Here is a 72,089-nt window from a genome sequence, read left to right on the forward strand (position 1 = left end):
CTTTCTTTTCTTTCCTCTCAACATATTTGTTAGTTTTGTTTTCATTGCTTTATTTCCCAATTGACAACTTGCTTTACTTTTGTTTTCCAGTTTGTGCTTTAGTTAGTTTTCTTCTTAACTGGTAAATATAATTTTTTATTTTCTTTGCTTGCTGGGCCAATCTACAGTACCTTATTTTTGTTGAACTACTCTGACTTTGCTCATGGGTGTATACATATATGTGTATATTCCAGTATTTTAATTATTATTTGCCTGACCTTGTAACTGCCATTTGTATAGGGTTCATCTTTGATTTCTTGTTTTTGGATATTTGTTTTAATCTCACTTAATGCCATAACAAACCACTTGTGAAATCTTCGTTCCTGACCAGAGATCAAGCCCTGAACCTTTGAAGTGGGACCACTGACTCCAAGACCCTAAACTAGCAGAGATTAAGCCTAGGGAGTATCAAAGAGTGAGAACTCACACAAATGAAACCACTTGAATACAAGACCCCGCATCACCCAACCACCAGGAGCACCCTGTGCAGGATGCATCATCTAAACAAAAAAACAAAAGAAAAATACAAACCAAATCATCAGCAGATAGGATTACCACCTAACTCAGCCTTGCCCATCAGAGGAAAAATAAACAAACAAACGAACAAAAACTCAGTATAAATCTCTCTATGCAAAGGTTACACAAACCACTGGACCAACCTTGCTCGTGTCTGACTCTGTAAGACCCCAAAGATGGCAGCCCACAAGGCTCCCCCATCCCTGGGATTCTCCAGGCAAGAACACTGGAGTGGGTTGCCATTTCCTTCTCCAATGCATGGAAGTGAAAAGTGAAAGTGAAGTTGCTCAGTCATGCCTGACTCTTAGCAACCCCATGGACTGCAGCCCACCAGGTTCCTCCATCCATGGGATTTTCCAGGCAAGAGTACTGAAGTTTGGTGCCATTGCCTTCTCTGGGACCAACCTTAGGAGGGCAAAAACAAAAAGGAAGAAAGAATTCAACCTTCTTCAAGGAAAAAATTCAACTTTTCTTGAAGCCTAGGAAAAGGAGACCTCAACCACAATAAGTTTAAAAAAAAAATGAAAAGGCAGAGAAATACTACACAAGTGAAAGAACAAACTACAAACACAGAAGTCCAAATAAATGAAGAGGAAATAGGCAAACTACCTGAAAAAGAATTCAGAACAATGATAGTAAAGATGGTCAAAAACCTTGAAAACAAAATGGAGAAAATGAAAAAACAATTAACAAAGACCTAGAAGAATTAAAGAATAAACATACAAACAATACAATTACTGAAATTAAAAATATTCTAGAAGGAATCAATAGCAGAATATTTGAAGCAGAAGAATGAATTAGTGAACTGGAAGATAAAATAACTTCTGAAGAGCAGAATAAAGTAAAAAGAATGAAAAGAACTGAGGATAGTCAGAAACCTCTAGGACAATATCAAATGCACCAACACTCGAATTATAGGGGTCCCAGAAGAAGAATAGAAAAAGAAAGGGTATGAGAAATTTTTTTGAAGAGATTATAGTTGCAGAAAAAACCTTTGACAAAATTCAGCACCCATTTATGGTCAAACCTCTTCAAAAAATGGGCATAGAAGGAACCTACCTCAACATAGTAAAGGCCATATATGATAAGGCTACAGCAAACATTATTCTCAATGGTGAAAACTGAAAGCATTCCCCCTAAGATCAGGAACAAGACAAGGGTGTCCACCTTCACCATTATTATTCAACATAGTTCTGGAAGTTCTAGCTATAGCAATCAGAGAAGAAAAAAAGTAAAAGGAATCCAGACCAGAAAAGAAGTAAAGTTCTCACTGTTTGCAGATGATGTGATACTGTACATAGAAAACCCTAAAGATAGTATCAGAAAATTTCCAGAGCTAATCAGTGAATTTAGCAAAGTTGCAGGATACAAAATCAATACACAGAAATCACTTGCATTTCTACATACTAATAATGAAAATCAGAAAGAGAAGTTAAGGAATCAATCCCATTCACCATTGCAACAAAAATAATTAAATATCTAGGAATAACTTAACCTAAGTAGACAAAAGAACTGTACACAGAAAATTATAAGACACTAATGAAAGAAATCAAAGATGACATAAACAGATGGAGAGATATTCCATGTACCTGGGTAGGAAGAATCAATATTGTGAAAATGACTTTACTACCAAATGCAATCTACAGGTTCAATGTGATCCATATCAAATTACAAATGGCATTTTTCACAGAATTAGAACAAAAAATTTCACAGTTCATATGGAAACACAAAAGATCCCGAATAGCCAAAGCAGTCTTGAGAAAGAAGAATGGAGCTGGAGGAATCAACCTTCCTGACTTCAGATTATACTACAAAGCTACAGTCATCAAGGCATCATGGTACTGGCACAAAAACAGAAATATAGACCAATGGAACAAGCTAGAAAGCCCAGAAATAAACATGGGTACCTTATTTTTTACAAAGGAGGCAAGAATATACAATGGGGCAAAGACAGCCTCTTCAATAAATGGTGGTGGAGAAAATGGACAGCTACATGTAAAAGAATGAAATTAGAACACTTCCTAACACCATACACAAAGATAAACTCAAAATGGATAAAAGACCTAAATGTAAGACCAGAAACTATAAAACTCTTAGAGGAAAACATGAGCATAACACTCAAAGAAATAAATCAAAGCAAGATCCTCTATGACCCACCTCCCAGAGTAACGGAAATAAAAACAAAAGTAAACAATTGGGACCTGATTAAACTTAAAAGCTTTTGCAAAGCAAAGGAAACTATAAGCAATGTGAAAAAAGACAGCCCTCAGAATGGGAGAAAATAATAGCAAAGGAAACAATGGACAAATGGTCAATTTCCAAAATACACAAGCAGCTCATATAACTCAGTACCAGAAAAACAAACAATCCAATCAAAAAATGGGAAAAAGACCTAAACAGACATTTCTCCAAAGAAGACATACAGATGGCTAATAAACACACGAAAAGATGTCCAACATTGCTCATTTTTAGAGAAATACAAATCAAAACTACAATGAGATATCACCTCACACAGGTCAGAATGGCCATATCATCAAAAAGTCTACAAATAATAAATCCTGGAGATGATGGAGAAAAGAGAATGTTCTTGCAGTGTTGGTGGGAATGTAAATTGATACAGCCACTATGGAAGATGGTACGGAGATTCCTTTAAAAAGTAGGAATAAAACCACCATATGATCCAGAAATCCCACTTCTAGGCATATACCCTGAGGAAACCAAAATTGAAAGAGACACGTGTATCCCACTGTTCACTGCATCAATATTTACAATAGCTAGAACATAGAAGCAACCTCAATGTCCATCAACAGATGAATTGATAAAGAAGTTGTGGTACATATACAGAACAGCGTATGACTCAGCCATAAAAAGGAATGCATTTGAGTCAGTTCTAATAAGGTCGATGAACCTAGAACCTATTATACAGAGTGAAGTGAGTCAGAAAGAGAAGATAAATATCATATTCTAATGCATATATACAGAATCTAGAAATATGGTATTGAAGAATTTATTTACAGGGCAACAATGGAGAAACAGATATAGAGAATAGATTTATGGACATGGGGAGATGGGAGGAGAGGGTGAGATGTATGGAAAAAGTAACATGGAAACTTACATTACCACATGCAAACTAGATAGCCAATGGGAACTTGCTGTATGTCTCAGGAAACTCAAACAGGAGCTCTGTATCAACCTAGAGGGGTGGGATGGGGAGGGAGGTGGGAGGGAGGTTCAAAAGGGGAGGGATATATGTATACCTATGGCTGATTCATGTTGAGGTTTAACAGCAAACAACAAAATTCTGTAAAGCAATTATCCTTCAATAATAAATAAACAATGAAATAAAAAAAATACAATGAGATATCACCTTACACTACTCAGAATGGCCATCATCAAAAGTGTACAAACAATAATTGCTGGAGATGATGTGGAGCAAAGGGACCCCTACTACAGTTGGTAGGAATGTAAATGGATAGAGCCATTATGGAGAACACTATGGAGGTTCCTCAAAAATTTAAAAATAGAACTGCCATGTGCTCCAGCAATTCCACTCCTGGGCATATACACGGGGAAAACCATAATTTGTAACGATACATGTATCCCAATGTTCACTTCAGCACTATTTACAATAGCCAAGACATGGAAACAGTATAAATGCCCATCAACAGATGAATGTATAAAGACGTGGTATCTATATACAGTGGAATATAACTCAGTCTTTAAAAAAAATGAAATAAAGGCAATATGTTGCAGCATGGCTGGACCTAAGGACTATCATACTAGGTGCAATAAGTCAGAGAAAGACAAATACCGTATGATATCACTCATAGGTGGAATCTAATTTTTTTAAAATAATACAAATAAATGTTTACAGAACAGAAACAGAGTTACAGACATTGAAAGCAAACTTATGATTACTAAAGCAGAAACGTGCCCTAGCAATAAAGCACCTGCCTGCAGTGCAGGACACTCTGATTCAATCCCTGGGTCAGGAAGAACCCCTGGAGAAGGAAATGGCAACCCACTCCAGTATTCTTGCTTGGGAAATCCTATGGACAGTGGAGCCTGGTAGGCTACATACAGTCCATGGAGTCTCAAAAGAATTGGACATGACTTAGCATCTAAACAACAACAAACCAACAAGGACCTACTCTATAGCACAGAGAACTCTACTCAATAGTCTATGAGAAAAGAATCAGAAATAGAATTAATGTGTGTGTGTGTGTGTGTGTGTGTGTGTGTGTGTGTGAATCACTTTGCTATACATCTGAAATACAACATTGTAAATCAACTCTAATCCAAGAAAATAAAATTTTTTAAAAAATCAACCCCAATTCGCACTACTTCAATTCTACCATCTGTCTCTTAAAAGTGAAGTCGCTCAGTCGTGTCCAACTCTTTGTGACCCCATGGACAGTAGCCTACCAGGCTTCTCATTCCATGGGGTTTTCCAGGCAAGAGTACTGGAGTGGGTTGCCATTTCCTTCTCCAGGGGATCTTCCTGACCCAGGGATCGAACCTGGGTCTCCTGCATTGTAGGCAGACGCTTTACCCTCTGAGCCTAAAGTGAAAGTGAAGTCACTCAGTCGTGTCCGACTCTTTGCGACCCCGTGGACTGTAGCCCACCAGGCTCCTCCGTCCATGGGATTCTCCAGGCAAGAATACTGGAGTGGGTTGCCATTTCCTTCTCCATCTGTCTCTTAAACTAACTCCCTAATGTCCATCTGTTTGACTTTCCACTGTTGAGTCTTTAAGCTTAACACAGTGATCCACCCTTTCTTCTCTTGCCTCCTTCCAATTCACCCTTAAAACAACAATGAACACCAAACAATATTCACTGCTTAAATTTTCCTAACATTCCTCTTGCATTAAAAATATTTTTATAGCACCTTCTTCTACTTACCTACAAATGTTAAGATTTCCTAATGGCTTTCTAGGTATCCCATGAAATCTCAATAAATATTAAAATATACCTAAGTCTAGATATAGGTATGCTATTTAAACATGAGACATATTGTAAACTGTGTAAACTTCCTCTCTCATTGGGAGCTGGCTGCAAATCCCTCTTCCTGAGTTGTTAAAATTCACTCTAGTACACCTTAATCACCTAAGACAGCTTAAGCCAGAGTGTGGCTGATAAAGAATATGAGAGAAGATTCCTTTCCTCCACTTCTGACCTCAGAAAGTTTCAGGATCTAGAGCGAATTTAAAGGTAACTTATTAACTGGAATGAGTAGTAAAGTGATGCATTACTACTGCATACATTGTTCATGTGATCATTGTTGGGGCTGGGAGAGGGGTGAGGGGGGCAGAGTGCTGGTAGGAGTTGGGAGGGAGAGGGAACAAGGGAAAGAGAAAAGAATTATTATAAAACTGGTCAGAGAAAATAGAGTAGAAAGATAATTTTGCAAAGATCAGTCTTGGGATTTCTCTGGTGATCCAGTGGCTAAGACTTTACCCTTCCACTTCAGGGACCACAGGTTTGATGCCTCATTAGGGATGCCTCGTAAGTCTGGAGGAAGCACAAGCTGGAATCAAGACTGCTGGGAAAAAATATCAATAACCTCAGATATGCAGAGGACATCATCCTTATGGCAGAAGGTGAAGAACTAAAGAGCTTCTTGATGAAAGTGAAAGAGGAGAGTGAAAAAGTTGGCTTGAAGCTCAACATTCAGAAAATGAAGATCATGGCATTCGGTCCCATCCCTTCATGGGAAATAGATGGGGAAACAGTGGCTGACTTTATTTTTCTGGGCTCCAAGATCACTGCAGATGGTGATTGCAGCCATGAAATTAAAAGACACTTGCTCCTTGGAAGGAGAGTTATGACCAACCTAGACAGCATATTAAAAAGCAGAGACATTACTTTGTCAACAAAGGTCCGTCTAGTCAAGGCTATGGTTTTTCCAGTGGTCATGTATGGATGTGAGATTTGGACCATAAAGAAAGCTGAGTGCCGAAGATTTGATGCTTTTGAACTGTGGTATTGGAGAAGAACCTTAAGAGTCCCTTGGACTGCAAGGAGATCCAACCAGTCCATCCTAAAGGAGATCAGTCCAGGATGTTCATTGGAAGGACTGATGTTGAAGCTGAAACTCCAATACTTTGGCCACCTGATGCGAAGAGCTGACTCATTTGAAAAGACCCTGATGCTGGGAAAGATTGAGGGCAGGAGGAGAAGGGGACGACAGAGGATGAGATGGTTGGATGGCATCACCGACTCAACTGACATGGATTTGGGTGGATTCCAGGAGTTGGTGATGGACAGGGAGGCCTGGTATGCTGCAGTTCATGGGGTCGCAAAGAGTCGGACATGACTGAGTGACTGAACTGAACTAGGGAACTAAGATACCCTATGCTGCACAGAATAACCAAATAAATAAAACAAAATATCGTTAAAAAAAAAAAAAAGAATGGTCTCTGTTTGGCACATTTTTCTGAGCCAACAAGATAGCTGCTTAGGGACAAATCAGAGGTGGTCCAAGAGTGATGACATAATACCCAGAGTGGAGTTTCTCTCACCGAGGTCTGTCCACTGACTTTAGTCTAACCATTTCACTTTTTTGAATAAAACAAGGGACTTGGGTCATTTAGGCTTGATGATCTCTTTTCTCTAAAACATCTATACTGTCTGCTCACATGTATCCATACCTGCTGGTGGTGTCATAACAACTGGGACCTTGTATTCCCAGGGCAAAGAAATTTGCCCCCAAAATGCCCCAGAACCACTGCTGAAGGAAGGAATTATTGTATCCCTTCACACACTTTCAGATTCTACATTAAGATGTGTTAAAAATAAGGATTCACTGTGTCTTCTGGAGCATCTCTCCTACCTCTTATTCCCAGTGGTCATTGAGAGGAGGTGGGGAAGAGGTGGCAAGCCAAGACAGAAGATGTACTATACTACAGTGGGTTGCACGCTCCAAGCAAAAACACTGTCTTTACCAAGTGTTATGTTCACCTCTAGAGATCTCTTCAAGAAAATCAGAGATACCAAAGGAACATTTCATGCAAACATGGGCTCGATAAAGGACAGAAATGGTATGGACCTAACAGAGGCAGAAGATATTAAGAAGAGATGGCAAGAATACACAGAAGAACTGTACAAAAAATACCTTCACGACCCAGATAATCACGATGGTGTGATCACTGACCTAGAGCCAGACATCCTGGAATGTGAGGTCAAGTGGGCCTTAGAAATCATCACTATGAACAAAGCTAATGGAGGTGATAGAATTCCAGTGGAGCTATTCCAAATCCTGAAAGATGATGCTGTGAAAGTGCTGCACTCAATATGCCAGCAAATTTGGAAAACTCAGCAGTGGCCACAGGACTGGAAAAGGTCAGTTTTCATTCCAATCCCAAAGAAAGGCAATGCCAAAGAATCCTCAAACTACCACACAATTGCACTCATCTCACACGCTAGTAAAGTAATGCTCAAAATTCTCCAAGCCAGGCTTCAGCAATATGTGAACCATGAACTTCCTGATGTTCAAGCTGGTCTTAGAAAAGGCAGAGGAACCAGAGATCAAATTGCCAACATCCGCTGGATCATCAAAAAAGCAAGAGAGTTCCAGAAAAACATCTATTTCTGCTTTATTGACTATGCCAAAGCCTTTGACTGTGTGGATCACAATCAACTGTGGAAAATTCTGAAAGAGATGGGAATACCAGACCCCCTGACCTGCCTCTTGAGAAATTTGTATGCAGGTCAGGAAGCAACAGTTAGAACTAGACATGGAACAACAGACTGGTTCCAAATAGGAAAAGGAGTTCGTCAAGGCTGTATATTGTCACCCTGTTTATTTAACTTCTATGCAGAGTACATCATGAGAAACGCTGGACTGGAAGAAACACAAGCTGGAATCAAGATTGCTGGGAGAAATATCAATAACCTCAGATATGCAGATGACACCACCCTTATGGCAGAAAGTGAAGAGGAACTAAAAGCCTCTTGATGAAAGTGAAAGAGGAGAGTGAAAAAGTTTGCTTAAAGCTCAACATTCAGAAAACTAAGATCATGGCATCTGGTCCCATCACTTCATGGGAAATAGATGGGGAAACAGTGGAAACAGTGTCAGACTTTATTTTTCTGGGCTCCAAAATCACTGCAGATGGTGACTGCAGCCATGAAATTAAAGGACGCTTACTCCTTGGAAGGAAAGTTTTGACCAACCTAGACAGCATATTCAAAAGCAGAGACATTGCTTTGCCAACAAAGGTCCGTCTAGTCAAGGCTATGGTTTTTCCAGTGGTCATGTATGGATATGAGAGTTGGACTGTGAAGAAAGCTGAGCGCTGAAGAATTGATGCTTTTGAACTGTGGTGTTGGAGAAGACTCTTGAGAGTCCCTTGGACTGCAAGGAGTTCCAACAAGTCCACCCTAAAGGAGACCAGTCCTGGGTGTTCGTTGGAAGGACTGATGCTGAGGCTGAAACTCCAGTACTTTGGCCACCTCATGCGAAGAGTTGACTCATTGGAAAAGACTCTGATGCTGGGAGGGATTGGGGGCAAGAGGAGAAGGGGACGGCAGAGGATGAGATGGCTGGATGGCATCACCGACTCGATGGACATGAGTCTGAGTGAACTCGGGGAGTTGGTGATGGACAGGGAGGCCTGGTGTGCTGCGATTCATGGGGTCGCAGAGTCGGACACGACTGAGCGAGTGATCTGATCTGATCTGATGTTCACCTCTGATGTTCCAAAGCAGTAAGTCACAATGTGTACAAATATTGAATCCTTATGTTATACCCTGAAAGTAATGTTAAATGTCAATTATAGATCAATATTTTTTAAAAAGACAACAGATTAAAATTAGGAGGTTTAGATTAAAATACACACACTACTATATATAAAATAGATAACCAACAAGGACTTGCTGTATAGCACAGGGAACTATATTCAATATCTTGTAATAACGTATAATGAAGGAGAATGTAAAAAAAAAAGTGTGTATGTACACACACACACACACACACACACACATATATAAATGTGTGTATATACTCTTCTCTATAGAGAAGAGTGCAGATTCCCTGGTAGCAATATGGTACATTAAAAATACAATTTTAAAACGCAAAAGTAATTTGCAAAACTCTGTACAATATGGATCTACTTAGCTTATATAAAGATTTTCTATGCTTATACATGAAGAGAAAATTTCTGGAAGAAGATATAAGAAATTACTGATGATGATTATTTCTGAGGAGTTAAATGATGGGGTACTTTACGTTTCACTCTATACTTTCCTGTGCTGAAATTATTTGTCATAAGCATGCATGACTTTTATAATTTGTTCAATAAAATTTTTTTAAAAGACTTGTAGGCTTCCATTATATAACTTGCCTCAATAATATGCATATAAGAATTGTGTTCATGGAATTCAGGTTTCTTTTGAGCATAAGCCACCTGTTTTGCTTGCTTAGTTCTGCAATAAACCTTTATCTAGTCCCCAAAAAAAGAATTTCTCTGCAGGAGTTACTCAGATGCTTCACTCTCTGCCTGAACTAGTTGCTTAATTTCTATATGATGAATCATGGTAGAAAGAGAGAAAACAATTCCAGTTGATATATTTTAGTACTTGTAGAAAGCTGATATAAAATAGAACTACACTGCCCAACAAAGAACCCCTGTTTGGGGAAGGAAATAATTTCAATAATCATCCTTCTGCAGCATATTGATCAACTATGTATTCAGATTTCTAAGATGATCTTGATCTCTATAAGTTGCAAAATATTTATCTATTGTCTTGAACAATTTAGTTGAGAGGAGGAGTATTTTAAGTAAACATAATGGTCCATAATTTTTTCATGTATTAAAACTGAAAACATAGAGTTAACATATTTTTAGATTTGTTGTTATTTAGTTGCTAAATTATAGCCAACTCTTTTCTAATCCTATGGACTGTAGCCCACCAGGTTCCTCAGACCATGGGATTTCCCAGGTAATACTAGACTGAGTTGCCATTTCCTTCTCCAGGGAATCTTCCTGACCAGGGATCAAACCTGCATCTCCTGCATTGGCAGGCAGATTCTTTACAACTGAGCCACCTGGAAAGCCCATTTTTAGATTATTAGAGGTTAAATCATCAGGTACCCCTATAATGATTAAGAGGTATGTGAATGTGTTTTCAATAATTAGATTGCCTCATTTTCCGTTTTATTCTAAATCCCTTTCAGTGAGTGAAAGTCACTCAGTCATGTCCGACTCTTTCGACCCCATGGACTATATAGTCCATGGAATTTTCCAGGCCAGAATACTGGAGTGGATAGCCATTCCCTTCTCCAGGGGTTCTTCCCAACCCAGGAATCGAACCCAGGTCTCCTGCACTGCAGGCAGATTCTTTACCATCTGAGCCACCAGGGACACCCCTAAATCCTTAGTCTCTGGAAATACATACATAGTTTTGTTTTAGGGTTCCCTGGTGGTTCAGTCCATAAAGAAGGCACATGCAATGCAGGAGACCACCTGCAATGCAGGTTGATCCCTGGGTTGGGAAGATCCCTTGGAGAAGGAAATGGCAACCCACTCCAGTATTCTTGCCTGAGAAGTCCCATGGACAGAGGAGCCTGGTGGGCTACAGTCCATGAGGTCACAAGAGTTGGACACGACTTACTAACTAAACCACCACCACCACCACCAAATGTTTACAAATGGAGAAAGTTTTCTAAAAAGAAACTTTAGTTCCTGAACTAAGCATTAACCTTTTGCCAGGAACAAAGTATGACTGTCTTAGATTTGAGCCATAATGTTATTCATTGTTCCCAGAAACCTTTTGACTGTTACTACAAACACCTTTTATATTAGCAACATTAGAAATACACTATGAAATGCACCTAAGAATGTGTAAAAACTCCCTCTGTTAAAGAAAGACTTGAAGCAGAGAAAATTAATACAGCAGTGATCTACTTTTCAGATCCTTGAACACCATCTGCTAATATGAGTACTGAGAAAATTTCAAATGGGGGGGTTCTTGTATCATAGCCAAATTTCCACAAAATACCTTATTTTCCCAAATTCTGACCTGGGGCATTTCATCCCACAATCATCACTTCTGCCTCCCATTCAACCAGCATCTTGTCAAATCTGGCTGCAAGATTAAGTTTCCTGATTCAGAATTCAATATCGGAACCCTAAGGATATAAGATCCAAGCTGGAACATTCTGTTTAAAAAAAAAAAAAAAAAGGGATAAAATTGTTTCAACCCAGAGACCACAGTTTGCCCTGACCATCACGATGAATCATCAGGGCTGACAGAGTGAAATGAGCCTGATGTTCTTGGCTTTATTCGCGCACACTAAGCAGCATTTTACATTTGTCCCAACTCTCAACCTTTTCTCCAAAAGGTTGAAAGAGCCTTGTTTTCAAGTGTTATTTAAGGCTTATAGAATTAACTAGGTCTGTCTGAAGCAAGTTTGCCCTGCCATAGCCTAATAGTAGGTGCCTGGCTTCATTCTCGTCCGTGCTGCTCTTCAATTTTGGAGGAATATAAATGGAGATCTAAGAAATATCTACCTTTCTTGACACATATCTTCAATATCCATTAGGGCTTCTGGTACCCATGCCTCTGCATTGGTGCAATATTTGCCTCTCACTCTTAACAATGAAGTCTTTCATTAAAAAACAATAATAATCTGTGTACAAATTCTGCACTGAAAACAAAGTTTTCTCTAAAGATGCAGTTTGTTCTTTTAAAGACAGTCTACTGGAATTCTTCTGATCAAGGCTAAAAGCACCATTAATAGATATTTAATTTTTTTTAAAGTATATATGTTTAAGTTTTTAGGTGTTAGAAATAGATGTTTTCTTCTTAAAATAGCTTCTGATTAATCATGAAAAGTCAAAGTTGTAAAATATGCAGAGTTCACATCATATAAACCACCAGAAACTGTTGTATACTGTTAATAAGGTTGCTATTTCACAGCACCCAGGCAGTCATAAAAAAATCTTGTAAAAAGCTCCAGAAAAAAGTGTTTCTTAATTTTAAAATTCTTTTTCCAGTACTGTGAAGCTAATTCTTTTCCTTTCAGTTTTGTTTTTAAATTTTACAGGTCTTGTTCTAAAATACTGCTTTACTGTGTATTTACATGATCTTCTGTTGCTAGATGAAATGAAGGAAGCTCATGAAATACCTCACCAAAAAATTAAATACAGAAGCAAGTGTGTTGGTGAGTTTTCTGCTAGCATTCTGCTTTGTTTTGCTTCAGGTCTTGTCTCTCTTTCCAGTGCCCTTTGCTGCCTGGACAGCCCACAAGGATTCACTTTTCACTTATTACTCATCTGACTGACTCTGGGTTATAGTGGAAAAGAGAAGAAAAGCTGATGGAAAAATGACACTGAAGGAAGAGAGAAAAATAACAGAGCAATGCATTTAAGTAACTATGTCCTTTTCATTCAAGATGTCCAGGCATTGATTTGCATCTCTGACCTTTAGGAGGCAGGAGCTAGAAATTGTAGGAGTATCTCTTCCCACTGGAATAATCCACCCCTTGCAGGTGTACTGAAATTAGGTGAAATTCAGAATATTCTGTTGATCCTCAGTTTTCTTTCTTATTCTCTAGTTTAAAAAAATGCTGGCAAGGGAATAAGGTTACAATTTATCTAGAATCAGTACCAAGTATCAACAGCTAACCTCTCTCTTTGGAAGAAAGAGTCCTTCGTATCATGGGGGTTTTAAAGCTAGTGATAAGACAAAAAGCTGTTTTCCAAAACCAGCCATCTTGAAAGTGCTTTTAAAAATTTAGAGAGTTGTCTTTAATATAAGTAATCAGAAATGTTTTCAATCATTTTTCTGCTACTTACATATAATGGTTTTATATTTAAAAGAAGTGGAAACCTTGAAATAACAATAATATGGCCATTTACAGATGTGCTAAAGAAAATAATACAAGCATAGGGTAAACCAGGAAAGAATTTATCAAATAATAGTCAGTTTCCACCATAATCGGCTCACATTGTATAACTAGGAAGAACAAGAAAATAATAGCTAGAAAGGAAAATGAATCTTACCAAAATGTAATGACAATTTCTCACAACCTCGTCTATAAATTTGATTACAATTTTGGACCAGCTCAAGATATGATGGATCAACATAATAAATGACATGTGATCCCAGAACCAAGCTTCACCTAGTAATTTACTTTATTAGAAACACACTTCACCTACCAAAAAAAAAAAAAAAAAAGGAAGGAAGGGAATAAAGAAGAATATAAAAGCAAGCTTGAAAATATATTTAGAGCAACTGTTATTTCCCAAGTAAAACTTTGGTTACAAAATACAAATTTATTTAAAAGTTTTATAAGCTGGATTTTCTTTCAGTGTTCAAATTCAGATCATTACTCACCTTTTTGCACACTGTTTCTTCAGGTCTGATCCTTTTATATTTGCATTTTATTTCCCAACTTAATTTTCTACTCAATCAAGCATTTAAAAAAGTAACAGTTTATATGAAATCATAATGCAACTGAAAAGTGGAGTTTTTCAATATTTATAAACATGTTAGTTAACCTGTAATTTTAGTAAACAATGAAGGTGAAAAAAGAAAGATGCTTCAACTGTTGGACTAAATGCTGTTTACATAGCAAAAATGGTCAAGGAAAGAATACCTTCTTTCAATGACCTACAGAACAAGTACTATAGATTTTATACACAGGAAATATATTGCATTCAAATTTTCTTTCATAATCATTCATATTTGACATGTCTCAACAACCTCTCTCCATATTCTCGAGATATGAATCCAAAAGCTTTCAATTCTTAAGCACTAAAATAAATAAATAATACCTGAATAGTATATAGAGAAAGTTTCACTAAATCTTCTTAAAAATAGAAAAGAAAATTTAGTTTCAAAACCAGATTTCATGTGTTTCTTGTTCAGTATTATTGTGAACATTATTGTATAGTATTATTACTATACTGACAAGTTTTACTTTAAGGGACAAAATTGGCTTTGCGATTTAAACTACTGCTCAAGCAACACAGTGAACTTCAATTTTAAAATATTTTAAATATAATAAAAATTGAGTTCATCTGATAAAATATATAAAGCTAACATCAACTTTAGTCTAAGTGGAATATTGCATGAAGCATTTAAGGCTAGTTGGAAATACACAGTACAAATTCAGTTTTGTTGAGCTCCCCACTTATAAAAAGCATCCAGCACCACTCTGTAATCAGAAAGAACAATCCTTAATTAATTTGCATTTTTTCTAATAGACTATTTTCGTGGAGGAGGAAATGGCAACCCACTTCAGCATTCTTGCCGGGAGAATCCCATGGACAGAGGAGCCTGGCGAGCTACAGTCCACAGGGTTGCAAAGAGTTGACACGACTGAAGCAACTTAGTGACAGACTATTACCTATAACAGTACTCTGAAAAAGTATTATTAATTAAATCCAAATGATAATAATTACATATCTTCAAAATATGTAAATTTGTTTAAGTGAATATATCAGTTTCCCAAAAAATAGGCATTCATACCTACAAAAAAATGACTTTTTAAATGTATATGAGGGGTATGCTTGGCACCCATAAGACAGGGTTAGGTTAGCCTCAAAGTTTAATTTTTATAGAAGGGGCATGGAAAGCAGGCTCCATGGACTAAGAACAATCTGCAAGCATGTTATTTACAGGGTCCTCTCTCCCTAGGTCACCTCCATTTCATATTAGCTTGAGTATGTTCTAGGTAAGCATACTGTTCTTTAAGCATCATTAACATACTTCTGGGAACAAGGGAGGGTATAAACAAACCCACTACAAAATTGTTTTGATACTATAATATCAAAATATTTGTGTGTCTGGAAACTTCATAAGAAAAAAACACACACCGAAATACCATTAAGCCAAAAGCACCCAGTTAGCCACACTCACTCCCCTTCTAAGCTCTTAGCACACTCACAGGCCGTGGTCTCAGACAACTGCATTCACTTTCTAACGTGCCACTTCCAAACACTTTAAGTTGTCCAAATCTATCTTGGGGAAAAAAAGACCCATTTTACTGGTAAGGAAAACTACAAAAGCTTTTGATATGCTGTTAAATATGGCTTTCCCACTCTTCGCGTACTTTATCCATGTCCACTGGGAGTGCACACAGGAGCCCCTTCATCCTGCTGTCTCTGCTTCCCAGCAAACTCTTAGATCTGCCTGATACATATTTTTATCTAATTCGCCTCATCTGTTGTTTTTATTAACAACAAATTTAATAGCCTCAGTCCTGTAATATTTGCAGAAGTCAGTCTATACAAACACAGCCAAGCCTGGACCTTCAGGCCTACACATCAAGATGGCAAGCTAGCCAAGGGTCCTCTGGGGACAGCGGTGCCAGAAGTGGGTTGGACACCATGACCCGTCTGCATGAGATGAGGAAAAAAAAGAAAGAAAAAAAACCAAGAGGTGTGTAATACTGATAAACTAATCTGTCACTCAGAAGCTCAGGTCTGCAAAAAAGATGCAGTAAACACTGAATGGCCACGAGAGGTAGGAATGTGTCTTCATTTTTAAATGCTATTTAAACTCATGGTTCAGAACCTGCTTAACTGTTTAGTCTGAATTGATTTGAAAATCGTCTAAAGGTAAAATCCATCCTATACTTCCAAGGTTTAGTAAGCTTGCTAGAGATAACTATCAAAAATCCCACTTGATTTCCCCAAAACTTCATGAATGAACCAAGTTTCTTGATCTCGAGATACTAGGCAAAGAGTTTGTTCTTAAGTACTAGACTGCTTAATTGCTGGCTTGGGAAGGTAAGGCCTTGGGGGGAAGGCACGTAGGAACAATATCTCTTCCAGGTAGCCCTTGGCACTCCCCAGAGCTGGATCTTGACCAGCAACACAGAGAAGTCTCCTCGTCCCCTCCAGTGGAAGCATCTAGAAATGTGATTCCAGAGATGAATGAAAAAACCTGAAGAACTGTTTCATGGAATCTTTCTGAAAGGAAAATATCATTGAAAACGAGTGATTTGCTTTTCCAACTCAAAGCCATGTAGGAACAGAACTCAGACCAGAAGGAAAAATAAAAGGACAAAAATAATTATTATTTCAGTATGTATTTGAGAAGGAACACTCACAAACATTTGTATCATCAACTGAAACTGCTTCACACCTGGTGAGTAGGGAAAAGATGATATTGAAATCAAAAGCAGAAAAATAAACCATCTCTTTCTGATTATGAGTCACTGAAAAGCAAGGAAAATTGTTTTCACATTCTTGTCCTTATTGTTAGAAGTAGTGGTTTGAGTCAGTATTATTATCTGTGCTATAACAATTAAAAGGAAATAATTTCAAATCTGGATATCATCTTTCTTTTTATAGCTATAGATATCAGTTCAATTAGGTTTTCTGATTTTTGTGATATGCATATGGGACAGGATGCTATCTTTCTTTTCTTTTGAATATTACTGTTTCAGTTTCCAAAAAATAGTGTTTCAGTTTCTGAACTAAAAATGTACAAACCATTTTTAGTACAGAAAATTTTACAACCTTCAGAATAATTGCTTTTATAATTTACTAGTTGGACATAAGTATCTGAGTTTTTATAAAATAATTTATGAGAAATGAAATCCTCAGAAAAAAATTGGCTATTTTGATGCAACTGTTTAGTAGGTATCCATAACAAATAATTAACGTATATAGTTTCTGGACACACGTAAAAGCCTTTAAAAATCATTTGAAGTACATACAAAATCCAGAGTGCTGTAGTAAGAACAACCAATATGAAATTCTGACACATTAGAAGTTTAAGTCTGATATCTGTAAAGTATATGCCATTTCCTATTTTTCAGTATGTTCTTGAAACTTTTAAAAATATACACATCAGCAATTAATTCCGATAAACAATATCAAATAACAAATTAGAAGTATCTCTTCTGTTTGTTTTAACCAAGCTTTCTTTTCCCAACTAAGGGAAATATATACAAAAGGAAATGTTTCATATTGGGTACTGAAACACAGTAATTTTGCACAGTATTAAGATCATACTATGATCTACAGAAGTGAGAACATGCTTGCCAATCAACAAGTTTTATTTAGCAGGACAAGACAGTTATCTATTTTAACAAGTATGTATTTATTTCCACATGGCACCATTACTTTAGGTATATTTCACACACCTGCTTGCTCATCAGTGACCACTGAAATGGGTATTAACAGTATATAAAATCAGTCTTTACATATTTTTTTCTGACAAATATATGCCCAGAGACGTCACTCTATTTATGTCTGTATAACAAAAACCAACTGGAAAGTTTTAAAAAATACTGTTCTGTTCAAGCAGTTATCTACCGCTTTTAAAATAGTGTGAACCTGTGGAAACATGGTATTATATATCTGACATTTTCCTTGTAAAATGCATTATGAAGCATGCTGGTATTAATAAACCATGTGCCTTCAGACCTCTAAAGTGCTTTGCTATAATTCTGTTGAAAACACAGTAAGATGGTATATTTCCTTCCATGCTATTAACATACAGCAAACAAATTTTAGGTCATCACCTCACCAGCCTGTCTTGATTGGAAAGTGTGCAAAAATATGAAAAGGAAAAAAGAAAAAAACTTTTAGGAGTTCATAAATATTCGTAACCATATTCTGATTTATGAGTTAACAGCTCATAAGTAAGCAGAGATGAAACTCGGAAAAATTTTGGTCAAAAATACATTACAAAAAAACCCAGAAAGGAACCACATATATTCCCTTTTTCCTCACCCCACCCCCATCACAGTCAGAAAAATCACCCTTCTTTTGCAGCAGGGCACTCTCATCCCTCTCGTCCCTTCCGTTATTGGAAGGCAAATGAAAATACAACGACCCTTTCCTCTTCTGATTTACCTCAGGACGCAAACATTTACACACAAACAGAAACTACCGATTTCACAGAAAGCACCAAAACAGAAAAGAGCAAGACTCACTGACCCATTTGGAAGACAAAGACGACAGAACGGGAAAGCTCTAAAAATCAGCTTGTGAGGCCTCTGAGAGATATTCTTCTGGCATTTCATCACAGCAGCCCCAGACCAGTTCACCTCCCTGGATACAGGGAGGAGGCACTAAATAGAGCTGTTTATTAAAGCTGTTGTGTGGATTGCATTAGGAGGCGCGGGCAGACCACCTGGACCTTTCAGACTGTGGCAGTGTTTAATTTGCAGCTTGCCCCTCTGCAGCGGCCAAGACCACTACATACATCTCCCAGGCTCGATCACACACTATCTGGGTTGGGAGTAAAGGCACGTGCATTTATGTATTTATATTTTCCATACAGCAAGGGAGAGAGAGCGAGAAAGAGCGACAGAAGACAGTCCAAATCAAGATATTTAACAGAAAATTGTTAACTACTACCGAGAAAACATACTACTTTATTCTCTTCTCACTTTCTTTCAGAGATTACTATCTCTCAACAGAAAATAAATTCTAAAATATATATATTTTTAAACATTCAGGCCAAAGGATAAATTCAATTTGTTCTCTGCTTTTTTTTTTTTTTTGGTGGTTGTATTAGTTTGGGTTTGTAAGCATTGCATTGAAGTTTGAAGCTGAGCTCTCCTGGCTAGATTTTAATGGGTGCCTTTTCCCTTTCGCACTTTCAGCGCTACGCTGGCAGGTAGCTGAAGATACAGATAGAAAGATGGTACTGTAAATATGAATTATGTGAATCATATGGTGAGATCCTTGTGGAAAAAAGGGGAGTTGAGAAATGGCTGACTCCATACCTGACCAATTACAGCTTGCATGGTCCCCGTGTCCTGCTGGGCTGAGAGATCGCAATCCATCATATGTTGTCTTTGAAAAGGAGAATGGGGGTTTCTGGCATGCATCTGTCAATCAACTTCTGTACTCACAACCATCACCAAAAGCAAAGGGGTGGGGGGGAGTCAAGCTGCTCCACCAAATAGGATGAAACTGTCATGTGACCTCCGGCAGACACACACACACACACACACACACACACACACACACATTCACTACCTCCATAGAGCGTAAGAATTTTCTGTAGATATGAAATGACATTGACAAATATCCAATACCAAGTAAATAAAGTGAGACAAACAGCTATTCACCAAACACAAAACATTGGCTGTAATCTTCTATTAAAGATTTAACAAACCTAAGAGGATTTTTTTAATGCTCTGGAAACCTATGTTTTAAAACAAAAACAAAATTAACTATTTCATGTGCTAATTGAGACTTTGTTATCTATACTACCATATGATTTTTTTTTCAATAATTCCTTACCCTATATCTCTTAACTTATCCCTAATGATTTTATCTTCAGATTCTCAAAGCGGTCTTTTGATACTATTCAGTAATCTCTACAGTTTTATATAATGTCACCTTTATGGAAAAGGGTGGGTTGTTAACCATCGAATAACACAGATACCTTGCTATTTGTTGACTGAAAATGCATATACACTATCACCAGTGTAAACTGTGATGACCATGCCTATAAAATATTCCAAGTGTGTAGAAAGTAGCTGTTCATCCTTAAAAGGTTAGGAAATTATTTACTTGCAAGTCATCTAAACTGGTAAAACATACAAGTAGTGATAAATATTTTAAGTAGTGACAAGTAGTGACAAAAAATTAAATGAAAACTCATTTTCATTTAATTTAAGCTATTTGATTCCACACACCCTAGGATAAGATTATTGATGTATTATGAGTCAGCTGTTGTAAGAGCGACCTAGAAGTTATTTAACCCTTTCAGGATTAAGATCAGAACCTGATTTTCAAGACAATCTGACAGATACTGCAAAATTGCTCTTTGAATATCCAAAAGCATAAATAGTATCCATTGATTTGGTGGCTTTGTGGAGTTAACATTTGCATTTGGCTACTTTTTAAACTTAAGTTCATTAGTTGGTGTACTCTAACTTTTCAAAAAATTTTACAGAAATACTTTGTATTATTAAAATGGGTATATATTTTCAAGGTTCAAATCTAACGTTAAGCTTGAAAGGTAGAGGAGTATTGAGAAATGCTTAACAACAGAATACATATTATTATGTATATTATAACATTGTATCGTTGCTTGAAAATTAAATAAAATGAACTTCAAGTAAGGAAAGAGAAAAAAAAAAACAACTTGCGACATATTTAAAGAAAGCTTTAGGAGGGAAGAACTAAGGATTGAAATCTCATGGACTTCTAATTAAGAGTTGCCCCACAATATAAAGATTTACACACACACACACACACACCCTTAAATGTGCATCCCCAAAGGAAAAAGAAATTGCACCAACTGGGTAGCCCTCCTAGGAACTGACGACAAGGAAGGTTCTCCTAGACAAGATTAAAATGCACAGACCGCCGCTGACACCCTTCTCTGCCCGCGGAGACACGGACACACCCGGGTATTTGTGCAGCCACCCCAGATCAGACGCCGCTCGCGCGCGGGTCGCCACCTCCGGCTGCGCAGGGGAGGCGGGGACAGCGCCCCCCACCCCCGCGCCCGGAAATCAGGGCGGGGGGCGCCGTGAGACCCGCGAAGGCTGCGCCAAACTTGCCCAAAGCCTGCGGGCTCGCAGAAGCCAGGTGGGGTGCGGCCGCTCCTGGCGTCGCCTTCATGGGACAGGAGAACAGAGACACACCGACAGGCAAACAGGGAGCGTGGCGGGCCTGGAAAGTTGCAGAGAACCGTCTGAGCCAAGTGGGGGATGGGCTGCCGCCCCCACCTCTGCAACGCAGCCGGTGTCCTCTCGTTGCCACCTCCCTGCAGGCTCAACCTTCCCCTAGGATGGAAACTTCCTGGACAGTTTGGCTGGACTTGGGGTGGGGGACAGGCTACTGAGGCCAAAGACTCCCTTTGAAGCTCTGGGTTGGCGTAGAGACAATTGTTTGCTTAACGCTCCGGACCTTCTGACCTGTGTTAATTACCGTAATTACTCTCCATCGCGGAGGGAGCTCTGAGCCAGGCAGACACTTGACATTGTGTTCACTAAGGCCACAACAACTCAGTGAGGCAGGGACAGTCATTCCCATTTTACAGATGAGCACAAAAAGACATAGCTCCTCAAGATTAACAGCGACATGATTTAAACCTGCGCTAAATCCAAAGATGGAGCTTTTCATATGAAATCAGAGGGTGGGGTTACCTTCAAAATGAGGGTTACCATATGTACAGTACAGACTCATTCAACAAATATTTATGGAACCTGTGCTATCTGTCACGTGCTGTGTTTAGTGCTGGAGATATGGCAAAACGTAGTTCCTCAGGGGTCTTACATTCTAGTGTTAGTACAGAAACTTGTCAGATAATCACAGGAATTTTAAATTATTCTGAGAGTGATGGAAGACAGCAAAACCGTATTAGCAAAACCTGTATCAAAAACATTGACCTAGTCGTGGGTGTATAGGTTGAGCAAAGGGGAATTAAGCAATTAACTTGAAATAAAGTAAAATTGAAAAAAATTTCAGGGAAAGGGAGAAAGGGCATGATGGAGTAAACATTCTCTGTAGAAGAAATGTGCAAAAGGTGTTGGAGGATTGTGGCTTATTGGAGGAGCTTTAAGCAGACTTTCTACCTTGATTGGATCGCAGACTGGAAGGGAAAGGAAAACTGGAAGCAAAGAACAGAAGCACTTAGGGTCTCTTAGGTATGGAAGATTCTTTACCCAAGCCAGGAGCACTGTGAAGGCACTGAGACTATTTTAGCAATGTCTCACACTTTAATTTTGAAAGATGTCTCTGGCAATAGTGTGGAAAGTTAGGGCTGGGGCTGGGATAATAAAAGTGGATTTGGTGAGACTAGTTAGATGTAGGGCGGCGGTGCTGGTGTTGCAGGGAACTACATGATTTCAAGATGAGAGGTGAAATTCACAGAACTTGATGACTGACTGATGGTGGAACTTGAAGGAACAAGAGATGTCTTTCTGGATTGCACAAATGTACAGTGGGTGATGCCATTTGCTGAGCTAGGGAATCAGAAGGAAAAGCAGGTTGGAGAAGGACGGTAAGGATTATACTTCTAGTTTTAAGTTGTTTTTTTTGTTTTGTTTTGTTTTTTCTGGCTTTGCCATGAAGCATGTGGGTCTTAGTTCTCGGAGTAGGGGTTGAACCTGTGCCCCCTGCGTTGGGAGCGTGGAGTCCTAACCATTTGACCACAAGGGAAGGTCCCTGAATCATAATTTTAGTTTGAGATTTATTTTCACTGCAATCTTCAGGTTAAGAATGATTATCCCCTTTTTCTGATGATAAGTCTAGGAATTTGAGAGATGACACTACTTGACCATGGTCAGGCAGCAGAAGGGAAGGTTCATCTGGGGGAAATCCAGGTTCTTGACATCTGCATTAGACTGCTTTGGAATGAGTTGGTGGGTCTGGGTTGCCCAGCAGATTAAAATTTTCCTACCAGGAAACCAAGGTAAAATTGATAACTAGAACTGTTCTTAAGAGTTCCCACAAGGACAAGTCTCCAGATGACACGAAAGGCATCTTTGGTATAAAAGATTGGTTGAGATGCTAGACCTTGCTCAAATAAAAACTGGAGGACAGAGCTTCAGGCCTAGCATGGCAAGGAAAGAAGAATGTAAAAATAAAAAAGCCAGTTTTGAGTTATTCAATTAAAAGCTTCTGTTAATGTTTAGTCACCAAGTCCTGTCGAACTCTTTTTCAACCCCATGGACTGTAGTTGGCCAGGCTCCTCTGTACATGGGATATCCCAGGGAAAAATACTAGAGTGGGTTTTCATTTCCTTCTCCAAGGACCCTCCTAACCCAGGAATCAAACCTGTGTCCCCTGCATTGCAGGCAGATTCTTTGCCACTGAGCCACCTGGGAAGCCCCAACAGCTTCTATTTAGCATCACCAGTAAGATTTCCTGTTAGGTCCTTGAAAAGGTCAGTTTTCATTCCAATCCCTAAGAAAGGTAATACCAAGAATGTTCAAACTACTGCACAATTGCACTCATCTCACACACTAACAAAGTAATGCTCAAAATTCTCCAAGCTAGGCTTCAACATTATATGAACCAAGAACTTCCAGATATTCAAGCTGGATTTAGAAAAGGTGGAGGAACCAGAGATCAAATTGTCAACATCCACTGGATCATAGAAAAAGCAAGATAATTCCAGAAAAACATCCACTTCTGCTTCATTGACTACGCTAAAGCCTTTGACTGTGTGGATCACAGCAAACTGGAAAATTCTTAAAGAGATGAGAATACCAGACCAGCTTACCTGTCTCCTGAGAAATCTGTGTGCAGGTCAAGAAGTAACGGTTAGAACCGGACATGGAACAACAGACTGGTTCTGTTGGGAAAGGAGTACATTAAGGCTATATATTGTCACCCTGCTTATTTAACTTATATGCAGAGTGTGAAATGCCAGCCTGGATGAAGTACAAGCTAGAATCAAGACTGCTGGGAGAAATATCAATAACCTCAGATAGGGCTTCCCTCATAGCTCAGTAGGTAAAGAATCTACCTGTAATGCAGGAGATCTGGGTTCGATTCCTGGGTTGGGAAGATCCCCTGGAGAAGGAAATGGCAACCCACTCCAGTATTCTTGCCTGGAGAATCCCATGGACAAGAGGGCCTGGCAGGCTACAGTCCACAGGGTCGCAATAGTCAGACATGACTTAGCGACTAAACCACCACCACCACCACATGCAGGTGACACCACCCTTATGGCAGAAAGCAAAAAGAAACTGGGGAAACTCTTGATGAAAGTGAAAGAGGAGAGTGAAAAAGCTGGCTTAAAACTCAACATTCAGAAAACTAAGATCATGGCATCCGGTCCTATCACTTTATGGCAAATAGATGGGGAAACAATGGAAACAGTGACAGACTTTATTTTCTTGGGCTCCAAAATCACTACAAATGGTGACTGCAGCCATGAAATTATAAGACGCTTGCTCCTTGGAAGAAAAGCCATGACCAACCTAAGCAACATATTAAAAAGCACAGACATTACTTTGCCAACAAAGGTCCGAATAGTCATAGCTATGGTTTTTCCAGTAGTCATGTATGGATGTGAGGGCTGGACCATAAAGAAGGCTGAGTGCCAAAGAATTGATGCTTTTGAACTGTGGTGTTGGAGAAGACTCTTGAGAGTCCCTTGACTGCAAGGAGATCAAACCAGTCAATCTTACAGGAAATCAGTCCTGAATATTCATTGGAAGGACTCATGCTGAAGCTGAAGCTCCAATACTTTGGCTATCTGATGCAAAGAACTGACTCCTTAGAAAAGACCCTGATGCTGGGAAAGACTGAAGGCAGGAGGATAAGGGGATGTCAGAGGATGAGATAATTGGATGGCATCACTGACTCGAAGGACATGAGTTTGAACAAGCTCTAGGAATTGGTGATGGACAGGGAAGCCTGGCGTCCTGCAGTCCACAGAGTCACAAAGAGTCAGACATGACTAAGCTACTGAAGTGAACTGAACTGAACTGGGAGGTACTCTGGGTAATACAGAGACTTGAATAACATCTGCTTCTTGACATTCAAAGATTCTTAATTTAGCAGGTAACACACACATATGTAAATGACTTAAATACAGCACAAATTGCTGTTTAAAAAATAAACTAAATGCATAAGGAAGTTTATCTCTGGGGGTTGTTTGATTCTATTTGGTGGAAGATTCTTACAGTTTTAGCTGCCATAACATAAAGGTTTGGGTCAGAATCTCCTCCAGCCATTACCTCTGACTGGTCTTCAGAAAGTGGCCACTCCTCTGTGTTTTGAGTTTCTCATCTCGTAACTCCTTAAGGTCACTGTAAAAATGTGGGGAGATAATGTCCTGTGAGAGCTTATTGAGTTATATTCTGTAGGTACCCAGCCAATGTTAGTGATTTTCCCATATGGAAGGAATATAGGAAGGCAGGAAAGATGAATTCTTCACCACCATGAAGATGGTGGAAGGATTTTGATTATGATATAAACAGAGGGTATCTTCTATTTGGGGCAAAGGGAAGAGCATGAGAAAAATCATCTGTTCCTGTCAGTGTGGGTGTCAGATGCTTTTAAGGTTAAAACAATGGAAAACAAATGGAGAGGGGCAGAAAGTATTTCAGTTAATTTTTACTCCCAGGTTCACAAACAAATTTAGGAAAGAAAATTCCTGAAGTGAAATGTTCATCATTACCATCACCTCTTCTGCTTTCCCCTCTCCCCACCAAATTTTCATAAAATGATACTTTTCCAATCCTGTAAGACCCCTTCTTGCATCACAGATCATCTAGACATGACAATTTCCCAATAGCCCCAACATCTGATACTATCTGGTATATAAGACAACAACAGGTCACCAAAAATCAGACTCAATCTCCAACTTCTCAGGAAATGAAATAGAGATGTCCAAATTTCTTTTTTTTTAATTGAAGTATAGTTGATGTACAATATTATATACCTTCCAGGTGTACAATATAGTGATTCACAATTTTTAAGGTTATGGATAGTTATTATCAAATATTTATAGTTATTATAAAATATTGTTTATATTTCCCAATATGTCCTAAATTTCTTAATGACTAAAATCCTATGGATACTGAGAGATAAATACCATATAGGGAATCAACATAAAATAGAGGTTTTGGTTATCTGTTTTTCAGTAAATCTTCTGCAGTGTTTAAAGGGAGAAGAGATAATGTAGCTGAGGTCTGCAAGAATCAAGAGAAGAAAACATTCAAAAAGTCACCAGGAAGAATCCACTCCTGCTCAGTCTATTTCCACTGATGCCATCACAACATGCTGGTTTACTTCATTTCTGTACTACCTTCCTTTTCTCTCTGTTAAGACTTGTTCTTTCTCTTGCTAATTGTTTCTTCATTTGTTACAGTTTTAATTTTGTTTGTTTGTTTGTTTGTTTCTCTCCTACTCTTTGCTTTTTATTCTTCCGCTTTCTGGCCTAAATGTTTCTCCACTATTAATAGTTTATTTTTTTTCACCAGATCTCCCAACTCTTGTTCTTGTTACATGTCCACGTGACTTCAATCTTCTTCCTAGAGTATGAATCATGACAGAGCATCCTCTAGAGTATGCCTCACCATGTGGCTGTTTCAGGATTTTCAGGGCTGATGTAGGAACCAGGATAACAGTTAGACAAGAGATAGTATGGTGGAGTTATATATACATAGTCAAGGCATCTCATGGACCTTCTTTGTAGTCTTTAGTTCACTCTCTTTTGATTCATCTTGTACCTCTTTTTCAAGGTTAGGTTTTCCTGAAAATTTCATTTGGCACCATCAGCCTTTGAAATGAGCCATTCCCTTCTCTCTTTGCACTTTTCTCCCTAATATCACATTTTTGCCTCCACTTTTAAGTTTTGTAGATCATTTCTCTGGAATAGTGTTTTCAATCATTTTCCCTAAGCATTCTCAACATTAGATGAATTTTACTTCCACAGTTCCTTGAGCAGTATAGCGACTCTGTATACCCTGGGATCTTTTGTTGTTATTTTCATATTTCTGAGGAAATTGAAGACAGGAAAAATACCAAAAGCAGAATGAGTATTTTTAAAAGAGAACAGGGGGAAGAGGAAAACCTACACAACAAGACCTAGAGAGTATAGGATCCAGAGTGGTTTGGCTTGCTGAGCCAAACACCATCAGTCATGAGGACCTGTGATTTTTTTTTTTTTTTTTTCACAACATAGCTTGGAATCATTATTTTTCCCTGAGAGACAATGACAAGATTTTGCCTTTAAACTGAGTAGCTAAGAAGTTCAACACCGTGTTGTCTGGGCAAGAATGGCCCGTGAATATACTGATGTACAATCAGAACTTCAGCCTTGTTACCTTTTCTACCAAGTGACCATCCTCAATAAAAACAGAAAAATCCAGGCAAGGGAGCCAAGATCCTTTAGTTTCCATTTTCCCCTTTCATGAAATGCTTTGGTTACAGTTATGCATTTTGGTCTTCCAGAATATATTTCTTCTGCCTGAACCTCCTTGGAAAAAGAGCATTAGAATGCACTTGGATTTCACTGTACTATCTGCAGTTTTGCTGTCTGAGCCCAATGCTAACACAAAGTTTCTCATGAAAATTTTCCATGGTGGTGCAAACACACACTTTGTTTCCTTATAGAAGGCAATGGCACCCCACTCCAGTACACTTGCCTGGAGAATCCCAGGAACGGGGGAGCCTGGTGGGCTGCCGTCTGTGGGGTCTCACAGAGTCAGACACAACTGGAGTGACTTAGCAGCAGCAGCAGCAGCAACAATGCACTAAGGGGACTTTTTCCTCTTTACTTCATGGCTATAGCTCCACATGTATGTCAAAGCTAAATACAACTGTCCATTTATTCTGAATATCAGTAGGTTCACAGAATTTCTTCACCTGACTTCTATTGATTGATTGATTTTACTTTTCAGCAACACTACACAGTATGTGAGATTTTAGTTCCCTGACCAGGGATGAAAGCCACGCCCCCTGCAGTAGACACGTAGAAGAATCTTAACTGCTGGAGCTCCAGGGAAGTCCTGGTTCACAGCATTTTAACCCAAACCTGGTTCCACTTTTTCAAAGACAAGCACTTTTTAAATGATATCTGCAAAGAACTAGTTTTATTAAAAGAACTTCACATACAGCTCTAACTTTTCTATCCTGGCTTTCTCCATCATCATCAATAACCATAACCATAGTAAAAATAGAAAACATGGAGAGGGAGTCTCAAGCTATAATTCAGTCTGAGGACTCTAGAGGGTCTCTGAGACCCTTCTTGGGGGTCCGCAAGGTCAAAACTTTTTCACATAATAATAAACTGAGATTTGCCTTTTTCACTCTCGTTTTCTGAAGAGAGCACGTGGAATTTTTCCAAGGCTTCTTGATGTGTGATTTATAGCAGGTTGGATGCAGAAGCAGGTATGGTTCCAAGTCTCTTATAGAAAGCCAGATGTGTCCCAGGTGAACAAAAATGTAAAGTAATGCCACTCTTCTCACTAATTTTGGGGGGAAAATGAAGTTATTTTCTCATTTAAAAATTATATTATCATGTAATTATTTTAAATGACCTCATAAATAAACCTTTTTAAGGTTTCTTGGCTTTAATTTCTAATGTAGTAAATATTGATAAATATAACCCATAAACACAAAAGCTGAGGTGGGGGGATGGGTGCTAAACAATTTTATAATAGTGTCAAGAGGTCCTAAGATTAAAAAGTTTGTGAATGGCAGACATAATACAGTGTTTAATATATGCCATGTACTTCCCTAAAGCACTTTATATGCGTTAACACATTTAATCCTCACATTGACCCTAGAAGGTAAATATTTTTATCTTGACTTTACAAATAAGGACACTGATTGCAATATTTTATTGGCTATTATATCTTCTTTGGGAAAATGTCTATTCAGGTCCTTTGTCTATTTTTAAATTGATTCAGTTTTTTGTCAAAATTCTTTATGTATTCTGGATATCAATCTGTTATTAGATCTATCACTTGCAAATATTTTTCTCATTCTGCAGGCTGTCTTTTGAGAATCTTTGCATTTATACTAGTCAATTAAATTCTGCAACTCAATAGCAAAAAAAAAAAAAAATCCAATTTAAAATGAGCAAAGGACCTGAATAGACATTTTTTCCCCCAAAGAATATATATGAATGGCCGACAAGTACATGATAAGGTGCTCGGGATCACTAATCATAAGGGAAATGCAAATGAAAACCACAATAAGATATCACATCAGGTCCATTAGAATGGTTTTCATTAAAAAGACAAGAGGTAAATGCTGGTGAGGATGAGGAGAAAAGGGAAACTTTGTGCTCTGTTGGTGCAGCCACTGGAAAACAGTATGGAGAGTCATCAAAAATTAAAAATAGAACAACCACATGATGGAGCAATTCTACTTCTGGGAATGTATCTGCAGGAAATTAAATCATGATATTGAAGAAATATTTGTATCCCCATGTTCATTATTTACAGTAACCAAGATATTAAAGCAATCTAAGTGTCTATCAGTGGATGAACAAATATCTGGGTTTTACTCTAGAATACTCTAGCCAAGAAAGCAGAAAGGATTTAACAAAACAAGTCTGGTAGGGAGGATGTTTGTTGAAATTGGATGGTAACTTACTCAGAAGTTACTTGTTTTCTTTGATTTTGTATATTTCTGCAATTTTTCCTAATAAAAAGTAACAAAAGCAAAGTCTCTTAGCAAAGCACTAAATTTAAATAAAGACTAAAACTTTTCAAATAGACATATGAAAATGGTCACCTACAAAAGAGTTTTATTCTGAAATTTTAAATGGCAAGAAATCATGGGGAAATAAATGTCTATAATGTTGAAGAAAATCTAATGCAACTTACCCAGTAGAGAGATAAAAGCCAATAAAATATAATCCATTTAATAGGAAACAGGAAAGAAATAAAATATGAAAGAAACACAATGTAAGTATAAAGCAAAATATTCAAGTGTGAAATAAACTTGTATATTGAAAAGTTTAAAACACAAACCAGGCAACATGGGAGGAAATTGGAACTATTTGCATTATGATGAGAATATAATTTGGAGAAAATTAATACTTTGTCAAATTGAAGAACTAAAGATGTGTATTGACCTTCAAATTGACCCTCTTGTAGAAGTCTACTCTGGAGAAAATCTCACATCCATATGTGCTTAAGGAAACATATAAACAGATATTTATTCCATAACCACTTACAATTGTAGAAGACATAGAAAATCTTCAGTAGGAGAATAGACAAACTGAGGTATATGTATACTATAGAATGCTATACAACAGTTTAATTGACCAAAATAGATCATCATGGAAAAACTTTTTAAAAGGTAGTATTTGGTTGAAAAAGAAAAAAAAAAAAAGCTGCAATTTTAATGCATGTAACAGAAGCCGGGAGGACCCCATGCCCGAAGGGCGGCGGCCAAGAGGAGTTACCCCACATCCGAGGTCAGGGGCAGCGGCCAAGAGTACCAGACTGCAACGGCGCAGGAACGGCCGAGAGGAGCTACCCCGCGTCCGAGGTCAGGGGTGGCAGACGGGAGGAGATACCCCATGCCCCTAAGCCCGAGGCCAGGGGCGATGGGCGGGAGGAGCTACCCAATGCCCCCATGCCTGAGGCCAGGGGCAGTGGCCAGGAGGAGCAACCCCATGCCCAAGGCCAGGGGCGGTGGCCGGGAAGACCAACCCCACGTCCAAGGAGCCGTGGCTGCGTGGGTGCAGGAGGGCCTAGAGGAGCTATCCCACATTGAAGGTCAGGAAGGGTGGCAGTGAGGAGATACCCCTCGTCCAAGGTAAGAAGCAATGGCTGTGCTTTGCTGGAGCAGCCGTGAAGAGATACCCCACGCCCAAGGTAAGAGAAACCCAAGTAAGACAGTAGGTGTTGCAAGAGGGCATCAGAGGGCAGACACACTGAAACCATACTCACAGAAAACTAGTCAATCTAATCACACTAGGACCACAGCTTTGTCTAACTCAATGAAACTAAGCCATGCCCGTGAGGCAACCCAAGACGGGCAGGTCATGGTGGAGAGATTTGACAGAATGTGGTCCACTGGAGAAGGGAATGGCAAGTCACTTCAGTATTCTTGCCTTGAGAACCCCATGAACAGTATGAAAAGGCAAAATGATAGGATACTGAAAGAGGAACTCCCCAGGTCAGTAGGTGCCCAATATGCTACTGGAGATCAGTGGACAAATAACTCCAGAAAGAATGAAGGGATGGAGCCAAAACAAAAACAATACCCAGCTGTGGATGTGACTGGTGATAGAAGCAAGGTCCGATGCTGTAAAGAGCAATATTGCATAGGAACCTGGAATGTCAGGTCCATGAATCAAGGCAAATTGGAAGTGGTCAAACAAGAGATGGCAAGAGTGAATGTCGACATTCTAGGAATCAGCAAACTGAAATGGACTGGAATGGGTGAATTTAACTCAGATGACCAATATATCTACTACTGTGGGCAGGAATCCCTCAGAAGAAATGGAGTGGCCATCATGGTCAACAAAAGAGCCTGAAATGCAGTACTTGGATGCAGTCTCAAAAATGACAGAATGATCTCTGTTAGTTTCCAAGGCAAGCCATTCAATATAACAGTAATCCAAGTCGATGCCCCAACCAGTAACGCTGAAGAAACTGAAGTTGAACGGTTCTATGAAGACTTACAAGACCTTTTAGAACTAACACCCAAAAAGGATGTCCTTTTCATTATAGGGGACTGGAATGCAAAAGTAGGAAGTCAAGAAACACCTGGAGTAACAGGCAAATTTGGCCTTGGAATACAGAATGAAGCAGGGCAAAGACTGGTAGAGTTTTTCCAAGAAAATACACTGGTCATAACAAACACCCTCTTCCAACAACACAAGAGAAGACTCTACACATGGACATCACCAGATGGTCAACACTGAAATCAGATTGATTATATTCTTTGCAGCCAAAGATGGAGAAGCTCTATACAGTCAGCAAAAACAAGACCAGGAGCTGACTGTGGCTCAGACCATGAACTCCTTATTGTCAAATTCAGACTGAAATTGAAGAAAGTAGGGAAAACCACTAGACCATTCAGGTATGACCTAAATCAAATCCCTTATGATTATAGAGTGGAAGTGAGAAATAGATTTAAGGGCCTAGATCTGATAGATAGAGTGCCTGATGAACTATGGAATGAGGTTCGTGACATTGTACAGGAGACAGGGATCAAGACCATTCCCATAGAAAAGAAATGCAAAAAAGCAAAATGGCTGTCTGGGGAGGCCTTACAAATAGCTGTGAAAAGAAGAGAAGTGAAAAGCAAAGGAGAAAAGGAAAGATATAAACATCTGAATGCAGAGTTCCAAAGAATAGCAAGAAGAGATAAGAAAGCCTTCTTCAGCGATCAATGCAGAGAAATAGAGGAAAACAACAGAATGGGAAAGACTGGGGATCTCTTCAAGAAAATCAGAGATACCAAAGGAACATTTCATGCAAAGATGAGCTCGATAAAGGACAGAAATGGTATGGACCTAAGGGAAGCAGAAGATATTAAGAAGAGATGGCAAGAATACACAGAAGAACTGTACAAAAAAGATTTTCACGACCCAGATAATCACGATGGTGTGATCACTGACCTAGAGCCAGACATCCTGGAATGTGAAGTCAAGTGGGTGTTAGAAAGAATCACTATGAACAAAGCTAGTGGAGGTGATGGAATTCCAGTTGAGCTATTCCAAATCCTGAAAGATGATGCTGTGAACGTGCTGCACTCAATATGCCAGCAAATTTGGAAAACTCAGCAGTGGCCACAGGACTGGAAAAGGTCAGTTTTCATTCCAATCCCAAAGAAAGGCAATGCCAAAGAATGCTCAAACTACCGCACAATTGCACTCATCTCACACGCTAGTAAAGTAATGCTCAAAATTCTCCAAGCCAGGCTTCGGCAATATGTGAACCGTGAACTTCATGATGTTCAAGCTGGTTTTAGAAAAGGCAGAGGAACCAGAGATCATATTGCCAATATCCGATGGATCATAGAAAAACCAAGAGAGTTCCAGAAAAACATCTATTTCTGCTTTATTGACTATTCCAAAGACTTTGACTGTGTGGATCACAATCAACTGTGGAAAATTCTGAAAGAGATGGGAATACCAGAACACCTGATCTGCCTCTTGAGAAATTTGTATGCAGGTCAGGAAGCAACAGTTAGAACTGGACATGGAACAACAGACTGGTTCCAAATAGGAAAAGGAGTACGTCAAGGCTGTATATTGTCACCCTGTTTATTTAACTTCTATGCAGAGTACATCATGAGAAACGCTGGACTGGAAGAAACACAAGCTGGAATCAAGATTGCTGGGAGAAATATCAATAACCTCAGATATACAGATGACAGCACCCTTATGGCAGAAAGTGAAGAGGAACTAAAAAACCTCTTGATGAAAGTGAAAGAGGAGAGTGAAAAAGTTGGCTTAAAGCTCAACATTCAGAAAATGAAGATCATGGCATCGGGTCCCACCACTTCATGGGAAATAAATGGGGAAACAGTGGAAACAGTGTCAGACTTTGTTTTTCTGGACTCCAAAATCACTGCAGATGGTGACTGCAGCCATGAAATTAAAAGACGCTTACTCCTTGGAAGGAAAGTTATGACCAACCTAGATAGCATATTCAAAAGCAGAGACATTACATTGCCAACAAAGGTTTGTCTAGTCAAGGCTATGGTTTTTCCTGTGGTCGTGTATGGATGTGAGAGTTGGACTGTGAAGAAGGCTCAGTGTTGAAGAATTGATGCTTTTGAACTGTGGTGTTGGAGAAGACTCTTGAGAGTCCCTTGGACTGCAAGGAGATCCAGCCAGTGCATTCTGAAGGAGATCAGCCCTGGGATTTCTTTGGAAGGAATGACGCTAAAGCTGAAACTCCAGTACTTTGGCCACCTCATGCGAAGAGTTGACTCATTGGAAAAGACTCTGATGCTGGGAGGGATTGGGGGCAGGAGGAGAAGGGGACGACAGAGGATGAGATGGCTGGATGGCATCACTGACTCAATGGACGTGAGTCTGAGTGAACTCCGGGAGTTGGTGATGGACAGGGAGGCCTGGCGTGCTGTGATTCATGGGGTCGCAAAGAGTCGGACACGACTGAACGACTGATCTGATCTGATCTGAACATCATCTAGACCATGTGAATTTTAAAAGCATAAAATAATATTATTAATACTTATTAATAATCACATTCATTGTAGTAAAGGTATAAAATCATGCATAGAAATGAAACACACCAAATTAAAGAATGTGATTATGTTAGGAAACAGGATTAGAAAGGGATGAGGGTGGCTTTAGCTGTTTTTACAATTCTTTTACTGTAAGATATGGCATCACCAACTCAATGGATATGGGTGTGGGTGGACTCCAGGAGTTGGTGATGGACAGGGAGGCCTGGTATGCTGCGGTTCATGGGGTCGCAAAGAGTTGGACACAACTGAGCGACTGAACTGAACTGAACTGAAGATATGTTTGAAAGAACAACCAAAAATGCAATTGTTTGTCTCTTCAATTTTTCATAGCTCTACTGGTTTCATTTTATTTCTTACTCTTTTGTCAAATACTCTTTGATGCTTTCATAGCATTCATGTTCCTTGAAATTTCCTTAAGATACTAGTACTATCAAAAATTATCTTTTCTTATTCTTCCAAAGAAGTACTTTTAATTGGTGGTTAACAGTCTACAGTCTCAAAATTCATTATTGCATACCTTTGTAGGATGATTGCATGGCTTCCACAAGGATTTATATCATTTTTGGTTTGTTCATGTTGAAATGGGGCCATTTCCATCCACAAACTTTCCATTTTCTTTATCTCCAGCTTTTCATCAAATAATTGAAAATAAAAATAGTGTGTTGGGACTTCCCTGGCCATCCAGCAGTTAAGGTTTCCTTCCCAATATTGTGGCCAGGGAAGAGGGGAGCTCAGGTTCCATTGCTGGTTGGGGAACTAAGATCCCACTTGCTGTGAGGCAAAAAAAAAAAGAAAAAAATAGTGTGTAAACTCTCAATATCTCCCTACCGTCATATAGAAAATTATCTCCAGGCTGGATGTTTCCTAGTCTTCCCCTTGTTAATTTTTTATAACATGTGGCTTGTTCTGAGTCTTTTTTAAACCTTAAAAAACTTCTGTGTAATTCTAATACATTTCTTTCCAATCAGTTTGCTTTATTTTCTTCTGGAGGATAATTGTTAACTCCTTGATTAATATTTCACATTTGATTTCTCTCTCAGTTTTCCATTTTTATATTATTAGTTTTGGGATGTTCAGAAGTATTTTTCCTGGTTTTCTTTTTTTAACTTTTTAAATTGGAGTATAGTCAATTGACAATGTTGTGATAGTTTCAGATTATCTGGAAGCATTTAAAATTCAAATTATCATCAGATTTTTATGCAAAATGAAGGAACGGTGTTAAGGTAATAGCTACAGTATTTATACCTTTGGCCAGTGTATTGTCCAAATTCTATGGGAACAACAGAGAGATATTTTCAGATGTACAGTTTCTGAATATATTTCACTACTAAACTCTTGATCAATACTCACTTGTAAAATGGGGATAATAATATCTACCTCATAGAGTTGTGAGAGCATTTAGTGGACACGGTATATATAATGTCCAAGTATATATGAGAGCTAGGTGCCAGTTAATCATATTCATTACTAATAAGAATTTACTGTATAGCACAGGGAACTCTACTCAATATTCCATAATGGCCTATATGTGAAAAGAGTTTTAAAAAGAGTGGATATATGTATATAAATAGGTGTGTGTAACTGATTCACTTTGCTGTACAGAAGAAGCTAACACAACATTGTAAGTCAACTATACTCCAATAAAAATAAATTTAAAATAATAATGGGAGGAGAACAAGATGGCGGAAGAGTAGGTGGATGTGGGGTACATCTCTCTCCAAGGATACATCACAAATACACCTTCAGACACAGAAATGCATGCAGAACACCAGCTGAGAGAAGACAGGGGAAAAGAATATACAGAACCACGCGAAACTTGGTAGGATGAAGGAACTAGGTGGGGAAACAGGAGTATTAGTAGGACTGGACCTGCCTTTGGTGGGTAGGGGAACTGAAGCAGGGGTCCGATCCCCACAGTGGGGCAATTGTCTGAGTCAGAGAAGAAACATTTAAGGCTGAGAGTGAAAGAGCTGATCTGTGGCAGCCTAAATGGAATGAGAATCAGACAGTCCTTGTGACAGCCATACTTAACCCAGACAGGGACCAGGATACCCTGAAAGGTGGAGTGGCTGGGAGCTGGAGTTTAGGGATTGTGGAGCGATCCCAGGGCGAGGGCTGTTGTTGATTGCAGAGAGACAGATCAAGGGGAGGTGAGGGAGGAGATTGTGATGGGAAATTCGTGTGCAGGAAAGCCGGGCAGCCATGGAAGCAAGGCGATACTGCTGAGTCACAAGTAAGGGATGGAGCCATCACCATAGCCTCTCTCTCCCCACACCCATCAGCAGCTGAATAATAGAGCAGGTGGCCCATCAAACGACGCACTAAACTACAGAGTACGACCCTACCCCAGGTGCTCCTTTAAGTAACTGATGTGCCGACTACAGAGTAGGACCCAGCCAGGGGAGCCCCTCTATGTGCCTGATGCACTTGACAATAGAGAATGACCCCAGGCAAGGGAGCCCTGTAAGTGCCTGAACAGGCGGAGCTACAGAGAAAGACTGGCCAAAGAGGCCTTATGATCGCCATCTACAAGAGGCTCCAAAAAAGACTCTGATAGGGCCATATTCCTGCAGCAGAGGCAGTCCGTGTCCCTGCACACTTGGCGCTGCTAGGGTCCCCACAAGCCAAGCAGCTGTGCCACTTTCACGCTCAACTCTCACGGGGACAGAGCTGGCACAGGCAAAAAAAGTCTTGTGTCTATGCACACAGGGTTGCTTCGGTAGTGTCCAACTCTTTGTGACCCTGTAGACTGTGGCCCACCAGGGTTCTCTGTCAGGGAGGAAGATTCTCCAGGCAAGAGTACTGGAGTATATATTGGTGAATACTGGTTACCACATACCCTTTTAGGGCACTATATTTCCTGCTGCCCTGGCTGCCAACTCCCCTGAGTACCTGATGCTGCAAGAATACCTGTGACCCAAACAGCTGCACCATCTCCACACCCGGTCCTCACAGGGGCAAACCCAAGTTCTCCAGGGCAGCCTCAGGAGCAAACCCCAGAGGATGACCCACATGCAAGAGAATGAAACCACAATTGAAACCCATGGGCAGTGTGGCTAAGGAAGAAGACCCAAAACCTTCCCACCAGCAGTACCAGCTGCGGATTAAATCCACACAATCAACTAGGCACTCTGTGTCTATGGAATATATAAAAGGTCATTGAGAGCTCCCACAAAAGAAGAAAAGGCACTAGTTCTGACAGCTGTGGACATTGGAAGCAAGAACACTAGGAGTAGGGCCAGATTAGAATCTGAGCTGCCCCCACAGCAGGTCCAGAGATCATCAGCACAGCGTTGGAGGGCATCCTAGGGAGGTGAGGTGGACTGTGACTCCCAGCGAGGGAAAGGACTCTGACAGCAGTGACTCAAGAAAAACATTTATTATTCTTATGTTTCGACTTGTTCTGTAGATTCTTTTGGATTTTTTTCTTTTTTCTTTTTCCTCTCCGCAACCCCCACCCCCACCCCCTGTTGTAGTTGTCGATTTTATTGGCACTATGAAATCTAATTAAGCTTTTGAGAGCTATTTCCCCCCTCAGTCACATTTTTTATCACTGTTAGAAACCTCTGCCTCTACATTGGGCTTTTGCAGTTCTGTGGAGTTTTCCTTTTTTCTTTCTTCTCTGTTTTTTGTTTTTTTTTTTTCCTCTTTTTTATAATTTTATCTTTAATTTTTATTTTATTTTTTATTGTGTTTTTTTAATTTTTAAAAAATCTATTATATTTTTTCTACATTTATTCCTTTGTTTGCCTTTCCTACTGTTCTTTTCCCCTTGCAGTTAGTCTTTAATGTATATAAATCTTTATCTACCTCTAACTTCCATATTTATTTTTTCTTTCTTTTCTTTCTTTCCTTTCCTTTCAACATATTTGTTAGTTTTGTTTTCATTGCTTTATTCCCCACTTGGCATTTTGCTTGAGTTTTGTTTTCCAGTTTGTACTTTAGTTCGTTTTTTTCTTAACTGGTAAATATAATTTTTGATTTCCTTTGTTTGCTGGATCAATCTACTGTAGTTTACTTTTGTTGGACTGTTTTCACTTTGCTCATGGGTGTATATGTATATGTGTATATTCCAGTATTTTAATTATTATTTGCCTGGTTTTGTAACTGCCATTTGTCTGGGGTTCATCTTTGGTTTCTCGTTTTTGGATATTTGTTTTACTCTCACTTAATGCCATAACAAACCACTTGTGAAATCTTTGTTCCTGACCAGAGATCAAGCCCTGAGCCTATGGATTGGGAGCACTGACTCCAAGACCCTAGACTACCAGAGAATAACCCTAGGGAGTATCAAATAGTGAGAACTCATACAGAGGAAACCACTTGAATACAAGACCCCGCATCACCCAACAAGCAGTAGGACCCTGTGTGGGATGCATCATCTAAACAACAAACAAAACAAAACTACAAACCCAATCATCAGCAGACAGGATTACCACCTCACTCAGCCTTGCCATCAGAGGAAAAATAAACAAACAAACGAACAAAAACTCAGCACAAATCTCACTCTATACAAAGGTTACACAAACTACTGGACCAACCTTAGGAGGGGGAAAAATCAGAAGGAAGAAAGATTTCAACCTTGAAGTCTGGGTAAAGGAGACCTCAAACCCAATAAGTTAAAAAAAATAATAATAATGAAAAGGCAGAGAAGTACTACACAAATGAAGGAACAAACTGCAAACACAGAAGTCCAAACAAATGAAGAGGAAATAGGCAAACTACCTGAAAAAGAATTCAGAACAATAGTAGTAAAGATGATCAAAAACCTTGAAAATAAAGTGGAGAAAATGCAAGAATCAATTTAACAAAGACCAGGAAGAATTAAAGAGTAAACATACAGAAACAAACAACACAATTACTGAAATTAGAAATACTCTAGAAGTAATCAATACCAGAATATCTGGAGCAGAAGGACGAATCAGTGAACCGGAAGATAAAATGGTGGAAATAACTTCTAAAGAGCAGAATAAAGTAAAAAAAAATGAAAAGAACTGAGGACAGTCTCAAAGACCTCTGGGACAATATCAAGTACACCAACATTCGAATTATAGGGGTCCCAGAAGAAGAGAAAAAGAAAGGGTATGAGAAATTTTTTGAAGAGATTATAGTTGAAAATTTTGCCAACATGGAAAAGGAAACAGTCAATCAAGTCCAAGAGACACAAAGAGTCCCATACAGGATAAACCCAAAGAGAAACATGCCAAGACACATACTAATCAAATGAACAAAGACTAAACACAAAGAAAGAATATTAAAAACAGCAAGGCAGAAGCAACAAGTAAAATACAAGGGAAACCCCATATGCTTAACAGCTGATCTTTCAGCAGAAACTCTACAGGCCAGAAGGGAATGGCAGGATATATCTAAAGTATTGAAAGGAAAAAATCTATAATCAAGATTACAGTACTGAGCAAGGATCTCATTCAATATTGATGGAGAAATAAAAAGCTTTTCAGGTAAGCAAAAGTTAAGAGAATTCAGTACCACCAAACCAACTGTACAACAAATGTTAAAGGGACTTATATAGTCAAGAAATACAGGAGAAGAAAAAGATCTACAAAATCAACCCCAAACAATTAAGAAAATGGCAATGGGAACATATATATCAATAATTACTTTAGATGTAAATGGATTAAATGCACCAACCAAAAGACACAGACTGGCTGAATGGATACAAAAATGAGACCCATATATATGCTGTCTACAAAAAAACCCACTTCAGACCATAAGACACATATAGACTGAAAGTGAGAGGATGGAAAAATATATTCCATGCAAATGGGAAGCAAAAGAAAGCTGGAGTAGCAATCCTGATATCAGACAAAATAGGCCTTAAAATAAACAAGATTACAAGGCATAAGGAAGGACATTACATAATGATCAAGGGATCAATTCAAGAGGAAGACATAACAATTATAAATATCTATGCACCCAACATAAGGAGCACCTCAATACATAAGACAAACACTAACAGACATAAAAGGAGAAATTGACAGTAACACAATAATAGTAGGAGTCTTTAACACAGCACTCACACCAATGGACAGATCATCAAAACAGAAAATTAATAAGGAACACAAGTCTTAAATTATATGTTAGATGAGATGGATCTCATTGATATCTTCAGGACATTCCATCCAAATGCAGAAGAATCCACCTTCTTCTCAAGTGCACATGGAACATTCTCCAAGATAAACCACATCTTGGATCACAAATTAAACCTCAGTAAATTTAAGAAAATTGAAATAATATCAAGCATCTTCTCTGACCACAATGCTATGAGGAGAGATATTAATTACAAGAAAAAAACTATAAGAAACACAAACACATAGACATTAAACAACACGTTTCTAAATAACCAACAGGTTACTGAAGAAATCAAGAGAAATCAAAAAATTTCTAGAAACAAATGACAATGAAAACAGGACAACTCAAAACCTAGTGGATGCAGCAAAAGCAGTTCTAAGAGGGACGTTTATGGCAATACAATTCTACCTCAAGTAACAAGAAAAACATAGAATAGACAACCTAACTTTACACCTAAAACAACTGTAAAAAGTAGAACAAAAAAAACCCCAAAATTAGTAGAAGGAAAGAAATCATAAAAATAATGGCAGAAATAAATGAAAAAGAAATTAAAGAAACAATAGTAAAGATTAGTAAAACTAAAAGCTTTGAGAAGATAAACAAAATTGACAAGCCTATAGCCAGACTCATCAAGAAAAAAAGAGAGAAGAATCAAATAAAAAAAATTCAGAAATGAAAAAGGAAAGGTTACAACAGACAATGCAGAAATAAAAAGGATTATAAGAGACTATTATGAACAACTATATGGCAATAAAATAGATAACCTGGAAGAAATGGACAGATTCTTAGGAAAAGTTCAATCTTCCAAGACTGAACCAGTAAGAAATAGAAATTATGAATTACAATTACATATGAATTACATATGAACCCAATTACAAGGACTGAAACTGAACCTGTGATCAAACATCTCCCAAAAGACAAAAAAGCCCAGGACCAGATGGCTTCACAGGAGAATTTGATCAAACATTTAGAGAAGAGCTAATGCCTATCTTTCTAAAACTCTTTCAAAAAATTACAGAAAAAGAACACTTCCAAACTCATTCTATGAGGCCACCATTACCCTGATACCAAAACCAGACAAAGACAGCACAAAAAAGAAAAGAATTACAGGCCAATATCACTGATGAACATAGATGCAATAATCCTCAACAAAATGTTAGCAGACAAAATTCAGCAACACATCAAAAAGCTCATACACCATGATCAAGTTGTGTTTATTCCAGGAATGCAAGGATTCTTCAATATATGTAAATCAATGTGATACACTATATTAACAAATTGAAAGGTAAAAACCATACGATCATCTCAATAGATGCAGAGAAAACCTTTGACAAAATTCAGCACCCATTTACAATCAAACCTCTTCAAAAAACGGGCATAGAAGGAACCTACCTCAACATAGTAAAGGCCATATATGGTAAGGCTACAACAAACATTATTCTCAATGGTGAAAACTGAAAGCATTCCCTCTAAGATCAGGAACAAGACAAGGGTGTCCACTTTCACCTTTATTATTCAACATAGTTCTGGAAGTCTTAACTATAGCAATCAGAGAAGAAAAAGAAATAAAAGGAATCTAGATCAGAAAAGAAGAAGTAAAGTTCTCGCTGTTTGCAAAGCCATGATACTGTATGTAGAAAACCCTAAAGATAGTATCAGAAAATGGCTAGAGCTAATCAGTTAATTTACCAAAGTTGCAGAATACAAAATCAATACACAGAAATCACTTGCATATCTATATACTAACAATGAAAATACAGAAAGAAATTAAGGAATCAATCTCATAATCCATTGCAACAAAAATAATTAAATATTTAGGAATAACTTACCTAAGGATACAAAAGAACTGTACACAGAAAATTATAAGACACAAATGAAATCAAAAGATGACATAAACAGTTGGAGAGATATTCCATGTTCCTGGGTAGGAAGAATCAATATTGTGAAAATGACTATATTACCAAATGCAATCTACAGATTCAATGTGTGATCCTTATCAAATTACAAATGGCATTTTTCACAGAACTAGAACAAAACATTTCACAATTCATATGGAACTATGGACCCTGAATAGCCAAAGCAGTCTTGAGAAAGAAGAATGGAGCTGGAAGAATCAACCTTCCTGACTTCAGATTATACTACAAAGCTACAGTCATCAAGACAGCATGGTACCAGCACAAAAACAGAAATATAGACCAGTGGAACAAGATAGAAAGCCCAGAAATAAACTCATACACCTATTGGTACCTTATTTTTGACAAAGGAAGCAAGAATATACAGTGGGGCAAAGACAGCCTCTTCAATAAACAGTGCTGGGAAAACTGGACAGCTATATGTAAAAGAATGAAATTAAAACACTTCCTAACACCATACACAAAGATAAACTCGAAATGGATAAAATACCTAAATGTAAGACCAGAAAATATAAAACTCTTAGAAGAAAACATAGGCACAACACTCGATGGCATAAATCAAAGCAAGATCCTCTATGATCCATCTCCTAGAATAACAGAAATAAAAACAAAAGTAAACAAGTGGGACCTAATTAAAAGCTTTTGCACAGCAAAGGAAACTATAAGCAAGGTGGAAAAAAAAAAAAACCCTCAGAATGGGAGAAAATAATAATAAATGAAACAAGTGACAAAGGATTAATTTCCCAAATATACAAGCAGCTCATACAACTCAATGCCAGAAAAATCAAACAACCCAATCAAAAAGTGGGAAAAAGACCTAAACAGATATTTCCTCAAAGAAGACATACAGATGGCTAATAAACACATCCATAGATGCTCAACATCGCTCATTATTCAGTTCAGTCACTCAGTCATGTCCAACTCTTTGTGACCCCATGGACTACAGCATGAGAGGCTTCCCTGTCCATCACCAACTCCTGGAGCTTACTCAAACTCATATCCATCAAGTTGGTGATGCCATCCAGCCGTCTCATCCTCTGACATGCCCTTCTCCTCCTGCCTTCAATCTTTCCCAGCTCAAGGTCTGTTCCAGTGAGTCAGTTCTTCACATCAGGTGGCCAGAGTACTGCTGTTTCAGCTTCAGCATCAGTCCTTCCAATGAATATTTGGGACTGATCTCCTTTAGGATGGACTGGTTGAATCTCCTTGCAGTCCAAGGGATTTTGAAGAGTCTTCTCCAACACCACAGTTCAAAAGCATCAATTCTCTGGCGCTCAGCTTTCTTTATAGTCCAACTCGCACATCCATACATGACTACTGGAAAAATTATAGTTTCGACTAGATGGACCTTTGTTGGCAAAGTAATGTCTTTGCTTTTTAATGTGCTGTCTAGGTTGGTCATAGCTTTTCTTCCAAGGAGCAAGCGTCTTTTAATTTCATGGCTGCAGTCACCATCTGCAGTGGTTTTGGAGCCCAAAACAATAAAGTCTGACACTGTTTCCACTGTTTCCCCATCTATTTCCCATGAAGTGATGGGACCAGATGCCATGATCTTCGTCTTCTGAATGTTGAGCTTTAAGCCAACTTTTTCACTCTCCTCTTTCACTTTCATCAAGAGGCTTTTTAGCTTCCCTTCACTTTCTGCCATAAGGGTGGTGTCATCTGCATATCTGAGCTTCCAGATGTTCAAGCTGGTTTTAGAAAAGGCAGAGATACCAGAGATCAAATTGCCAACATCCGCTGGATCATCGAAAAAGCAAGAGAGTTCCAGAAAAACATCTGCTTTATTGACTATGCCAAAGCCTTTGACTGTGTGGATCACAATCAACTGTGGAAAATTCTGAAAGAGATGGGAATACCAGACCACCTGACCTGTCTGTTGAGAAACCTATATGCAGGTCAGGAAGCAACAGTTAGAACTGGACATGGAACAACAGACCGGTTCCAAATAGGAAAAGGAGTATGTCAAGGCTGTATACTGTCACCCTGCTTATTTAACTTCTATGCAGAGTACATCATGAGAAACGCTGGGCTGGAAGAAGCACAAGCTGGAATCAAGATTGACAGGAGAGATATCAATAACCTCAGATATGCAGATGACACCACCCTTATGGCAGAAAGTGAAGAGGAACTAAGCGCGGGCGGCTGCGACGGTGCACAAGCACGGCGGAGAGGAACTACCCCATATCTGAGGTCAGGGGCAGAGGCCGAGAGTGCCAGGCTGCGACAGTGCAGGAGCAGCCGAGAGGACCTATGTCCATGGTCAGGGGTGCCGGCCAAGAGGAGCTACCCGGCGTCCAAGGTCAGGGGCGGCGGCCGAGAGGAGCAACCCCACGTCCAGGGAGCGGTGGCTGCATGGTCGCAGGAGGGCATAGAGGAGCTACTCCACATTCAAGGTCATGAGGGGCAGCAGTGAGGAGGTACCCCTCATCCAAGGTAAGGAGCAGGGGCTGCGCTTTGCTGGAGCAGCCGTGAAGAGATACCCCACGCCCAAGGTAAGAGAAACCCAAGTAAGACGGTAGGTGTTGCAAGAGGGCATCAGAGGGCAGACACACTGAAACCATACTCACAGAAAACTAGTCAATCTAATCATAGCCTTGTCTAACTCAGTGAAACTAAGCCATGCCCTGTGGGGCCACCCAAGATGGGAGGGTCATGGTGGAGAGGTCTGACAGAATGTGGACCACTGGAGAAGGGAATGGCAAACCACTTCAGTATTCTTGCCTTGAGAACCCCATGAACAGTATGAAAAGGCAAAATGATAGGATACTGAAAGAGGAACTCCCCAGGTCAGTAGGTGCCCAATATGCTACTGGAGATCAGTGGAGAAATAACTCCAGAAAGAATGAAGGGATGGCGCCAAAGCAAAAAAAAAAAACTTACATTACCATATGTAAAATGGATAGCCAACGGGAATTTGCTGTATGACTCAGGAAACTCAAACAGGGGCTCAGTATCAATCTAGAGGAATGGGATGGGACAGAAGTTGGGAGGGAGGTTCAAAAAGGAGAGGATATGTGTATACCTATGGCTGATTCATGTTGAAGTTTGACAGGAAACAACAAAATTCTGTAAAGCAATTATCCTTCAGTAAAAAATAAATTAAAAAATAATAATGAATAATAATAATGTTTATTAGTGGGAGTTTGAAAATAGGGGACAGAAGATGAATGATGAGGAGAGGACAGGAGAGAGAGAGGAGAGGACAGGTGCATTACTTGATGCACCTGGGTAAGAGGTGCTTCTCTGTTGGGTCAGTGGTAAAGAATCAGCCTGTCATGCAGGAGATGTGAGTTTGATTCCTGGGTCATGAAGATCCCTTGGGAAAAGGAAACGGTAACCCACTCCAGTATTCTTGCCTGGGAAGTCCCATGGACAAAGTAGCCTGGTGGGTTACAGTCCATGAGGTCACAAAAGAGTCAGACATGACAGCCACTAAACAACAATAACAAGATTAGTAAGACACTGGCATTGAATTGAAAAAATTGAGGCATCGTAAGAAGGTACATTCAGCCTTATGCTTTCCATTTTTTACTATGTGAGGCTGAAATGAACTCATTACTACCCCCACCTTCCTGCACAGCTTTTCCCTTTTACACACCCAAAACTTCAGGAAACAAGCACATACTCCTCATTTGCTGAATAGCATTTTGAAGGATGGAAGAGTTAAGGAGAAGACTGTCTGTTTTAAGAACTCAGAGTCATAGGTAACATGTGTGTGTGTTAGTCACTGTGCCATGTCCAACTCAAGTGACCTGATGGACTGTAGCCCACCAGCCTCTTCTGTCCATGGAATCTTCTGTCCAAGTAAGAATACTGAAGTGGGTAGCCATTCCCTTCTTCAGGGAATCTTCCCTACCCAGGGATCAAACCTGGGTCCTCTGCATTGCAGGCAGATTCTCTCCTACCTGAAACACCATAGGTAACTTGGATGAATGCAAAGTTCTGAAAAGTTTTACAGATCTTAGTAAAACCATACAGTGTCCACACACCAGTCTGATGAGACCTTGTAATAGGAAAGAAACTTATATTCTATTTCAAAATGATCACTAAAGGAATGTTGCCTATCAACTTAAGTGTGTAATGACCCACCCCTGGGAACCCTGCCTCCCAAGTGATGAGCATTAAGCTAAAATACCTTTATTTAACTCACAGGAATCATCCTGACTGGGCCATGTGAATGACTCATGGCTGGGAGAATTAACACATCCCCTCTGAAGGCCGACCTGAACCCAGAAGTGTTTGACTTTTCTCCCTCCTCTTTTAGTATAAAGGAAGCCTGAATTCTAACTCGAGGAAAATGGTTCCTTAGGGCATTAGTCTGCCATTTTCTTGGTCTGCCAGCATCCCAATACAGTCACTATTTTTTTCCTCCAAGGTCATGTGGTGAGTAGTATGAATCAGTAACAAATTTTGGTGAAGTCAGCGAGGAGGCTTGCTACTCATGGCTAGCTGGCCCCCAATTCGGGGATTTTCAGGTAGAAGCTGCCAGGAACACTTGTTCTGAGTATCTTCCCTTCAAAATTCCCCAAAGCTTAAATTATTCATAATAGCCCACATCTGAGTACCCTGCCTCCCAATGAGCTTTAAGGTGAAATACATTTATGTAGCCTACGGGAAACATTCTGAGCAGACCCACCTGTGAAACGCTGTAGGAATGAAGAAATTAACATATTCCCTCTGGAGTCTGAACAGAACCATGACTTCACTCCTTCTGCTTTTAGTATAAAAGAAATTTAAATTCTGACTTGGAAGATGGCTCTTTAGGGCACTAGTCCACCATCTTCTTGATCTGCTGGCTTTTTAAATAAAGTGGCCCAACGACTTGTCTCTCAATTTATTGGCCTGTCATGTGGCCAGCTGTATGAGTTTGGACAACAATCCTAACAAGATCTTAAGGGACTGTGTTAGCTCTACTGACATCTAGTTTTGCAACTTGCTTGTAGCTTTTAATACAGATGACAAAAACAACTACTTAAGAGAGATGGTACATAAGAAATAAGTATAATATGGATCTAAAAGCTTTTACTATTCCAGCAAAAACTGAAGACTTTGAATAAGAGAAATAAAATCATGCTAAAGATATCCTACACAGTCAACAGGTGCAATCTCATGGTTCATGTTAATAGAAAAATACAAGTTTACTCCTACAAGACATTAAACTGCTCCACTATCTTAATGATATCTTACCAAAAGGGTCTAGAGACCTAGAAGGATCAGGAACCCTAGATGCCTGATGACCCACAGGGGTGCCTGATACAGTCATACAACTAACACCTTGAAGACAGGCTAAACCAGAAATTATGGTTTGCCATGACTTTAAGAAAAAAGAAATGCTGGCTATATAGAAAAAGGGAAAACTAAGAGCTTGAAACCTGTTGCTTTTGAAGAGTAAGATGGAAAGGGACAGTTTTCATTATAAGCCTTTATTACTATTTGACTTTTTAACTATGAGCCTATACATATTGTGATGAAAACAAAAATTAATTTGAAAAGTAATTGTTTTTATAGTATATTAACAAAATTAAAAATTAATCTCATCTTTGTAAAACATTCAATAGAAAAATTTTGAGAGCAGAAATTAAAATCTCTTTTTAAAATCTTTTTCATTTTATGCAGTCTCTCTAGACATATGACAAACACATCATTGGGTAATTCTTGCTTTGCATGCCATTTGTTTCTTCACAGATTTCAGACAAGAGGGTGTTCGCTAAATTATATTTATGATTCTGTAAAACACAAGTGCAGCCTCTGTTGAAACCTAGGTGGTATGCTCAATGTGGATGATGGATTCATTGCTGCTATTTAGAGGGACAACATTGTTTAGGACTTAAAAACATTTGGTACTTTATTGCTTATTTAGGTTTTGCAAAAAGTGTGGAATTGCTATGGGCTCCCCAGGTTGCACTAGTGGTAAAGAACCTGCCTTGCCAGTGCAGGAGACATAAGAGACATGGGTTCTATCCCTGGGTCATGAAGATGCCCTGGAGGAGGGCATGGCAATCTACTCCAGCATTCTTGCCTGGAGAATCCCATAGGCAGAGGAGCCTGGTGGGCTATAGTTAATAGGGTGGCAAAGCGTTGGACACAACTAAAGCATCTTAGCACTTTTGTAACAAAAACTAATAGTTTGGCAGGTTTCTTAAAAAGTTAAAAATCTATCCTTTCTATAGCACAATCTCTATACTCAATGTTGGCATCATTACCACTACCAGTCAGCTGACTGATGGGCAGCTAATGACCTACTTTGCAATAAGTACATGCTCAGACGAGTCTGACTCTTGTGACCCCATGGGCTGTAGCCTACCAGGCTACTCTGTCCACAGCATTTCCCAGGCAAGAATACTGGAGTGGGTAGCCATTTCCTTCTCCAGGTGATCTTCCCCACCCAGGGATCAAACCTGTGTCTCCTGCAATGGTAGGCAGATTCTTTACCACTGAGCCAACTGGGAAGCCCACTTTCCAACATCAGTCAGTTCAGTTCAGTTCAGTCACTCAGTCGTGTCCAACTCTTTGCGACCCCATGAATCGCAGCACGCCAGGCCTCTCTGTCCATCACCAACTCCCGGAGTTCACTGAGACTCACTGTCCATCGAGTCAGTGATGCCATCCAGCCATCTCATCCTCTGTTGTCCTCTTCTCCTCCTGCCCCCAATCCCTCCCAGCATCAGAGTCTTTTCCAATGAATCAACTCTTCACTTGAGGTGGCCAAAGTATTGAAGTTTCATCTTCAGCATCAGTCCTTCCAAAGAACACCCAGGACTGATCTCCTTTAGAATGGACTGGTCGGATCTCCTTGTAGTCCAAGGGACTCTCAAGAGTCTTCTCCAACACCACAGTTCAAAAGCATCAATTCTTCAACACTGAGCCTTCTTCACAGTCCAACTCTCACATCCATACATGACTACTGGAAAAACCGTAGCCTTGATTAGACGGACCTTTGTTGGCAACGTAATGTCTCTGCTTTTGAATATGCTGTCTAGGTTGGTCATAACTTTCCTTCCAAGGAGTAAGCGTCTTTTAATTTCATGGCTGCAATCACCATCTGCAGTGATTTTGGAGCCCCAAAAAATAAAGTCTGACACTGTTTCCACTGTTTCCCCATCTATTTCCCATGAAGTGATGGGACCAGATGCCATGATCTTAGTTTTCTGAATGTTGAGCTTTAAGCCAACTTTTTCACTGTCCTCTTTCACTTTCATCAAGAGGCTTTTTAGTTCCTCTTCACTTTCTGCCATAAGGGTGGTGTCATCTGCATATCTGAGGTTATTGATATTTCTCCTGGCAATCTTGATTCCAACATACCAATGCTTAACTCCCTGTTTAGATGAAGAGTTCTTGCTAGGGTTCAGAAACTTCTTGATGAGGTGTGTTGCTTTTTCATTACAATAGTACAGAGCTTTTAAATACCTTTAAGAGCTTTGTGACCATCCTGTTTTCAGTCTGGTGATGTCTCAGCCACTTGGTGATATGACCTTTCAGATATGCTTTATAAAGATGTGAACTCTCAGGTAAGGTAAATTACCTCTTATCAACCTTGAAAACAAAATAGCCAGTTACTTGACTAGCAAAATCAGTCTACTAGGGACTAGAAGAGGAATGGTAATTTGGGATATGCAAACCATGGCATATCACAGGCAAATCCAGAGTACAAAGAAGAATGTTGTCTTATAAAGGAAAGGAGGAAGTTGGGAGGAGCTATTTTGAATGAGAATTCATTAGAGAGTGGGAGTTCAGAGTAGCAGCTTCTCATACATGAAGGTGAAGTGAAAGTCACCCAGTCTTGTCTGACTCTTTGTGACCCCATGGACTATACAGTCCATGGACCTCTCTAGGTCAAAATACTAGAGTGGGTACCCTTTCCTTCTCCAGGGGATCTTCCCAACCCAGGGATCAAACCCAGGTCTCCTGCATTGCAGGCAGATTCTTTACCAGCTGAGCTACAAGGAAAGCCCAGAGGCTTCTCATAGGGCTTAGCTAAGAGAAAATCTTTCTTCATGCTGGGGTGTGAAAAGCAAGCTTCTTCCTGTTGTGGAATACAAGTGGAATGTGGCAGGGCTTAAGATTGCCCCCTGCGGGACTTCCCAACTCCATTTAAATGAGGCCTCCTTCTTTTCACACCATAAAAAATATGTGTGTGTGTATATATATGTAATGTATGTATTGTGTGCATATATATATATATACACACACACACTTATATATATATATACACACTTTTTTAAAAGAAAAAGGATAATAAAATTAAAAAAACAAAAAACAAAACACTAATGCTGAACAAAACTATGGGGATTGGCAACAATTAAAAAAAAATAAATAAATAACAAGCCTGAAAAAGTAAAAAAAAAAAAAAGAAAAGAAAAAGGATAGACTTTTCTTGGAGTTAGGGGAAAAGCAAGAACAAAATATCTCTCAATGTGAAGAGTCAGGTTTTATATATATATATAATGTATGTAGTGTGTGTGTGTGTGTGTATATATATATATATAGGTATAGGTATACATGTATATATATATATAAGCATTACTTTGCCAACAAAGATCCGTCTAGTCAAGGCTATGGTTTTTCCAGTGGTCATGTATGGATGTTAGAGTTGGACTGTGAAGAAAGCTGAGCGCCGAAGAATTGATGCTTTTGAACTGTGGTGTTGGAGAAGACTCTTGAGGGTCCCTTGGACCCTCCTTGCAAGGAGATCCAACCAGTCCATTCTGAAGGAGATCAGCCCTGGGATTTCTTTGGAAGGAATGACGCTAAAGCTGAAACTCCAGTACTTTGGCCACCTCATGCGAAGAGTTGACTCATTGGAAAAGACTCTGATGCTGGGAGGGATTGGGGGCAGGAGGAGAAGGGGATGACAGAGGATGAGATAGCTGAATGGCATCACCGACTCAATGAACGTGAGTCTGAGTGAACTCGGGAGTTGGTGATGGACAGGGAGGCCTGGTGTGCTGTGATTCATGGGGTTGCAAAGAGTCGGACACGACTGAGCGACTGAACTGAACTGAACTGAATGTAGTATATATACATTTATATAAATGTATATATTTTATACAAATGTAGTATATATACATTTATACAAATGTATATATACATTTGTATTTATACAAATGTAGTATATACATTTATATATATATATATATATAATGTAGTATATATATATAATGTAGTATCTTTTAAAAAGAAAAGGAATAGGAGCCTTTCCATAGAGTCAGGGGAAAAGCAAGAACAAAATCTCTCAATGTGAAGGGTCAGGTTGCCCTGTACAGCAGCTTAAGTTGTACTCTGTACAACTCCAGACTATAATGAGATTAGTGCTCCCAGAGATTTACAATGCATGTTCCTGCAATGTCAAGTAAAGACAATAAACCCACAGATTACCAATAATATGCTTTCACTTAACATACAAAGGTATTTTCAATAGTAAAAACCACATAAAGTTTTTATAACTTTTTTGATTAAAAATGTGTATTGGCTGCTTTTATAAATTTAGTTTAATATCTCCAGAAAAGTACAATGAAAGGAATAGAAATCATCAGAAATATATCACTAACTAATCATAGTCTAATACTGTCTATTAGAACTATATGTATAACTATGTGTTAGTTGCTCAGCTGTGTCCGACTCTTTGCAACCCCATGGACTGTAGCCCACCAGGCTCCTCTGTCCATGGGTTTCTCGAGGCAAGAATACTGGAGTGCATAGCCATTCCCCTTTCCAGGGGATCTTCCTGACCCAGGAATCAAACCTGGATCTCCCACATTGTAGGCAGATTCTTTACCATCTGAGCGACCAGGGAAGCCAAATAATTCACAACTTTACTATGTTTAGTCACGCATCTAAGATTCTCACTTTTCCACTTTTTTAAAGTTTCAATAAAATGTTGATATTTTCTTATAACTTCACAATTTCTGCTAAGGTTTTTACTGAATAGGTTTTGGTTTGGGTTTTTATCATGAGTAGAATTTTTTTTAGAGGTATGTAAATCTTTACCTTCTGGCTACATTGTGCTCTTCTTCCAAATCTATTTTTCTGAATTTTGAAAAACTAAGCTGTTTACCTTTTCTTAACTTCATCTTTTGATTCTCTACTCCTGAACCCTGAATATCTATTGCTTCTCAGTAACTAGCAGAGAAACCATATGTCAAAATAAAACCTTTGATATTTTGTTATTTCTTGTATTTCAGCCAGAGCAAATGATTAACATTGTGTTTGAAGTTGCTGATGCTATTCTGAAAAACTCTGATCCAAGACATCTCTCACTATCTATTTTACTTGATTACTGATATAAAAAGTCATACTTCATGATAAATGGCAAGTCATTATCATGTCCTTCCAAATGAGACATCTAACTTGTTAAGAGATCCTGTAACAAATTTCTCACTGAGTTTTTCAGTTTGAATAATGTAATTCCATTCAACTTGAGTTACTTTAAGTGTATCCTGCTATGAGTGTTTCCAACATATCTTCCTCTACGGGCATAATTATGTCTTACTGAACAACAGTCTGGGAGAATACATCAAAGAGAACTATTTTAAGAGCCCAGTGCTCTGAATTGGATGTCAAGAAATCATAGTTTGCAAGAGCTAAACACAGATAATAGTTATTGTCTATAACTGTGTAGGGGTATCTGAAGGTTACTATTTCCAACATGAGAAAATATTTGCAATCTCAAGCATGCTGTAGTCTTAACGTTGAACAGGCTAAGCAGAGTAGATTATGAAGCAGGTAAGTCCTCTAATATTAAACTTGAAAGAAATCTGAAATTTGATAGACTGTCAAGCCCACCTATTCCAAAACAGTTTGGATAGATGTGATCCACGGATATCTTTTAAAACAGGAGAGCAAACCAATACAGCAGACCAAATCCAGCCCACAGATGCTCACTAGATAATTAGACTGAGCTTCCCAAAAAACACCTGGTCCTGTGACTTTAGCAACTACTGAAAGCTTTGTGAAATATACTTTAAATAGACAGCTTAGGCCATGAGAGGTAAATGCCATAGAGGATGTCTTTTTCTTACCAATCTCACAGATGATCCAGGACAGAGGGAAATATTCTCATTTGGTTTGTATCTAGTGTATGAGGACTAGATAGCTACCTTTGGATTATTTACCAGTAGTTTTTCCAAACAATAACTCCCCAAAGTTTTGTTTGACACATACTTGAATGTTGGCATGATTACCAGAAGGTAATCAAAATCAAAATTAAATGTCTTAAAGTAAATCATAGTGTCAATCTCTGTATGAATTTGTTCAGTCAGTTCAGTTCGTCACTCAGTCGGGTCAGACTCTTTGCGACCCCATGAATTGCAGCACGCCAGGCCTCCCTGTCCATCACCAACTCCCAGAGTTCACTCAAACTCATGTCCATCGAGTCGGTGATGCCATCCAGCCATCTCATCCTCTGTTGTCCCCTTCTCCTCCTGCCCCCAATCCCTCCCAGCATCAGAGTCTTCTCCAATGAGTCAACTCTTTGCATGAGGTGGCCAAAGTACTGGAGTTTCAGCTTTAGCATCATTCCTTCCAAAGGACACCCAGGACTGATTCTCATTTGTTAGGACTGCCATAACCAAGTACACATGCTGGATGGCTTAAACAAGAGAAATTTATTTTCTCACAATTCTGGAGGCCAGAAGTCCAAAGTCAGTGTCAGCAGGGTTGATTTCTCCTGAGACCTTCTCCATTTGTAGAAGGCCACCTTCTCCTGGTCCTTTTTATGGTCTTCCCTGTGTGTGTGTGTCCTAATAAACTCTTCTTATAAGGACACCAGTCCTATTGGATTATGACCTCATTTTGCCTTCATTATCCTTTAAAAGCTCTATTTCCAAATATAATCACATTCTGAAGTGGAGGAGGTTAAGACTTCAAAATATGAATTGGAGTTCAAGGGGGCACAATTCTGTCCATAATACTTCTCCACTCAAACATTTCCTGTCTAGTTTTTAAAATTCCGCCCTGTGATTCTCCCTCTTGGTCACTAATCTCCAGTCCTTTTGGTCTCCTCTCAATTACTAAAAAGTGTTGATATTTTCCACAAGAGCCCTTGGACTTCTCAGTCCCCCAGCGTTGCCTCCCTAACACTTTGCCAATGTCAAGGTCTCAGCTTAAATGTCTCTTCGCCAGACAGTCAGAGATTAGGCTCTTCTCTTCTTTCCTAGTATACTGTACTTTTATTTCAGAGTGCGTGTCGTAGTTTGCACACATACATTTATTTGCATGGGCATTTAAGTCATTAAATTATATACTTAACAGGTGTCACATAAAATAAAACAAATATGCTCCTTGCCTGAATCTTACAGAGATTAACAATAACAACCAAAAAAGTCTTCTTATTTTATTTACCCACATATTTACCATTTACCTCTTTATACCACTTTGGACTGTAGCCCACAAGGCTCTTCTGTCCATGGGATTTTTCAGGCAAGAATACTAGAGTGGGTTGCCATTTCCTTCTATGTGGGATCTTCCCAATCCAGGGATCAAACCCATGTTTCCTATGTATCCTGCATTGCAGGTGGATTCTTTATCATCTAAGCCACCAGGGAAGCCCTGTTTTCTTTTAAGCGGATCAAAATTTCTATCTGGTATCATTTTCCTTTTGCCTAAAAGCCTTCCTGTGGTAATTTTTTTTTGTATACTTAATTTATGATGGTGTGTTAGTTTCAGGTATACAGCTAAGTGTTTAAGTTATATGTACACACACATATTACACAAAGTACACATATATATTCTTTTTTAGATTCTTTTCCATCCTCTAGCATTTCTTATGGTCCTGCTCTACTAGATTCTCTTAGCTTTCATATGTCTGCAAAAGTCTCTACTTTTTGAAAAACATTTTTACTGGGGATAGAATTCTAATTTTATAGCATTTATTTTCAGTATTCTAAAGATATTCCTCCACTGTTCTCTATTTTGTATTGTTGTTTTCATTTAGAAATCTACTATTCATTCTCATCTTTGTTCTTCTGTGCATAATCTGACCTTTTCCTCCAGCTGCTTTTAAGAATTTTTCCTTTCTAGTGTTCAATAGGTTGATTATGACATGCACTGGTATATTTTTCTTCACATTTCTTCTGCTTGAAGATAACTTCTTTAAAAATATATTTAAAAATATTTCCTTCTCTTGTTTCACCTTTTGGGACTTCAGTTTCATGTGTGTCAGGGCACTATGTGGTCACACAGCTCACTAATGCACTGTTCATTTGTTTTTCTATTCTTGTTAATATATATGTTTTACTTTAGATATTTCTATTGGTATGTTTTCAAGTTCAATCTTTTTCAGAGTTTAACCTGTTGCTTATTACATTTATTAGTTCCAAATTTCAGATATTATGCTTTTAAATCTCCCAAACTTTGGGTGTTTTTGCTTATCTTTAGTTTTCCTTTACCCTCTTGAACATGTAATGTTCAAAGTTGTCTTCAAATCCTTATCAATTGAATCTATTATCTGTGTTAATTATGAGAATGTTTCTATTAAATATGTATGTCTTATAGACATACAGCTATATTATATGCATATATTATATATATTTATCATATATATATTTAAGTTATAGAGTGTATTTCCTGTATCTTTGCTTTCCTGTCAATTTCTCATTGGTTACCAAACCTTGTGGATTTTACATTGTTGAGTGATTTTTTTTTATTTTAAAATCTTTATTAAATTTGTTACAATATGGTTTTGGATTTCTGGTGGCCAATCATGTAGGAACTTACCTCCCCAACCAGCAATCAAACCTGTACCGCCTGCATTGAAAGGCAAAGTCTTAACCACTGTACTACTAGGAAAGTCCCCTGTGAGTGATTTTTATTACTCTTCCTTTAAAAAATGTTGGCCCTTGTTCTGAAATGCAGTTAAGTTATTGAGAATCAGTTTGATCCTCATGAACATCATTTTTACATTTTGTGTGCAAAACAGCCTTTTGTTGTTGTTCAGTCACTGACTCTTTGCTATCCCATGGAATTGGGCACGCCAAGCTTCCCTGTCCTTCACTCGCTCTCTGAGTTTGCTCAAACTCATGTCTACTGAGTTGGTGATGCCATCCAACCATCTCACCCTCTGTTTCCCCCTCCTACTCCTGCCTTCAATCTTTCCCAGCATCAGGATCTTTTTCAATGAGTTGCTCTTCACATCAGATGGCCAAAGTATTGGAGCTTCAGCTTCAGCATCAGTCCTTCCAATGAATATTCAGGGTTGATTTCATTTAGGATTGACTGGTTTGCTCTACTTGCTGTCCAAGAGACTCTCAAGAGTCTTCTCTAGCACCACAATTTGAAAGCATCAATTCTTCCACTCTCAGTTTTCTTTATGGTCCAACTCACATCCATACGTGACTACTGGAAAAACAGAGATTTGACTTTACAGATTAGATCTAGTTTGGTCCCACCACAGACAAATACACTTTTGAGAACTTTAATTGATACCTTGTGTTAGGAGGTCTCCTCATTCTGGCTAATGAAAACAAACTCTCCCTGACTTTCTATGAGTTCTCAAGACTATTCTTCCTATTCCTTTTCAGGGATCCTTTCCCCAAGGTCAGTAGTTTCCTCAGACATGGTCACAGGTTGGTACGCACCCAAAAACTGCCTCCAAACATCTTTCTTTGTGTCCACAAATTTTTATTGCCTTTCTTCTCCAAACTGTTTCTTTAACTTAACAAGATTACTGGATTTTCTTGGATTACCCCCTTCCCATCTGTGACCTGCAAACTCCCCCTAAATGTGAGCTGGTGCATTCATAGGGCACAACTCATGTGTTTTCCTTCTCTTGGAAATAATTATTGTTTGCTCTCTATTGCCCTGTGTCTTTTTTTTTTAACATTTTTATTGAAATACAGTTGATACATAATATTGTGTTAGTTTCAAGTATACAATAAAAGATTCATTTATGCATATATAAATATACATGCATACTTTTTTACATTCTCTTCCATTATATGCTATTACAAGACATTGATTATAGTTTCCTGTGCTATACAGGAGGTGCTCGTTGGTTATCTATTTTATCTATAGTGAAGTCGCTCAGTCATGTGTGACTCTTTGCTACCCCATGAACAGTAGCCTGCACCAGGCTCCTCCATCCGTGGGATTTTCTAGGCAAGAGTACTGGGGTGGGTTGCCATTTCCTTCTCCAGGGAATCTTCCCAACCAAGGGATCGAACCCAGGTCTCCCGCATTGTAGACAGACGCTTTACCATCTGAGCCACCAGGGAAGTCCATTTTATGTATAGTAGTATGTATATTTTAATCCCAGACTCCTAATTTATTCCTCCCCACTTTCCCCTTTGGGAGGGATTGGGGGCAGGAGGAGAAGAGGACGGGAGGATGAGATGGCTGGATGGCATCACCGACTCGATGGACGTGAGTTTGAGTGAACTCCGGGAGTTGGTGATGGACAGGGAGGCCTGGCGTGCTGCAATTCATGAGTTCACAAAGAGTCAGACAAGACTGAGCGACTGAACTGAACTGAACTGTAAGTTTGTTTTCTACATCTATGAGTCTATTTCTGTTTTATAGATTCATTTGTATCATTTTTTAATGTTCCATATATGAACAATATCATATGATATTTGTCTTTTTCCTTCTGGCTTCACTTAGTATGATAATCTCTAGGTCCATGATGTTGTTGCTCATGGCGGCATTTCGTTACTTTTTATGTCTGAGTAATATTCTATTGTGTATATATATATATATCACATCTTTATCCATTCTTCTGTTGGTTACTTCCATGTCTAGGTTATTGTAAATAGTGCTGCCATGAACATTGGGGTGCATATATCTTTTCAAATTATGGTTTTCTCTGGATATATTCCCAGGAGTGGGATTGCAGGATCATATAGTAGCTCTATTGTTAGCTTTTTTAAAGGAGCATCCATTCTGTTCTCCATAGGGGCTCTACCTATGTAAATTCCCACCAACAGTATAGAAGAATTTCCTTTATTTGTAGAAATTTTGATGATGGCCATTCTGACCACTGTGAGGTGATATCTCATTGTAGTTTTAATTTGCATTTCTCTAATAATTAGTGATGCTGAGTATTTTTTCATGTGGTTGTTGTATATCTATATGTCTTTTTTGGAAAAAATATCTATTTAGATCCTCTCTCCATTTTTTATTGGGTATTTTTAAATATTGAGTAGTATGAACTGTTTGTGTATTTTGAAGATTAATCCCTGATCTATTGCATTGTTTCCAAATATTTTCTCCCATTCTAAGGGTTGTTTTAAATTTTGCTTATGATTTTCTTTGCTGTGCAAAAGCTTTTAAGTTTAATTAGGTCCTGTTTGTTTATTTTTGTTTTTATTTCCATTATTATAGGAGATCGTCCAAAAAATAATGCTGTGATTTATGTCAAAAATTGTTCTGACTTGTTTTTCTCTAGTGGTTTTATAATGTCTGGTTTTACATTTAGATCTATGTTGAGTTTATTTTTGAGTGTGGTGTTAGAAAATGTTCTAATTTCTTTATTTTACATGTAGCTGTCTGGTTTTCCCAACACCAATTATTGAAGAGGCTTTCTTTTCTACACTGTATATCCTTGCCTTCTTTGTCATAGAGTAATTGACCATAGATGTGTGTGTTTATTTCTGGGTTTTACACGCTGTTCCATTACCTATATTTCTGTTTTTGTGACAGTTCTATACTGTTTTGATGACTGTAGCTTTGTTATATAGTCTGAAGACAGGACAGTTGATTCCTACAGCTCCATTTTTCTTTCTAAAAATTGCTTTGGCTTTTCTGGATTTATTTGTGTTTCCATACAAATTTTTTAAAGTTCTTCTAGTTCTGTGAAAAATACCATTAGTAATTTGATAGGAATTACATGAAATCTGTAGACTGTCTTGGATAATATAGGCATTTTGACAATATTGATTCTTCCAATCCAAGGACATTGTGTGTCTTTCCATCTGTTTATGTCATTTTGATTTCTTTCACCAGTGTCTTATAGTTTCCAGAACACAGGACTTTTGCCTTCTTAGACAGGCTTATTCCTAGGCATTTTATTTTTTTCAATGCAGTGGTAAATGGGATTGTTTCCTGAATTTCTCTTTCTGATCTTTCATTGTTAGTGTATAGATATGCAACAAATTTCTGTGTATTTTGTATCCTGCAACTTTACAAAATCCATTGAGTTCTAGCAGTTTTTTTGGTTTTACCTTTAGGATTTTCTATGCATAATATCATGTCATCTGCAAAAAGTAACAGTTTTATTCCTTTTCTGATGCAGATCCCTTTCATTTCATCTCTGATTGTTGTGGCTGCTGCTGCAGCTGCTGCTAAGTCACTTTAGTCGTGTCTGACTCTGTGCGACCCCATAGACGGCAGCCCGCTAAGCTCCTCTGTCCCTGGGATTCTCCAGGCAAGAGTACTGGAGTGGGTTGCCATTTCCTTCTCCAATGCATGAAAATGAAATGTGAAAGTGAAGTCACTCAGTCGTGCCTGACTCTTAGCGACCCCATGGACTGGAGCCTACCAGGCTCCTCCATCCATGGGATTTTCCAGGCAAGAGTACTGGAGTGGGGTGCCATTGCCTTCTCCAGATTGTTGTGGCTAGGACTTCCAAAACTATGTTGAAAAAAAGTACAACATTGGACATCCTTGTATTGTTCCTGATTTCAGGAAATGCTTTCAGCTTTTCACTGAGAATATGGTGTTAGCTATCAGTTCAGTTCAGTTGCTCAGTCATGTCTGACTCTTTGCAACCCCTAGGACTGCAGCATGCCAGGCTTCCCTGTCCATCACCAACTCCCGGACCTTGCTCAAATTCATGTCCATCAAGTCAGTGATGCCATCCAACCATTTCATGCTCTGTCATCCCCTTCTCCTCCTGTCTTCAACCTTTCCCAGCATCAGGGTCTTTTTCAATGAGTCAGTTCTTCACAGCAGGTGGCCAAAGTATTAGAGCTTCAGCTTCAGCATCAGTCCTTACAGTGTTAGGTATAGGTTTGACATATATGGCCTTCATTGCACTGAGGTAAGTTCCCTCTATGCATACTTTCTGGAGAGTTTTTATCATAACTGGGTGTTAGATTTTATCAAAGGCTTTTTCTGCATCTATTGAGATGATAGTATGGTTTTCATTCTTCAGTTTGTTAATGTGGTGTATTACAATGATTTGCAAATACTGAAAAAATCCTTACTTCTCTGGGATAAATCCCACTTGATCATGGTGTATGAACTTTTTAATGTATTGTTAGACTGGGTTTGCTGTCTATGCTGTCTAGGATTTTTGTGTCTATGTTCATCCATGATATTGACCTGGAATATCCTTTTTTGTGATATCTTTGTCTGGTTTTGATATCAGAGTGATGGTTGTCTCATAGAATAAGTTTGGGAATGTTCTTTCTTCTGCAATTTTTTGAAATTGCTTCAGAAGAATAGGTGTTATTTTTTTCTCTAAATGTTTGATAGGATTTGCCTGTGAAGCCATCTTTTCTTTGTGGAGAGTTTTTTAATCACAGTTTCAATTTCAGTGCTTATGATTGGTCTGTTCATATCTTCCATTTCTTCCTGGTTCAATTTTGGGGGATGATACATTTCTAAGAATTTGTCTATTTCTTCTAGGTTCTCCTTTTCATTGGCATATATTTGCTGTGGTACTCTCTTAGAGCCTCCCCAGTGGCTCAGCAGTAAAGAATCTGTCTGCAATGAAAGAGACACAGGAGATGCAGATTGGATCCTTGGGTCAGGAAGATCCCCTGGAGGAGGAAATGGCAACCCACTCCAGTGTTCTTGCCTGGAAAATCCCATGGACAGAGAAACCTGATGGGCTACAGTCCATAGAATAGCAAAGAGTCAGATATGACTAAGCACATGATGATGAGTACTCTCTTAAGACAGAATAGAGTATAAATAGATATTTTATTCTTGTTGATGCATTGGTAAATGGAATTGTTTCCTCAGATTCTCTTTCTGATCTCTCATTGTTAGTGCATAGATAAGCAACAGATTTCTGTGTATTAATTTTGTATCCTGCAACTTTACCAAATCAATTGAGCTATAATAATTTTCTGTAGTGTCCATTGTAACCTCTCCTTTTTCATTTTTATTTTTATTGATTTGAGCCCTTGCCCCCTATTTAAAATGGGTCTGGATAAGTTTTTAAATTTTATTTCTTTTCAAAGAACCAGCTTTTAGTTTCATTAAACTTTTATACTGTTATCTTCATCTGTATTTCATTTGTCTCTTCCTCTGATCTTTAATTTCTTCTTTCTGTTAACTTTGAATTTTATTTTTTGTCCTTGTTTCTCTAGTTGCCTTTGTCTAGGTGTAAGATTAGATTGGTTATTTGGAATTTTTCTTGTATCCTGAGGTAAGATTGTATTGCTATAAATTTTCCTCTTAGAACTGCTTTTGCTGCAATGCATAGGTTCTGGATCATCAGATTTTTGGCTTTCATTTGTCTCCAGGTATTTTTTATTTTCTCTTTTATTTCTTCAGTGAGCCATTTGTTGTTCAGTAGCATTTTGTTTAACCACCATGTGTTTATGTTTTTTACAGTCCCCCCCCACCCCCGCTTTGGTTTATTTCTGACCATGAGACTATGAGAATAGACAAGATACTTGATATAATTTCAATTTTCTTAAATTAACTGAGGCTTGCTTTATGGCCCAGCATGTGATCTATCCTGGAAAATGTTCCATGTGCAATTGACAAATGTGTATTTTGCTGCTTTCAGATGGAATACTCTATAAAAATCAATTAAATTCATCTGGTCTAATGTGTAATTTAAGGCCTGTGTTTATTGATTTTCTGCCTGGATGCTCTGTCCATTGATGTAAGTGGGGTGTTAAAATCTCCTACTATGTTATGTTACTGTTTATTTCTCCTTTTATGGCTGTTAGCATTTGTCTTAAATATTGAGGTGCTCCTATATTGGGTGCATATATACTTATAATTGCTGTATCTTCTTCTTGGATTGATCCTTTGATCATTATATAGTGTCCTTCTTTGTCTCTTATAACCATCTTATTTTAAAGTCCATTTTGTCTGATATGAGTATTCCTACTCCAGTTTTCTTTTGATTTCCATTTGCATGGAATATCTTTTTCTACCCCCTCACTTTCAGTCTGTATGTGTCCCTAGATTTGAACTGAATCTCTTGTAGACAGCATATGTTCAGATTTTATTTTTGTGTCCATTCAGCCAGTCTGTGTCTTTTGGTTGGAGTGTTTAATCCATTTACACTTAAGGTAATTTCTGATATGTACACACTCTTATTGCCATTTTGTTAATTGTATTGGGCTTGTTTTTATAGGCATTTTTGCTTCTTTTTCTCTTTTGTTCTCTTCTGTGATTTGAATGACTCTATCTTTATTATTGTGTTTGGATTGCATTTTCTTTTTCTGTGTGTGTATTTATTGTAGATTTTTGGTTTGTGGTTACTGTGAGGTTTTGCTATAGCAACCTCTATATATACAAGATTGTTTTCAGTTGCTGGTATCTTACTTTCAAATGCATTTCCAACACCCTGCATTTGTACTCTTCTCATGATTTCTAGTTTTGACAAATTTGTATATGGATGATTTCCTACCTTTATGTTTGCCTTTACAGATGAGTGTTCTGATTCATAATTTTCTTGATTCTAGTTGTGGCATTTGCTTTTCTGCTTGAAGAAATTTCCTTTAGCATTTGTTGTAGAGCTGGTTTGGTGGTACTGAATTCTCCTAGCTTTTGCTTGTCTGTCAACCTTTTGATTTCTCCATTGAGTCTGAACGAGACTCTTTCTGGTAGAGTGTTCTTGGTTCTATTAATAGATTTTTCACTTTAATCACTATAGCATGCCAGTCCCTTCTGGCCTGCAGTTTCTGCTGAAAAAAACAGCTGATAACCATGTGGGGATTCCCTTGTATGTTATTTGTTGCTTTTCTCTTGTTGCTTTGAATATTTTCTCTTTGTCTTTAATTTTTGTCAATTTGATATGTGTCCTGGCATGTTCTTCCTTGGCTTTATCCTGTATGGGACTCTCTGCACTTCCTGGACTTGGGTGACTATTTCCCATGTTAGAGAAGTTTTCAGATATTATTTCTTCAAATATTTTCTTAGGCCATATCTCTCTCTTCCCATTCTGGGATACCTATAATGCAAATGTTAGTGCATTTAATGTAAGCTCAGAAGTCTCCTAAACTGTCCCCATTCCTTTTCATTCTCTTTTCTTAATTCTGTTAGGCAGCAGTGATTTCTACCACTCTGTTTTCCAGCTTACTTGTACATTCTTTGCCTCATTGATTCTGCTATTGATGATTCTTTGTAGGGTACCTTTTCATTTTAATTATTTTACTGTTCAACTCTGTTATATCTTCTAGCTCTTTGTTAAACATTTCTTGTATCATCTCAATCTGTGCCTCCATTCTTGGATCATCTTTACTATCATTACTCTGAATTCATTTTCAGATAAATTGTCCATCTCTAGTTCATTTGGTGGTTGTTCTGGAGTTTTATCTGTTCCTTCATCTGGGAAATATTCTTCTGTTGTCTTGTTTTTGTCTAACCTTCTGTATTTGTGGTCTCTTTTCTGCAGGCTACAGGATCATGGTTCTTGCTTCTGGTGTTTGCTCCTTGGTGGGTGAGTTTGGTCCAGGGGCTTGTTCAGGCTTCTTGGTAGAAGAGTCTGGGCCTGCTCACTGTTGAGTGGAGCTGCATCTTGTCCCTCTATGGGTAGGACTGTGTCAAGAGAGATTTTCAAAGGCAACTGTGGACTCACAAAGACTTTAAACTGCCTGCCTGCTGATGGATGAGGCTGTGTTCCTGCCCTGTTGGTTTTTTGGCTTGAGGAGTCCCTGTATGGAGCCTTTGAGCTATTGAGGGGAGCCAGTTTGTGGTGTCAAAATGGTGGCCTCTAGGACAGCTCACAACAATGAGTACTCCCCACTATCTCAGCTACCAGTGTCCTTGTCCCATCAGTGAGTCACAGACTCTCCCCATCTCCTGGGAGATCCTTCAGGATCAGCAGTTAGGTCTGGCCCAGGCTCCTATGAAGTCCCTTTTTTCCCTCTAGTCCCAATGTCCACAAGACATTGTGTGTTCCCTCCAAGACTGGTGTTTGTTTCCCCCAATCCTGCAATCAAGCCTTGCTGGCCTTCAAAGCCAAATACTCTGAAGGCTCTTCCTTCTGATATCAGAGCCCCAGACTGGAGAGCCTGACATGGGGTTCAGACCTCTCATTCCTATGGGAAAACCTTGGCAAAATAATGATTTTCCAGTTTGTGAGTTACCCACTGGGTGGGAATGGGGTTTGACTGTACTGCAAATGTGCCCCTTCTACCATTTCCTTGTGGCTTCTTCTTTGTCTTTGAAAGTAGATGATCTTTTTTGGTAGGTTCCAGTCCTTTTTTGGCAAAGGCTATACGGAAGTCAGTTGTGACTTTGGTCTTTCTGTGAGAGGGGGTGAGCTTTCTATTCTGCCATCTTGTCATTCTAAGATTTTCTAATAAAACAAACAGCCTAATTTTTTTTAGACATGTTAAAACTCAAATAAGATCAATGGAGAGTCCAAAATGATCATTTACCTACAGAACAATCATAACACCTTGTATAGTGGTGGGGAGTGATGCATAGAGATGGTTTGTTTATGAATTAACTTTAATCTCAAAGGCAAACTTGGCCTCCTCAGAATCAGAATCTGGCATTGGGTATTCCCTGAATATCCACAGCACAAAAAGTCTCAGATACATTTTTAGAAGAATGTATATTTAATTATCTCAAAGTCATCATATTAAGTTTTAAAAGGTTGCTTTGATTGAATAAAGAATAATCAGATTTCCTTAAGTTCAATAGCAGTATGACTTCTCTGGTGGTCTAGTGGTTATGGGTCCACCTTCCATTGCAGTGGATGTGGGTTCAATCCCTGGTTGGTGAAATAAGATTTCAAATGCCATGTGGCACAGCCAAAAAAAAAAAAAAAATCAGTAGTATTTATTTCTGCAGGAACCCGAAGACAGCAGTAACCATCATTTCCTCTGTGTATCTCAACCCTTAGTACCATGCCAAATCCCCAGTATTGGGCAGGGTGTAGCGGCATAACAGCTATGACTTATGTCACAGTCTTACTTTAAACACCAAGTCATTCTGGCTTTAAAAACATTTTAATGAAGGTATATTTTAATCACAAAGAATATTCCTTCCTTAAAAATTTTTCCAGTGTAGTAGAACAATTTATTTTCTCATTTAAGCAGGCAAAACTTCCTCGAATAAACTCCCTGCATTTGGGGACAGTCAATACTAGATGAAGTTTTTCTTATCATTCTAATGTAAGTTCAACCTGTTCAGTTATCAATGACAAAATGTAACAAACAGATCAAATAAATGTCAAGTGATATGTTCTAAACTTGAATATGCTTTTATTTAATATCAGCTTCTAGGTCTACTTGTCTTTCAGTCTCCGGGGCTATCTTTCCTTTAATATCTGAAGTAGGATGACACCAACTGATGCCATATATAGTAGGAAGTTCAAGCCTTCCCCCAAGATTTTAGAGTTCATGGTTACCTCCCACTCTAAATGTATGTGCTTTCTGAATTCTTAATTGGTCAACTGAGTTCAGAGAAAGACCTATATTCATTGGTCAATGAGTGGGCTGCTGTCCTCTCTCTGAACTCCTTTAATCCATACTGTACCCCATCTCCTGTCTTGCATTTCCTCAAAGGACTACTAACCACAGCCATTCTGTGTAGCAGACCTTTTATTGAAGGCTTAGACTAACAGAAGTGAATTACGTACAGACAGGTTAGAATTGGCAACCACATAAAATTGAGTATTAGACATCCCTGTGCTAAGATCCAGAGGTCATCTCTTCTGCAGATAATTTTTTGTGAGTCTTTCCTCCCATCCAGACTCCACTTGCTTCTATTCCCCTGGGTCCCTACTCTCAACTATATCACATCTTCTCCATCTCTCCCTCAGTGCCCCCAACTCCCTCTCAAGCTGGGAGCCTCCTAATTACTGCTTTTATCCAATGGGGAAAATTTCCCATTACTTTGTAACACCTCCACCTTAACTTTCCACTATGCCTTACAGATTTTTACTATCAAGGAAGCTATTTTATTCTAGAAAACAGAAGTTTTTACCCTAAGAGGAATTCTACCTTTCTCCAAGGCCTGCAAGCTTAAGCTGAAAAATAGATAAGTAAATAAACTTAAAATAGCATTTTTCCTATCTTAATAGAGTTGTAATTAAGGAGTATATTTAATATAGTTTCAGGGAAGGAGCCAAAATTTCATTCTTAACTTCTTCCTGGAAAAAAACTGTAATGATATTAAAACTGTGTACATCTTAAAACCCTGTGCTATAATGTCTATAATTTGCTTAAAAATACTTCAGCACAGACAGCATGCTGTAAATAGATGTGTGTTAATTTTAATACATACCCTAGGGGCTGTCACTTATCCTAAGCAAGAATTTACACTGGAAAGGGGTCAGCTAACATTTAATCAAAAAGGCCACAGCTATCCAGAGGCTATAGCTATCTTTATCTTCAGTCAAAAGTAGACAGTTTGCTAATTTACATACTGAGTATTGAAATGGATTTGTGTTGGTAAAATTACTGGACTTGATTATCAGGACAAAGAATGGTAGAAATGGTTAAACTAGTTGAACAAGTGACATTTGCAACTTATGGACTGGGTAAATTACTTTAGGTAGATGCTATCCTTGCATGAACTGGCAAGACCTCAAGGTGGCAGCTGGGTATGATTTCAGTGTCAATTTTAAAGGCTAATGGTTTTCTGTGGCCAATTATCAGGTCAACTAACACCTCTATTTGTACTGTGGCTACATTTGCTTCAAATGAACCTTCATTCAAGGTGTTCACTGATTACTTAAATAACAGAGCTAAGTGCCCACGGAACTTGCAGACTGAATTGCATGATGATTTATGTGTCTGCTTGCTAAAAATGTTTATCTAGTATTTGTACATATGGCAGAATTTGTTCTGAGCTGTTGCTTTCATTAAAACCAGACTGTGGAGAATTAGTTAACTATCAGAGTTAGTTGATAGAGTTAATCAAATTTTAATTTTAGTGGCTACCAATATCTTCAAAAAGAACCTACAGTTGTGCATGACCAAACTGACTCAGATGGGTTCAAAACCCTCTGATAGATAGAGCTTCACTGTGTCAGGGTCAATGTGGACTTCGGCAGCACATTGCATAGAGCTGGACAAGTAGCTCATCCCTAACAAATGTTGAATGAATGAGTAGTGGATGCTGGGGAGATAAGAATAAAGAAGAAAATTGATTCTATTTGTTCACTTTGTCGCTTTGTGTCATGTGAAAATTTGAATATGGACAAGGTAGAGCTGAGATGAAACAAGCTAACTAGATTAGAATAGAATCTTTCAAGAAGTACTGAATTAGACAATCCTATTAGTGATAAAGCCCTGCACTGTTTGACAAAGAAAACTGTTAGGCAAAACCAAAGTGTTTGCAAACTTAGTTCTGACACCAGATCTACCAGTTTGTTGATTTATAATGAGAAAGAGAGGTCATATGGGCCAAAGTTCGGCTCATCATGACCAAGGAAAGTCCTATAAAAGAACCTAAATGAGGAGATATGTAAAAATAAGAAAGTTATCTGATAAACATGGATATTAAGTAGACGAATCAGCAAATCAAATATTTAACACCCAGGTTATGTTGTTTCATCTGATCTGTTTCTATCTTGGGGAAAATATTGACAATGGAGCACAAAGTGGATAGCCAAGGCTTCTTCTCCATGGATAGGTTCTGACTGTCTTGCAATAATACCTTTCTCTAGAAAAGTTATACCTTAAACTTGGTCAACATTGAATCTTGCAAGTCTGGGTCCACATGTCACTTCAAAGAAGTTTTTGCATTACTGTTTATGTGGACCCTAGTGATATGCTTCAAGTTAGGATATATTTGGCATTTCTTAGCTTTGGTGGTAAATATCACCTTCATCAAGGAAGCAAAGCACATAAATACTAAAATACATTACAAGACCCTTCACAAATAACCTCTTACTTTGTCCACATGCTTATGATAAACATGGTGAGCTGAACCACAAAGCTCGGAAAAGATATCTAAAGGTAGTATGTTCTAAGCTATATTTTTCTCAGATATATACATCCAAGTTATGCTTTTGCTGCATTTTTTCAGTGCCTATTATCATGAAAATACTGAGCTTTATGTCTATTCAAAATAAACACAAAACTTGTATACTTTCTCATGAGAAATCTTCAGTTTAGTTGGGAAAACTTGACCTCTGTTTCTCATTATAAATCAGCAAACTGGTAGATCTGGTGTCAGAACTAAGTTTGCAAACACTTTGGTTTTGCAAAACACTAAGGTTGCAAACACAACCACAGGAGTGACCCAGAAATATTCAGCCTTAGATATAGGAGGAAGCCAGTGTCTTTGATAAATGTAGGCCTTTTCCAGCCACATTCGTCTTAAGTTGCTTGTTACTGAACTCAAGATTCATCCAATCGACTTCTGCGAAGACAGTGTAAAGGAGTTTTCATGTAGTTAACAGGCACTTAAAAAAATAGAGCTATACAAATCCTAAATTGTCCAGATTTGCTATACGCATAAGTACACCCGTGCAAGGAGGCCGGGCAATGCATCCACCAATACAAAGCAACTGGGGTAAACTCACACTTAGGTCATGAAAAGAGTGGTTACGATGGTTGGCATGTCTGTAATTCTACAGCTGTTTTAATGCCATTATCAGTCTTGGAACAGAAAAAGTTTGTGATTTTTATTTTGAGATGATACAAAATTGTTCCAATGATCTTAAAATTGACCTCAAAAGACATGAGACATTACATTTTATTCCTAACACAACTGGTAGTAAATGTATAAATTATGATATACAAGAGCTTTCTAAAAGCTTTGAGTACATGTTATAGTCAAAAAGTTGTGTATTTCTGTGAGTAGAGTCATTGCTTTTATTGTCATGACTATAAAGTCCATTTTCAGTTCAGTTCAGTCACACAGTCGTGTCCGACTCCTTGCGACCCCATGAATCGCAGCACACCAGGCCTCCCTGTCCATCACCAACTCCCCGAGTTCACTCAGACTCACGTCTATCGAGTCAGTGATGCCATCCAGCCATCTCATCCTCTGTTTTCCCATTCTCCTCTGCCCCCAATCCCTCCCAGCATCAGAGTCTTTTCCAATGAGTCAACTCTTCTCATGAGGTAGCCAAAGTACTGGAGTTTCAGCTTTAGCATCATTCCTTCCAAAGAACACCCAGGGCTGATCTCCTTCAGAATGGACTGGTTGGATCTCCTTGCAGTTCAAGGGACTCTCAGGAGTCTTCTCCAACACCACTGTTCAAAAGCATCAATTCTTCGGTGCTCAGCTTTCTTCACAGTCCAACACTCACATCCATACATGACCACTGGAAAAACCATAGCCTTGACTAGATGGACCTTTGTTGGCAAAGTAATGTCTCTGCTTTTGAATATGCTATCTAGGTTGGTCATAACTTTTCTTCCAAGCATCTGATTAAACCTAATATTGTGCAGGACACTTGACAAAGAGAATTGCCTCTATTGGGGGACAATAACAGCAAAAATAATCCCTTGTGACCTCATCCAGGAGGAAAAAATGATCACTTTTTTTAGTACCTCCAGACATTTTTCATATGGACAGGGTTTATATATAATTATAGTGTAAGACAAGAATTTATTGACTGACTCACATGTCTGCGATAAAGAAATGTGTTTTATAACACAGAGCTAGTCATCCTCAGCGTCAAGACTCTGACAGACAGTGAGGAGCTTCTGGCCTGTCATTGTTCTTGGCTACCACCCTGTACTTTGCTGTGACATCACACTCACTGACTGCAAAACCTTTGCACTCCCTCACTTCTTCACCTGAAATGCACTTCAGGGCCTTTCTCCTGCAGGTAGGGACAAAGTCTGCGCAATATTTAATGCTCATTCCCATTCCCAAGGCAGTTTCCCTAGATTCTCTTTAGCGTTGGACATTAACATGTTAAAAATCAGCCTTATTATTTGTCAAGCAAAATATGTCTTCTATTTTTACTTTACTCCAAAATTTCTTTGGATACAAAATATGTTGCATTTATTCATATATTTATTGGCAATTTCAGCTTCACTTTTGTAAACTATCTTTTCCCCCTTTCTCCTGGATATGGTTTGCTATGAATTTATGTGATCTTTATTTTTTTTTAATTTTATTTTATTTTTAAACTTTACAAAATTGTATTAGTTTTGCCAAATATCAAAATGAATCCGCCACAGGTATACATGTGTTCCCCATCCTGAACCCTCCTCCCTCCTCCCTCCCCATACCATCCCTCTGGGTCATCCTTAAAGATGAACACTTTAACTAATAAGGACCTACTGAATAGCACAGGGAAAACTGTGTAAAAGAGTGGATATAAGTGTATGTATAACTGATTCACTGTGCGCTATAGCAGAAAGTAATACAATATTGTAAGTCAATATACTCCAATAAAATATGTGTGTATATGTGTGTGTGTATATATATAAAGATGAGCATCTTATGATGTTTCTTTTTAAAGGCTTTTAAAAAATATTTATTGCTCTCATTTTATTTTTTTATATTGCAGTATAGTTGATTTACAATGTTGTGTTAGTTTCAGAGGTACAGCAAAGTGATTCAGTTATACATATACATATATATATATATATTTTCACATTCTTGCCCCTTATAGGGTATTAGAGAATATTGAGTAGACGTCCCTGTGCTATACAGTAGGTCCTTGATGGTTATTTGTTTCATTTATAGTGGTGTATAACCTTTTAAAGGATTTTTGATGCACACAATTTCTATCAAAGTTTTCATTTCTCTTCATTTTTTCTTTGCATTAAAATCAGAAAGTCTTTCTCCATACTAAGCATAGTTATACATATTCACCTGTACTATATTTTGTATTTTCAAACATTTAAAGACTTAACTCCATTTACAGTTTATTTCAATGTGTCAGATATGAGGTAATGAGTCTTTCTTTTTTTTTTTCAAACATCTAACATTCTGAACACCATTTGTTGGATAATTAATCTTTCACCTTGCAGGTGTATTTTTGTTTCCTTTTTGTTTTGGGCAAATAGCAAGTAGAACTTATTTTAGGCTCTTTATTCCATTAATCTGTATTTGCATACTGTTTCAGTTATTGTAGCTTTGTTAAACATTGTAATATTTGTTAGGAGAATACTTCAACAGTGCTCCTCTATTCAAAATTCTTTTTGCTAGTATTGTCATTTTATTCCTCAAGAATAACTAGAAATATTTTTCAGATTCACAGGAAACTCTGCCTTGTATTTTGATTACCCTAAATCTATAAATTCTTTTGAGTAAAACTGATACATTTATAACAACAATGGGATATGATTCTTTGAAATATTATATTTGGAAAATGTTGCAGAATTAATGTAGCTACCTTTTATGGAACACTTGCTAAACCATAACTCTGCTGAATACTATATCAGTTCAGTTCAGTTCAGTCACTCAGTCGTGTCCGACTCTTTGCAACCCCATGAATTGCAGCACGGCAGGCCTCCCTGTCCATCACCAACTCCCGGAGTTCACTCAAACTCACGCCCATTGAGTTGGTGATGCCATCCAGCCATCTTATCCTCTGTCGTCCCCTTCTCCTCCTGCCCCCAATCCCTTCCAGCATTAGAGTCTTTTCCAATGAGTCAATTCTCTGCATGAGGTGGCCAAAGTATTGGAGTTTCAGCTTTAGCATCATTCCTTCCAAAGAACACCCAGGGCTGATCTCCTTCAGAATGGACTGGTTGGATCTCCTTGCAGTCCAAGGGACTCTCAGGAGGCTTCTCCAAAACCACAGTTCAAAAGCATCAATTCTTCGGTGCTCAGCTTTCTTCACAGTCCAACTCTCACATCCATACATGACCACTGGAAAAACCAAAGCCTTGCCTAGACGGACCTTTGTTGGCAAAGTAATGTCTCTGCTTTTCAATATGCTATCTAGGT

This window comes from Bubalus bubalis, chromosome 8 (genome assembly GCF_019923935.1).
Source record: "Bubalus bubalis isolate 160015118507 breed Murrah chromosome 8, NDDB_SH_1, whole genome shotgun sequence".
Classification (NCBI taxonomy): domain Eukaryota; kingdom Metazoa; phylum Chordata; class Mammalia; order Artiodactyla; family Bovidae; genus Bubalus; species Bubalus bubalis.